This window comes from Triticum aestivum, chromosome 6A (assembly GCF_018294505.1).
Source record: "Triticum aestivum cultivar Chinese Spring chromosome 6A, IWGSC CS RefSeq v2.1, whole genome shotgun sequence".
In the NCBI taxonomy this organism is placed as follows: Eukaryota; Viridiplantae; Streptophyta; class Magnoliopsida; order Poales; family Poaceae; genus Triticum; species Triticum aestivum.
In genome coordinates this window covers 524,360,524-524,432,612 of record NC_057809.1, presented here as the reverse complement: position 1 = coordinate 524,432,612, position 72,089 = coordinate 524,360,524, and the positions used below count along the sequence as shown (strand labels likewise).

Here is a 72,089-nt window from a genome sequence, read left to right as displayed (position 1 = left end):
GGGTTGATCATCCTACAGATGAATTAGTGCATCTTACAAACTCATATACTCCATCAGTGAAGAATATGACATCAATTCATCAGATCAATTTCATCAAGTAAAAGAACTAATAACGCAATATGAGGACGTGAGAAATGAAAGTTCATTTCTTCATGGTTAGCCTGCGTCCTTTCAGGCATGCTCAGGTCTCCAGCAAATTCTTCAGACGATTATGTGCATCTAGAGACCTGACCCTGCAGAAGAGATTAGTTCCTTTTCTTCACCATCCACATCTGAAGGGGTGGCAAAGAGTTCATCATTCTGCCAGCTCCATACGAGAAGGATGGCATAGAAGCCAGTCCATTTCATTTCACATAAGAGGGGTTAGAGTAAGCATAAGAGTATGCAGAGAAATTCTTCGAGGACTTATGGACATAATGATTTGAAGAATAATGCATATATCCATAATCCTTAGATCTTCCCCGCGAAACAGACGGGTTAGCACGATGATGTTCATATGAGGACTTTGATCCATATGAGGAATTTGGTCCGTATGAGGAATTTGATCAGGGGTTCCTATTCTTCACAGGTGGTGTCATGATGACATTCACCTGAAGATTTTCAAGACATCTTTTGGGAACCCAGATTTTCTGCATAGGGGAGCTGTTCCTGCAGTTAGTGCCAACATATCTAGCAAATACTTCACCATTCTGATTTTTGAATAGCTTATAGTTGGAGTCAATTGACTCATCATCATAATGAAGAGATTCACATGCAAATCCAGATAAGTTAGATGTATCAACTGGAGGTCCCTTTGCAGCAACCCATGTAGTTTTGGGGTACTGCTCAGGCTTCCAATATGTACCATCAGCATTGAGTTTCCTCTCAAAGGCGATACCCTCTTTCCTAGGGTTCCTGTTGAGGATCTGCTTTTTAAGCACATCACAAAGAGCCTGATGCCCTTTGAGGCTTTTGTACATGCCTGTCATGTACAATTCCTTCAGCCCTGCATTGTCAGTGATACTAGCAATGTCCTCAGATGAGGAATTAGTGATAGCAGAGGCATGTGAAGAATTTGAAACATTAGCAGCATTTGAACATTCAGGTGAAGAATTAGCAGATTCACGTTCAATGCACTTCAAGCATGGTGGAACAAATTCTTCCTGAGAAGCGCTGATTTGTTGAGCAAGTAATGAATCGCGCTCCTTCTGAAGATCTTCATAACTCACTCTTAGCTTCTCAAGGTCTTGCTTTCGTTGAAGAAATTCATAAGAAAGCTTCTCATGATCCGATAAGAGAGTGTTATGATGACTTTGAAGTTTGTCAAGCTTGGACTGAAGTCTCTGAAGACTTTCAGTCAAAGTTTCAGTGTGATCCATTTCTTCACCCAACATATCATCACTTTTATTTAGCATGTTTTGAACCTTTCTAAAGCCCTTTGTTGTTTTATAGCAATCTTAGCAAGTTTAGAATAGCTAGGCTTAAGATTTTCATCAGATTCATTCTCACTTGATTCAGAGGAGGTATATTTGAGTACCTTGGCACCCTTTGCCATGAAGCAATAGGTGGGAGCGTAGTCATCATCGCCTTCATCAGCCTTGTTGGTGAGGTCATTTTCTTCAGTGTTGAAGATAGATTTGCTGACGAATGCAGTAGCGAGAGCAAGGCTCGCCACTCCGGATTTGGACTCCTCAGATGACTCCTCTTCCTCATTTTCTTCAGATTCAGCCTCAGAGTCCATTTCCTTGCCAATGAATGCCCTGGCCTTCTTGGAGATGCTCTTCTTGTGATATGAAGGCTTGGAGGATTTTGATGATGAGGATTTTGTGGATTTCTTCTTTTTCTTCGTATCATCAGAACTGTAATCCTTGTATTTCTTCTTCTTTGATTCCTTTTCCCACTAAGGACAATCTTGAATGAAATGTCCAGGTTTCTTGCATTTGTCACAGAGCCTCTTCTTGTAGTCACTGGATGAGGAATCATTGCTCCTTGAGGATCTTCCAAGGCGACCACGTCTTGAGAACTTTTGGAACTTCTTCACGAGCAGAGCCAGATCATGGCTCAGTTCTTTAGGATCACCAAGGCTGCTACCAGAGTCTTCATCTTCGGGCTCAGATACTGCCTTGGCCTTCAGTGCATGGGTTCTGCAAGAGCTTGAACCATAGAGATCTCTCTTGTCAGCAAGTTGGAACTCATGAGTATTTAGCCTCTCGAGAATATCAGCAGGATCAAGTGACTTGTAATCAGCACATTCTTGTATCATCAATGCCAGAGTGTCAAATGAGGAATCAAGCGATCTCAGCAATTTCTTCACCACCTCATGGTCAGTGATGTCAGTGGCACCAAGTGCTTGAAGCTCATTTGAGATGTCAGTGAGGCGATCGAAGGTTGGTTGAACATTTTCATTGTCGAGTCTTTTGAAGCGGTTGAAGAGATTGCGAAGAACATCAACTCGAGAGTCACGCTGAGTTGAGACTCCTTCATTCACTTTGGACAACCTGTCCCAGATAAGCTTCGTTGTTTCCAAAGCACTCACTCTGCCATACTGTCCTTTGCTCAGATGGCCACATATGATATTCTTCGCTTGAGAGTCGAGTTGCTTGAATCTCTTCACATCGGCAGCATTCAGAGAAGGTGTGACTGAGGGAACACCATTTTCCACAACATACCAGAGATCGTTATCAATTGCTTCAAGATGCATTCACATCTTATTCTTCCAGTAGGGGTAGTCCATCCCATCGAAGGTAGGACACCCAACAGAGACCTTAATCATACCTGCGGTCGACATAACTAAAACTCCAGGCGGTTAAACCAAAATCACACAAAACAAGAGAGTACCTTGCTCTGATACCAATTGAAAGTGTGTTATATCGACTAGAGGGGGGTGAATAGGCGATTTTTACGAAATTCTTCACTGAGGAATTTGCCAGTGAGGAAATTCCTTAGCGAAGAACTACTAGCAGCGGAATAAGTACTCAAAAGTAAACATAACAGAATACAAGCATAGTCATCATGATGAAATGAAGACAGGCACAGAGTACAAGAAGCGTAATCACAGGATAACACAGGATGAAGACAAACAGATTGAAGAAATTGAACTGAGGAAATTGAGAAAGTCTTCAGTAAAAGTCTTCAAACACAGATATGAACAAACACACATCACAGTTATGAGGAAATGAAAGAGTTGAGGAAATAGAACCAGTAAGCTCGGTGAAGACAATGATTTGGTAGACCAGTTCCAACTGCTGTCTCAGTTGTACGTCTGGTTGGAGCGGCTGAGTATTTAAACTCGAGGACACACAGTCCTGGACACCCAGTCAAGGACACTTAGTCCAAGACACCCAGTCCTCACCGTATTCTCCTTGAACTAAGGTCACACAGACCTCGTCCAATCACTCGTGGTAAGTCTTCAGGCAACTTCCAAACCTTCACAAACTTGGTCACTCGGCAATCCACAATTCCTCTTGGATGCTCTAGACCATGACGCCTAACCGTCTGGAAGAAGCACAGTCTTCAAAGGTAACAAGCGTCGGATCCACTCAGGATCAATCTCTTTAGTGATGCTCAATCACTTGGGGTTTGTAGGTGTTTGGGTTTTGGGTTTTTGGTTTTTCCTCACTTGATGATTTTCGCTCAAAGTCCTCGGAGGATGGGTTGCTCTCAAATGACAAGTGTCAGTTTCTCTCGGAGCAGCCAACCAGCTAGTGGTTGTAGGGGGCGGCTATTTATAGCCTAGTGAGCAGCTCGACATGATAAGACATAAATGCCCTTCAATGAAATGACCGTTAGGTGGATAGATATTTTGGGACAGTTGGCGCATAGCACAGCAACGGTGGGAATTTTGAGTAGAAAAATCCTCAGGGCTATCATGTTCCTCACTGTGTAGGCAATCCGCACTGGCGAAATCCTAACTCCTCAGTCATGATAGATTCCTCAGAGACCAGAAGAACTTTGTCTGCGTCACTGAAGAAATTGACCGATCTGTAAGAGATTTCCAATGGCTTCACTCGAAGGGATTGGTAGGTGTAGGATTTTGAGTTGAACATCACATGGAAATTTTTCCTTAGTATTTCCTCGACCCCCTTTAACAGTAGGGTGTTTCCTATGACTCAAGAAAGGGAAAATGAAACTACGAAAACAAAAATCTTCTCGCTTCATGTTCCTCGAAAGAATACCAAGTCTTCAAGGTCACACCAATTTCTTCACTTTCAAAGTCTTCAGAAAGTCTTCAGAATACCAAAGTCTTCAGTCGAAGATATTCATTTTTAGGGGTCGACTTTTCCTGTAAATATGAAACTCCTCATAGACTTACAGACCTGTGTACACTCACACACGCATTAGTCCCTCAACCTATAAGTCTTCAATACACCAAATTCACTAAGGGGCACTAAATGCACTCACAGTGCCACAAGTCAATGAAGTCGTTTGGGTCCAGCATCAATGGCACATTACTGCCTTTGGCTCTAGCGGCCCTGTGTTGCCTATCTCTAATGCTTTCAGCGAGTTCTTCATCATCAGCTTCGTCGTCATCGGACGGTACTTGGAAGGCGACCTGCTTCTTTTGAGGACTTGGTCTAGTGCCTCGTCCTGCAGTGGCCTTGGTCTTCTGCAGAGTGGGGCCAGTTGAAGACTGCAAAGGATCTAATGAACTTGGAGAGGCTCCTGAGGCAATAGATATGCCTGTTGTCCTTTGGCACGAGGCGAGATGCACATGTGCTGAGGACTTTGAAGGAGGAGCTGAGGATTTTGAAGGAGCTGGTGCGGCTTAAGGAATTGGCCGTGAGGGCTTAGCAGAAGTTGGCCGTGCGGGATTAGCAGAAGTTGGCCGTGAGGGCATTGTAGAGGAGTTTGGCTGTGAGGGCATTGAAGAAGAATGAGCACTGGGCTTATGTGCAGGCTTCTTAGGCATGGCCTTCTTCGGCTTGCTAGCAGAGGCCTCAGCAGTGGCAGCAGCAGCAGCAAAGGCTTTATTGAATTTCCTCACTGCTTCTTTTTCTACGCTGGCCAACTTAGCTTGACGCTTGCCCCATTCATCAAGATAGTCCTCACCGCGCTTGAGGCTAGTGGGATCAGCTTCTTGGCCAGGTGCCAATGGAGGTCTTGGGCAAGGAGGGTGAAGAGCGAATTTCTTCATATATTTTGAAGTGACATAGCGATATTCCCTCCATTCCCGTGCCCATCTCCTCTCTATCCTTTATATGCGCACCTTGCGCTGATTTTTGTCCTCCTTTCCATGTGTGGCCTCATCAGGAGTGCAATAATCCTCATAGACATCCTCAGGGATTTCAAACGCAGTGTTGACCTCCAGTCTCTTGCCTGCCTTCTGAGGTTTCTTACCATCTGCCATTTTCTTCAGCTGAGGGTTTTGAACTATTGAGTTCTTTGAAGAGGTATGCAACTTTTCTTCGAGGAACGCTGGAGATGAGTTAAGTTGATGAGAACCTAGAGATTCAGCAACGGACATGAGTACCTGTGAACAGAGTATAGGTGCGAAGAATTTGGAGAGGTCATATGCGTTCTCAGAAGTTTTTGCAAAAAGAACAAGTTTGAGGAATTTGATCGGATAAGTCTTGAGGAATTTCACTAAGCGTTCTTTGACTTAGGTTCCAGAGTTGTACAGATTTGAAAATCCACACAATTGAGGAATCTTGAAGAAAAATTGTGCTTAGAGAAATAGATCAAGAGTAGATGATATGTGAGGTGTTTAGTGTGTGAAGAGTTGATGAATCAACACCTTTTGAAGATTTGAAGAAAACGTCAGAATCAACAAGGGTAGTAAAAGTAAATTTTAATTTACCCTTGACGGAGAACACGACGAACTGTGGAGTGTAGATTTGAAGCTCGTCGGTTCAGATCTTCCACGCCCTAACTTGGCTGAGGAAGACAACTACGGTGGCGGTGGAGTGAAGAAATCCACGGCCGGCGTGAGTACGGCGGCGACGAGGTCGAGGCAGTGAAGCTCTTCCTCACCGGTGACGATGGAAGTAGCGTCGGCGCTAGGGTTTGAAAGCTCGAGCGAGGGACTGAGGTCGAGCGGAGTAAAAACGAGGTGAGGAAGGGGGAGGGGTATTTATAGTCGAAGTGAAAAACTACTCGCCCGAGGAAATTGGACAAACATTCCCCTGACCCTTCTCATTCGCGTGACATGTCTCACCCACGTACTGAGAGGTGACAATCGTGTGCGATGTTGGGTGAATAGGATAATATATCGTGGAAGCGGAGCGGTTTGAGCGGCAAAAGCCAAAAATTCAGATAAGATAAGTTTAAAGTTCCGTTCGCAAATTGTTCAAAAAAAGTTTCGTTCGCAATTTCTTCAGCTGACAAGGACACGGTGAAGATTTTGAACGAGTTTCAAATAGAACACACATGAAGAATTTGTGAATAGACAAGGTTGAGTTTAGCATAGAGGGGGAAAGGGTCTGCTACCTCTTGAGCACTACGTTGGTTTTCCCCGAAGAGGAAGGGATGATGCAGCAACGTAGCGTAAGTATTTCCCTTAGTTTTTGAGAACCAAGGTATCAATCCAGTAGGAGGCTACGCGCGAGTCCCTCGTACCCGCACAAAGCAAATAAATCCTCGCAACCAACGCGATAAGGGGTTGTCAATCCCTACACGGCCACCAACGAGAGTGAGATCTAATAGATATGATAAGATAATATTTTTGGTATTTTTATGATAAAGATGCAAAGTAAAATAAAATCAAAGGAAACAACTAAGTATTGGAAGATTAATATGATGAAGATAGAACCGGGGGCCATAGGTTTCACTAGTGGCTTCTCTTAAGAGCATAGGTATTCTACGGTGGGTGAACAAATTACTGTTGAGCAATTGACATAATTGAGCATAGTTATGAGAATATCTAGGTATGATCATGTATATAGGCATCATGTCCGAGACAAGTAGACCGACTCCTGCCTGCATCTACTACTATTACTCCACTCATTGACCGCTATCCAGCATGCATATAGAGTATTAAGTTCATGAAAATAGAGTAACGCCTTAAGCAAGATGACATGATGTAGAGGGATAAACTCATGCAATATGATGAAAACCCCATCTTGTTATCCTTGATGGCAACAATACACATGCCTTGCTGCCCCTACTGTCACTGGGAAAGGACACCGCAAGATTGAACCCAAAGCTAAGCACTTCTCTCATTGCAAGAAAGATCAATCTAGTAGGCCAAACCAAACTGATAATTCGAAGAGACTTGCAAAGATAACCAATCATACATAAAAGAATTCAGAGAAGATTCAAATATTGTTCATAGATAGACTTGATCATAAACCCACAATTCATCGGTCTCAACAAACACACCGCAAAAAGAAGATTACATCGAATAGTTCTCCACAAGAGAGGGGAGAACATTGTATTGAGATCCAAAAAGAGAGAAGAAGCCATCTAGCTAATAACTATGGACCCGTAGGTCTGAGGTGAACTACTCACACTTCATCGGAGGGGCTATGGTGTTGATGTAGAAGCCCTCCGTGATGGATACCCCCTCCGGCGGAGCTCCGGAACAGGCCCCAAGATGGGATCTCGTGGATACAGAAAGTTGTGGCGGTGGTATTAGGGTTTTGGCTCCTTATCTGATCGTTTGGGGGTACGTAGGTATATATAGGAGGAAGGAGTACGTCGGTGGAGCAACAGGGGGCCCACGAGGGTGGAGGGCGCGCCTGGGGGATTAGGCGCGCCCCCTACCTTGTGGCCTCCTCCCTTGTTTCTTAACGTAGGGTCAAAGTCCCTTGGATCATGTTCGGTGAGAAAATCACGTTCCCGAAGGTTTCATTCCATTTGGACTCCGTTTGATATTCCTTTTCTTCGAAACCCTGAAATAGGCAAAAACCAGCGATTCTGGGCTGGGTCTCCGGTTAATAGGTTAGTCCCAAAAATAATATAAAAGTGGATAATAAAGCCCAATAATGTCCAAAACAGTAGATAATATAGCATGGAGCAATCAAAAATTATAGATATGTTGGAGACGTATCAAGCATCCCAAGCTTAATTCTTGCTCGTCCTCGAGTAGGTAAATGATAAAAACAGAATTTTTGATGCGGAGTGCTACTTGGCATAATTTTAATGTAATTCTTCTTAATTGTGGTATGAATATTCAGATCCGAAAGATTCAAGACAAGAGTTCATATTGACACAAAAATAATAATACTTCAAGCATACTAACAAAGCAATTATGTCTTCTCAAAATAACATGGCTGAAAGTGCGTTATATCAACTAGAGGGGGGGTGAATAGGCGATTTTTATGAAAGTCTTCAAAACGTGGGAGTTATGAAGACAAACAGCGAAGATTTTTCCTATTACTATGCAACGGAAGTTAGATTACACTAGGCAAGCCATGGTCAAGTATTCAATAGAGTGAAAGCACAAAGACAAACAGCTGCAGTGTAATAAGGATTAGGTAGGAAGAAGTTATGAAGCCAAACAGATCATACATTCACATTGTGAAGACAAAAGATAGAGCAAGCATGCAATGGCTTCACAATGAGTAACAGTAAGAAAAAAAGTGAAGATGAAACCGGTGACTCGTTGAAGACAATGATGTGTTGGACCAGTTCCAGTTGCTATGTCAACTGTACGTCTGGTTGGAGCGGCTAGGTATTTAAACCTTAGGACACACAGTCCCGGACACCCAGTCCTGAACTCGAAGCTCAGGACACCAAGTCCTCACCGTATTCTCCTTGAGCTAAGGTCACATAGTCCTCGCCCAATCACTCTGGTAAGTCTTCAAGGTAGACTCCCAAACCTTCACAGACTTTGTTCACTGGCAATCCACAATGTCTCTTGGATGCTCTGAACGCGACGCCTAACCGTCTGGAGGATTCACAGTCCTCAAGTGTAATAAGTCTTCAGATCACACAGACAAGAAGACTTAAGTGATGCCCAATGTTCTCTGGCTCTGGGTGGTTAGGGCTTTTCTCCTCGCTAGGAATTTTCTCTCAAAGGCTTCGAGGTGGGTTGCTCTCAAACGACAAAAGCCGTGCACTGAAATCTGAGCAGCCAACCGTTTATGGTTGTAGGGGGTGGGCTATTTATAGCCACTTGGCAACCCGACCTAATTTGTCCAAAATGACCCTGGGTCACTAAGGAACTGACACGTGTCTCAACGGTCAGATTTCAAACTCTCATGGCAACTTTACTTGGGCTACAAGCAAAGCTGACTTGTCCGGCTCTGGACAAGATTCGCTCTCATTGTCTTCACTCGAAGACATAGGTTTTTTTGGTTTAGGCATCACTTCAGTCATTCTGACGGGTTCTCCTGGACCCCACTTAACAGTACGGTGGTTCCTATGACTCAACACAAAAGAAAAAGAACTACGAAAGATCTAAGTCTTCGAGCTCCATAGGCTTCATAACGTGTCTTCTTTTGTCATAGTCTTCAATGTGAATATCTTCATATACCACCTTTGGCTTCAATGTCTTCATACATTTTTAGGGGCCATCTCTGGTAGTAAAACCAAATCAATGAGGGACTTCTACCTGTGTTATCCTGCAATTCTCACAAACACATTAGTCCCTCAACTAGGTTTGTCGTCAATACTCCAAAACCAACTAGGGGTGGCACTAGATGCACTTACAATCTCCCCCTTTTTGGTGATTGATGACAAACTAGTTGAAGTTTTCAACGGGGAATATAGTCTGTGAAATTGTAAAGGATAAGGAATTGTCTTCATAAGTTTCAAGGGCTCCCCCTGAAGATGTGCATATAAGTTAATTTGCTTTTGGAATGCAAATGCACATGGCAGGTTGTACTTGTGGAGTTCCAATTCAGCTTATGATGACAATCCACTATGCATGTGAAAGTATATGAAGATAATGACATGCATAATGGAAAATGGACGTCTGCAGAATGAGATAAGTGCGGAATTTATCGTCGCACATGCGGAATTTATCTTTGCAAACAGGGTGGCAAGTAGCAGACGACCATCGAGTTTTAGTGTTACAACTCAAAGAACCAAATGAAGCAAAAACGAGAGTTGTAAGCACGAAGCAAAATATAGCAAAACATAAGGCACCCGCCCATATGGACCCGCTTGAAGACTATCAACCCATATGCTTCTCCCCCTTTTGTCAGCAAGGACCAAAAAGGTTTGAAGACATAGAGTGTCTACTCGTTTCCAGGAGCAGCAGGGTCGTTGGAGGTGTTTGGCGGTGCAGAAGAGCTTGGAGGTGCTGAAGCAGGTGGCGGTGATGTAGCATCGTCTTCTTCATCAATGATTCTGGCAGTGACTATGGCAGCGGATGAAGAAAACTCAGAGTCTTCAAGTGATGGTGTGTTGCGCATCACAGCCCTTCTAGGAGGTGTGGTTTCAAACTTGAATCTCTCAGTGAAGCCATCCTCTTCAAGTTCAGCTTCAGTACACATCATTGATAGCCCTTTCCATGTACGAAGACAGGTTTCATGAGTGACGAAAGCATTCTTGGTGGCAAGATTTCAAAGACGATTAACATCCACCAAGAGGCTTTTCATCTGACGCTTTAGCCAGTCGTGATGCCTATCTTGTTTTTGATGAAGGGCCACAAGAAGCTCTCGGTTATTGAGAACACGAGCGCGCTTCTTGGGTCTGGAAGCAGTTGCACTATCAGTGGCTTCAGTTGAAGCAGGGTGTGGCGCACGTGTAGTGCCAGCCAAAGGATACACCCTGGAGATGGCTTCAACACCTTCATCGTTTTGAGTGAAGCTCTGGTGTTCTGCATTCTGAAGACTCAAAGGTTGCTTGGCAGGCTCAGGATATATATCTTCAGCAGAGGTATCCACATCTGGCAAGAAGATCCGATGGTTGCGGGCTGAGGGCTGATATGAGATCGCAGAGTGAAGCTTGATCAGTCTCATTACCCAAGGAGCATAGAACTTTAAACCAAACAGATCTGAGTCTGATGCAGCGAGTTGGCGTATGAAGAAATCCTGTGCGTTGAAGCATTTGCCATGAAGGATACAGAATATCAGAGTCTTCATTGCACCCTTGATCTTGGCATTTGGAGAGTGCCCTTTAATAGGACAGAGAGTCCGCCGGATAATGTGATAGATGGTTCTGGGCAGGTACTCAAAGTATTCAACGAAGAACTCTGTTGGATAAGGAGCATCATGGGGCAATGGCTTCATCATGGAGAGCATCTGACTCATATTTGGTTCAGGCCTCTGGAATATGCTCTCAAGAGCTTCAGTGTGTAGTGGACAGCCTTCCTCGAAGAGTTCGCCAGGAGTGGGCAGTGTGAGCTCAATGATATCGAATGCATTGGCTTCGTGATGGACATTGCCGGTCATCCACTCCAGGGCCCAAGTCTTCGGATCTCTGTTGTATCCTTTGATGTGTAGGGTGGCATAGAATTGCAACAGAAGCTCTTCATTCCAGTGCTCTTCATCAGTTATAAACTGCAGCAGACCCACTTGCTTGAAGCAATCGAGCGCTTCCTCTAAGCAGGGCAGACCAGCAATGGCTTCAACATCAAGGCGCTTGTGCGGGAAGATGCGACCTTGGTTGTATAGGATGCATGAATAGTAGCTGCGCTGAGGATAGCTCCAGAACCTATCTGATGAAATCCTTTCCCTTGAATAGGGGTTCTTGGAGCTGTTGAAGAACGTATTGTCTGCCTTGAAGCTATTGATGTCAAAGGAGCCAGGTGCTGATGCAGGACCTGGGAACCTTGGTAGCCTTGGGACTGGCTTCTGGACATGAGGCATGTGCTCAACATGGTAATCAAATTGAGGACCTGCAGCAGACTCAGGAACAGAAGTGTCTGGATCAGTAGCTTCGTTGTCTGCTGAAGCTTTTGGTGGGGAGGGCTCAACATTGGCTTCAGTGTTGGTTGTGGCAGCCTCAACATTTTCAGCCTCCGCTTGACTAGCTGGAGGGTCAGTCACAAGCACGTTCTCCTGGAGAACTGCTTCTTGGTGGAGCATAGGAGTAGGCTCTTGTGGTGCATCTTCTGCGGCTGATGCAGCCGGAATGTCTTCAGCATAGACTTGAGACCTTGGACCTTTGCGAAGCCTGCGGAATGCAGACGACGCCTGTGGGGTTGCAGTGGGCTGGGCCTCATTGTCTTCTTCCTCTTGAGGGCAATCCGCCCATGACGCATCTTGTGCAATTGGCGTCAGAGGACGACCAATGCTGATGAGCCCGCTTTGTTCATACTGAGGAAGGGCTGCATCATCTTGTACATTGTCCTGATGACCAATGTCTTCAGCGGCAATGGGGTTGGCTGCTGGTATGTCTTCAGCTTCAGGAGCCTCTGTGGAAGCAGGCTCATGAACTGTCAGTTGTCGTTCTGCGTTGGGGTGAACCATAGAGATAGGTTCAACTATCGAGGGCTCTGTGGGAGCAGCCCGAGATCTCTTGATCTTTCGCTTCTTCTTGCTGGGGGCAGTAGGAGAGGCTTCAGAGCTTTTACTCTTCCTGGCTTCAGCCTCAGCAGTTCTTGTCTTCTTGAGCTCTGAAGCTGTTGACCGGCTCTTTGGCTTCGAGCCAGTCGTTGCAGTTGGGAAGACAATTGGAACTGCTTCTTGCCTAGGTGCCTCTGGTTCAGCCATAGCAGGCTTCTTCTTCTTCTTCGCGGCCATCTTGGGGTCGATGCCAGGATGCCCAAGTGCCTTGCGCTTCTCAGCCTCATTGTAGGCTTGTACACATCTTTCAGCCAGAGACTTCATCCGCTCACATGAGCCCTGAGCTTCTGCACGCTTCTTCAGAAAATTTTCCTTGAGCTCATGCAACATGGTCTTGAAGCTCTTCACTTCTTGCACGCTGAGCTTGGCCATATTCTTCTTGAACTGAGCCTTTTCATGATCAATTTTCTGCTTCAGTTCAACAATGCGCTGGGCAATGGCAAGTTCTGAAGCAATTGCGCCTTGGAAGGCGACGCTGAGGCCAACAGGCAGCTGCAGATCTTCGAAGCTGATGTTTGGTGTGGCAAACCATTCGTCGATGAAGTTGTGGATGATGGCGACATCAAAGAGAGGCAAATTGTTGAAGATTTCAGCTTCTTCTTTGCTCTTGATGAGCTGCTCTAGAGCGTCATCTCCAAGATCTTCATCACTTGACAGATCAATGGCTTCGCTATGCAGAATGGCAGCAACTGTGAGCTCTTTGCGGTGTGTGACTGAGGCACCTTGGCCTTCTGGGGCTTGGAGACGCGGGATACGTCTTCAGACTGCACACTGTCTTCATGAGGTGCAGTTGCCAATGGCTTCGCCCTTGAGATTTTTGATGAAGGGGCTGGCTTTGAAGCTTTTGGCTTCTTCGACTGCTTTGGCTTCGGTACAGCAGGAGCTTCATCAGACTCAGAGTCAGCTGGAGGGTCATTCACGACAGTCCCTTGGACTAAGATGCGGGTGATGAGGCCCTCAAGATTGGCATACGGACCGATGATATTGGGTTCTGCGTAGCGTGTGCCATGTGCCCTTGGTGCTGAGGGACCAGTGTTGAAGTCTAACCCCAACTTCTTCTTGTTCTGCTTCGCTGAATGTTGGGCAAACTGGAAGTTGCGCTTGAATAGATTGTCGTCACGACACCAGAGTAGTGACGACGGATGTGCATCATCAGGCTGTGGCCCACGAACCATGCATGGATAGAAGCTTTGGGCAATAGCTTCGTCTCTGGACCTGGGTACAAGGTTTTTGTATAAGATGTCTCCCCATGGTCTTTTGATGGCACTTTTCTCAGCATACTCTTGGGTTGTGAAGCGGTATTTGAACCATTGTTCAGCCCAATAGCGTCGAATCCATTGGATTCGGGTCTTGCGCTGCCCATAACTCTCTTCAGGATATGTTTTATACATTTCTGCCAGGTCTTCAGGCAGATCTTTGGAAGTTCCTTCACGTCGCTGTCTGCCCCCCTTCCTTGCTGCTGCTTCTGAATCCATAAACTTTAACTTGAAAGGCTTCAAAACTTTCAAATGCTTCAAAGGCTTTCTTTTGCTGGACCAACAGGAACTGGCTTCAGGAGAATTTATGTGATGCTGTAGGAATTCTGCAAATGAATGCAGACTATGAGAACCGAAGGATTCTCCCACGGACATGTACCTGTGACAGCATTAAGGTGCGAGGGAAGGGGAAGAGGTCATATGCATTCTCAGAAGGTTTTGAAGATTAATCAGTTTAGAAGACATTGACCTCATTGTGCGAAGACATTCACTCATAGATAAGAAGTTGGTTCCAGATTTGTACGAACCCACAGATCAGTACAAGTGAGCAATCTAACTACTTCATGAAGCACAAGTGAATATACTAGGCATGTTATGAGATGCAGATTGAGAGATCTAACTTGTGTGAAGATAAACTTCTTATGGTAGAAGGTGACAGAACCATGAGATCAAAAGGGGCTGTAAAAAGAAGTTTTATTTACCACACTTGGAACTGCTAGACGGAAGTGGGAGATGATGCCGAGTAGTTCAGTCCTCCGTGCCCTAACTTGGCGACGGAAGACACCTACGGCGACGGCGGAGAGAACGATGTCCGCGGTCGGCGTGAGGATGGCGTCGGAGAGGTTACGGCAGCGAAGCGCTTCGTCGCCGGCATCGTCGAGAGCTAGCGGTGGCGCTAGGGTTCGTGCGAGGGTGGAAGAAGGAGATAATGACCGCGGTAAGTGTGAATTTATAGGCACAGGGGCGGCACTGTGCTATTACACAGGTGCCCCTGGCGATTCGCATCTGAGGAACGCGTGGCCTGTTTGCGGAAGTTTGGGGTTTGTTCCACGTCCCACACACGCCTGGATTGTCGGGCGGTCGTTCCTGCTTCTCCGGATTTTATGTGGAGGAATAAGTATTGAAAACGGACTTTATGGTTGTCTCTATATCTTCTGCTGACAAGGACGCAGTGAAGACATTCGACAGTTTCAATAGAATGCATATGACTTGGAGAGATAGAATTTGAGATAGAAAGCATAGAGAGATTAGGGTCCGATCACATTCACTTAGTTCAAAAGATTCAACCAAGAAGACATAGCTATAAGTGAATGCTGTAGAGGACAGAACACTAGTATGTATACATCTATATAATCAACGTAGTGAAGATAATCATGAAGACATGTTGAGTTCGAAGCCAAACCAAATGTGAAGATATTGCAAGGTAACGCCATGAGTGAAACACTTCAAAATAGAACGTTTGGTGGTGGTGTTACCCACCGTATAGGAAGTATTAGACCCAGACACGGCGCACAATTATCGTGGCGCTCCGAAGTCAAATTCCACATTAATGTATTCACACTTAGAATGTATGTCTTCATTGATTGAAGATATACTTTACTTTGTGCGTTGCACATCTAAGTCATCATATCATAAGTGTTAGGATGTGTGCCTGATCACAGGACAATTGAGGATTCCAGGATATTTAGCTCACACCGTAACTTGCAAAATCTCTTCTCATCCAAGGGCTGGTGAAGATATCTGCCAATTGTTCTTCAGTATTGACGTGTATGATATCAATGTCTTCCTTCACAACATGATCTCTGAGAAAGTGATGACGAATTTCAATGTGCTTTGTCTTTGAGTGCTGAACTGGGTTGTTGGCAATCTTGATGGCACTTTCGTTGTCGCAGTAAAGTGGTACTTGCTTCAGATGAATGCCATAATCCTTGAGTGTTTGCTTCATCCACAGAAGCTGAGCGCAGCAAGATCCAGCAGCAATGTATTCAGATTCAGCAGTGGAGAGAGATACACAGTTCTGCTTCTTGAAGACCAACATACAAGTGATCGTCCCAGAAAGTGACATGTGCCTGATGTAGACTTGCGATCAACTTTGTCACCATCATAATCAGCATCCGAAAATCCAACCAAATCAAACTCTGAGCCCTTTGGATACCATAATCCTAAAGTTGGGGTGTGAGCCAAATATCGAAGAATTCGCTTCACAGCTAAGTGATGCGACTCCTTTGGTGCCGCTTGAAATCGAGCACACATGCAAACACTAAGCATAATATCTGGCCTAGATGCACATAAATAAAGCAAAGAACCAATCATGGAGTGGTATACCTTTTGATCAAACTCTTTACCATTGTCGTCAGGACCTAGATGATGTTTGGCTGGCATTGGTGTTGTGAAGCCTTTGCAGTCTTGCATACCGAACTTCTTCAGGCAATCTTTGAGATACTTCTCTTGAGATATGAAGATGCCATTGCGTTGTTGTCGTATTTGAAGACCAAGGAAGAACTTCAGCTCCCCCATCATGGACATCTGATATTGCTCTTGCATCATATATCCAAACTCTTCACTGTACTTCTGATTGGTGCAGCCGAAGATAATGTCATCCACATATATTTGGCACACAAACAGTTCACCATCATATGTCTTCGTGAAAAGAGTGGGATCCAGGGAACCAGGTATGAAGCCTTTGCTCTTCAGGAAGTATTTGAGTGTGTCATACCAGGCCCTAGGGGCTTGTTTGAGGCCATACAGTGCCTTGTTGAGCTTCTATACCATGTCAGGATGTTTTGGATTTTCAAAGCCAGGCGGTTGTGCAACATACACTTCTTCTTGAATCTTGCCATTGAGAAAGGCACTTTTCACATCCATTTGATATAGAAGTATGTTATGATGATTTGCATAGGCCAGCAGAATGCGTATGGCTTCAAGCCTAGCCACGGGAGCAAATGTTTCATCGAAGTCAATGCCTTCCACTTGAGTATATCCTTGAGCAACGAGACGAGCTTTGTTTCTGACAACTTGACCATGCTCATCTTGTTTGTTGCGGTATATCCATTTGGTGCCTATTATGTTGTGCTTCCGTGGATCAGGACGCTTAACCAGTTCCCATACATTATTCAGCTGAAACTGTTGAAGCTCTTCTTGCATAGCTTGAATCCATTCAGGTTCCATGAAGGCTTCTTCAACTTTCTTGGGTTCTGATATTGAGACGAATGCGAAGTGCCCACAGAAATTTGCTAGCTGAGTTGCCCTTGAACGAGTGAGTGGACTAGGTGCATTGATGCTGTCAATTATTCTGTCAATCTGCACTTCATTGGCAACACGAGGATGTACAGGGCGAAGACTTTGCTCTTGCTGATCTGTGTTGTTGTTGGGAGGAATGTCTTCAGGCTGAGCATTGTCTTCATGTTGATCAGGTGCTGAGATGATAAGTTCTTCTTCAGGATGAGCTTCAGAAGGTATAATCTCTCTAGTTCCCATTAACCTGATTGATTCACTAGCTGGAATCTCATCTAGCACATTTGGCAGTTGCTCTCTTTGTGAACCATTTGTCTCATCGAACCGCACATCCACTGTTTCAACCACTTTGTAATGAAAGAGATTGAAGACTCTGTAGGAGTGCGAATCCTTTCCATATCCAAGCATAAAGCCCTCATGTGCTTTTGGTGCAAACTTTGAGGTGTGGTGTGGGTCCTTGATCTAGCACCTTGCGCCAAATACTCTGAAGTAACTGACATTTGGCTTCTTGCCAGTTAGGAGTTCATAAGATGTCTTGTTCAGAAGCTTGTGAAGATAAACACGATTAATTGTATGACATGCAGTGTCAATGGCTTCAGTCCAGAATTTTCTTGGAGTCTTGTATTCATCTAGCATTGTTCTGGCCATCTCAATGAGTGTTCTGTTCTTGCGTTCGACGACGCCATTCTGCTATGGCGTGTACGGAGCTGAGAATTCATGTGTGATGCCCAAGGTATCAAGATATGTATCAAGGCCAGTGTTCTTGAATCCAGTGCCATTGTCACTTCTGATGTGTTTTATCTTAGCGCCAAAATTGTTCATAGCACGATTGGCGAAGCGTCTGAAGACATCCTGCACTTCAGTCTTGTAAAGGATTATGTGCACCCAAGTATATCTAGAGTAATCATCAACAATGACGAAGCCATAGAGGCAAGCAGTAGTAGTAAAAGTTGAGTAGTGAGTGGGGCCGAAAAGATCCATGTGGAGCAGTTCGAAGGGTTGAGTAGTAGTCATGATTGTCTTCGAAGGATGTTTTGCCCTTGTCATCTTCCCTGCTTCACAGGCACTGCATAAGTGATCTTTCTTGAACTTGACGCCCTCGATGCCTATGACATGCTTCTTCTTCGCAAGGGTGTGGAGGTTCCTCATGCCAGTATGCCCAAGCCTCCGATGCCAAAGCCAGCATTCTGAAGCTTTTGCAAGAAGACATACTGCAAGTTGTGGCCCTGCTGAGAAATCTACCACGTACAGATCATCTTTTCGATACCCTTCAAACACTAGAGACTTGTCAGATTCCATTAGTACTAGGCAATGATATTTTCCAAACATTACGATCATGTTCAAATCGCAAAGCATTGAGACAAACATTAAGTTGAAGCCAAGGGATTCAACAAGCATGACTTTATCCATGTGTTGATCCTTTGAGATTGCAACTCTACCTAGCCCAATACCTTACTTTTACCAGTGTCAGCAAATGTGATGTGGCTCTTGTCGGATGGATGTAAGGTTGAGTCCATAAGAAGGTTTCTTTTGCCAGTCATGTGATTTGTACACCCACTGTCAATAATCTATTCTGAAGACTTTGAAGACGCTGGTGTCGTACCCTACAGTGCAGTTAGGGGGATAGGCTTCACGAAGAGAATTGTGAAGCAAAAACATTTGACGAACCAGTGGGTTATGAAAACTTAGATCCAGATTAGGACTAATAGGGAGAGTAGCATGCGATTCAGGAACGAAGTACATAATGATGCCATTCGGGCATTTTATCTTGCGCCCTACAAGATTTTTAAGGTCCCCAGCAATAGCGTCAGAAGATTTTGTTTTTCTGCTGGAGACCTTTCCCTGCAAAAGAGAGTTAAGCTTTCTTAACCACCCACATCTTCAAGGGTGGCTTAGAAGCAATAAGTCTAAGTGCAGCATCTGAGAATTTTGGCTTTGAAGCCTTAGCAAACAATCTTGCAGGTGGACAATAATACTCATAGGAATAAGCAGAATAATTTGGTCATATGAACATGACGGTTCGATGAACCGCTCTCATATTCATATGCCTGAGTATGGTTTCCCTGCAAAACATTTGCGTTAGTGTGACTCAGGTGAGTCCTCTGTTTGTATGAAGCCTTTGGACCATATGAAGCCTTTGGTCTGAGGTTTGTCTTCTTCAAGTGAGGTGTCATGAAGACATTCACAGGAAGATTTTCCAGACACTTTTTCGGAACCCAGATCTTCTTCATAGGCGGTCCATTCCTGCAGTTAGTACCAATGTACCTGGCAAACACTTCACCATTCTGATTCTTAAACAGTTTATAGTTTGCATCAAAGGATTCATCAATAATAATGGGGTTAGCACATGTGAAGCCAGATAAATTGGATGGATCTGCTGAAGGTTCCTTTGCAGCAACCCATGTGGTTTTGGGGTACTGCTCAGGTTTCCAGTAAGAGCCATCTGCATTTATTTTCCTTACGAACCCAACACCCTCTTTCCTAGGGTTTCGGTTCAGAATCTGCTTCTTGAGGACATCACATAATGTCTGATGTCCTTTAAGACTTTTGTACATCCCTGTTTCAAGCAATGTCTTCAACCTAGCATTCTCATCAGCAATAGCAGTGGTATCCTCAGCAGAGGGGTTAGTTACCACATCAACAGTTGAAGATATTGCAACAACAGTAGCAGTGGAACATTCAGCAACAGAAGTAGCATTATCACGCTCAATGCATTTAAGACATGGTGGTTCAAATCCTTCCTGAGCGGAACTGATCTGTTCGGCGCGAAATGATTCGTTTTCCTTTTGAAGATCTTCATGAGCCGCTCTCAATTTCTCGTTCTTGCTTCCTTTGAAGATAATCATAGGAAAGCTTTTCATGAGTTGTTGAGAGAGTATCAAGACAATCTTCAAGTTCCTGATACTTAACGTGAAGATTTTTTATGTCCTCAATTAAGGATTCAGATCGAGTCATTTCAGCACCCAACAGATCATCGCTTCTGTCTAACAGTTTTTGAATATGTTCCATAGCTTTCTGTTGTTCAGTTGCAATTTTAGCAAGTGTTTTGTAGCTGGGTTTTGAATCACAGTCAGAGTCATCGTCACTAGATGTTTGATAGCGAGTAGTGCGTGTGTTTACCTTGGCACCGCGTGCCATGAAGCAGCAGGTAGGAGTGGAGTCGTTCTTGTCATTTGCATCAGTGTCGGCGATGAAGTCATTGTCTTCAGTGTTGAAGATGGACTTGGCGACGTATGCTGTAGCCAGACTCTCAATGCAAGAATCAGACTCCTCCTCAGATTCCACCTCTTCCTCCTCAGAAGCGGACTCCTCCTCTGAATCCATTTCCTTGCCAACAAACGCACGTGCCTTGCCAGATGAGCTCTTCTTGTGTGATGAAGACTTCGAGGAAGACTTGGAAGAAGACTTTGAGTATTTCTTCTTCTTCTTGTCGTCAGAATCATATTCCTTGCTCTTCTTCTTCCTTATGTTCTCATTGTCCCACTGTGGACACTCAAAGATGAAGTGTCCAATTTTCTTGCACTTGTGACATGTTTTCTTCTTGTAGTCATGAGCAGAAGCATCATCATTCCTTGAGCTTGATCGTGAAGATTTTCTGAAGCCTTTCTTCTTGGTGAATTTTTGGAACTTCTTCACTAGCATTGCAAGTTCCCTTCCAATGTCTTCAGGATCATCAGAACTGCTGTCAGATTCTTCTTCAGATGAGGAAACAGCTTTTGCCTTCAAGGCACGAGTTCGCCCATAGTTTGGACCATAGATATCTCTTTTCTCAAAAAGATGGAACTCATGTGTGTTGAGCCTCTCAAGTATGTCATACGGATCGAGTTTCTTGAAATCAGGACGTTCTTGAATCATCAGGGCTAGGATGTCAAACAAACTATCAAGTGATCTCAGCAGCGTCTTGACGATTTCATGTTTGGTGATCTCAGCGGCGCCGAGGGCTTGAAGTTCATTTGTGATGTCAGTGAGCCGGTCAAATGTGTGCTGGACATTCTCATTGTCATTCCGCTTGAAGCGGTTGAAGAGGTTGCGAAGAACACTGATTCTCTGATCTCTCTGGGTTGAGATGCCTTCATTGACCTTGGAGAGCCAGTCCCAGACCATCTTGGATGTCTTCAAGGCACTCACACGGCCATACTGTCCTTTTGTCAGATGACCACAGATGATATTTTTGGCAGTAGAGTCCAGTTGAGTGAACTTCTTGACATCAGCAGCAGTGACACCTTCTCCAGCCTTGGGAACGCCGTTCTCGACGACATACCATAGGTCGACGTCAATGGCTTCAAGATGCATGCGCATCTTATTCTTCCAGTAGGGATATTCAGTTCCATCGAAGACGGGGCACGCAGCGGAGACTTTGATTATCCCTGCAGTCGACATAGCTAAAACTCCAGGTGGTTAAATCGAATCACACAGAACAAGGGAGCACCTTGCTCTGATACCAATTGAAAGTGCGTTATATTGACTAGAGGGGGGGGGTGAATAGGCGATTTTTATGAAAGTCTTCAAAACGTGGGAGTTATGAAGACAAACAGCGAATATTTTGCCTATTACTATGCAGCGGAAGTTAGATTACACTAGGCAAGCCATGGTCAAGTATTCAATAGAGTGAAAGCACAAAGACAAACAGCTGCAGTGTAATAAGGATCAGGTAGGAAGAAGTTATGAAGCCAAACAGATCATACATTCACGTTGTGAAGACAAAAGATAGAGCAAGCATGCAATGGCTTCACAATGAGTAACAGTAAGAAAAAAAAGTGAAGATGAAACCGGTGACTCGTTGAAGACAATGATGTGTTGGACCAGTTCTAGTTGCTGTGAAAACTGTACGTCTGGTTGGAGCGGCTAGGTATTTAAACCTTAGGACACACAGTCCCGGACACCCAGTCTGAACACGCAGCTCAGGACACCAAGTCCTCACCGTATTCTCCTTGAGCTAAGGTCACATAGTCCTCGCCCAATCACTCTGGTAAGTCTTCAAGGTAGACTCCCAAACCTTCACAGACTTCGTTCACTGGCAACCCACAATGTCTCTTGGATGCTCTGAACGCGACGCCTAACCGTCTGGAGGATTCACAGTCCTCAAGTGTAATAAGTCTTCAGATCACACAGATAAGAAGACTTAAGTGATGCCCAATGTTCTCTGGCTCTGGGTGGTTAGGGCTTTTCTCCTCGCTAGGAATTTTCTCTCAAAGGCTTCGAGGTGGGTTGCTCTCAAACGACAAAAGTCATGCACTGAAATCTGAGCAGCCAACCGTTTATGGTTGTACGGGGTGGGCTATTTATAGCCACTTGGCAACCCGACCTGATTTGTCCGAAATGACCCTGGGTCACTAAGGAACTGACACGTGTCTCAACGGTCAGATTTCAAACTCTCATGGCAACTTTACTTGGGCTACAAGCAAAGCTGACTTGTCCGGCTCTGGACAAGATTCGCTCTCATTGTCTTCACTCGAAGACATAGGTTTTTTTGGTTTAGGCATCACTTCAGTCATTCTGACTGGTTCTCCTGGACCCCACTTAACAGTACGGTGGTTCCTATGACTCAACACAAAAGAAAAAGAACTACGAAAGATCTAAGTCTTCGAGCTCCATAGGCTTCATAACGTGTCTTCTTTTGTCATAGTCTTCAATGTGAATATCTTCATATACCACCTTTGGCTTCAATGTCTTCATACATTTTTAGGGGTCATCTCTGGTAGTAAAACCGAATCAATGAGGGACTTCTACCTGTGTTATCCTGCAATTCTCACAAACGCATTAGTCCCTCAACTAGTTTTGTCGTCAATACTCCAAAACCAACTAGGGGTGGCACTAGATGCACTTACAATGGCCAAAGAAAGTTCATCCCTACAAAATCATATAGTTTAGTCATGCTTCATTTTCGTCACACAAGAATGCTCTCATCATGCACAACCCCGATGACAAGCCAAGCAATTGTTTCATACCTTAGCAATCTCAAACCTATAAACTTTCACGCAATATATGAGCGTGAGCCGTGGACATAGCACTATGGGTGGAATAGAATATAATGAAGGGGATTATGTGGAGAAGACAAAAAGGAGAAAGTCTCACATCAACGAGGCTAATCAATGGGCTATGGAGATGCCCATCGATTGATATTAATGCAAGGAGTAGGGATTGTTGGGGAACGTTGCAGAAAAAAAAATTCCTACGTTTCACCAAGATCAATCTATGGAGTCAACTAGCAGTGAGAGGAGAGTGCATCTACATACCCTTGTAGATCGCGAGCGGAAGCATTCAAGAGAATGGGGATGATGGAGTCGTACTCGCTATGATCCAAATCTCCGATGACCAAGTGCCAAACGGACAGCACCTCCGCGTTCAACACACGTACGGAGCGGATGACGTCTCCTCCTTCTTGATCCAGGAAGGGGGAAGGAGAGGTTGACGAAGATCCAGCAGCACGATGGCGTGGTGGTGGATGCAGCAGTGATCACAGCAGGGCTTCGCCGAGCTTCTGCGAGAGGGAGAGGTGTAGCAGGGGAGAGGGAGGCACCAAGACTTGAGGTGTAGCTGCCCTCCCTCCCCCCCTTTATATAGGCCCCCTAGGGGGGTGCGCCGGCCCTAGGAGATGGGATCTCCTAGGGGGGGCGGCGGCTAAGGGGGTGGAGTACCCCCCAAGGCAAGTGGAGGCGCCCCCTCCCCTAGGGTTCCCAACCCTAGGCGCATGGGGGGCCCAAGGGGGGGGGGGCGCACCAGCCCACTATGGGCTGGTTCCCCTCCCCACTTCAGCCCATGGGGCCCTCCGGGATGGGTGGCCCCACCCGGTGGGCCCCCGGGACCCATCCGGTGGTCCCGGTACAATACCGGTGAACCCAAAACTTTCCCGATGGCCGAAACTAAACTTCCTATATATAATTCTTCACCTTCGGACAATTCCGGAACTCCTTGTGACGTCCAGGATATCATCCGGGACTCCGAACAACTTTCGGATTACTGCATACTCATATCTATACAACCCTAGCGTCACCGAACCTTAAGTGTGTAGACCCTACGGGTTCGGGAGACAAGCAGACATGACCGAGACGACTCTCTGGTCAATAACCAACATCGGGATCTGGATACCCATGTTGGCTCCCACATGCTCCTCGATGATCTCATCGGATGAACCACGATGTCGAGGACCTAATCAATCCCGTACTCAATTCCCTTTTTCAATCGGTACGTTACTTGCCCGAGACTCGATCGTCGGTATCCCAATACCTTGTTCAGTCTCGTTACCGGCAAGTCACTTTACTCGTACCGTAATGCATGATCCCGTGATCAACCACTTGATCACATTGAGCTCATTATGATGATGCATTACCGAGTGGGCCCAGAGATACCTCTCCGTCATACGGAGTGACAAATCCCAGTCTCGATTCTTGCCAACCCAACAGACACTTTCGGAGATACCTGTAATGTAGCTTTATAGTCACCCAGTTACGTTGTGACGTTTGGAACACCCAAGGAACTCCTACGGTATCCGGGAGTTGCACAATCTCATGGTCTAAGGAAATGATACTTGACATCTAGAAAAGCTACAGCAAACGAACTACACGATCTTTGTGCTATGCTTAGGTTTGGGTCTTGTCCATCACATCATTCTCCTAATGATGTGATCCCGTTATCAATGACATCCCCATGTCCATAGCCAGGAAACCATGACTATCTTTTGATCAACGAGCTAGTCAACTAGAGGCTCACTAGGGACACATTGTGGTCTATGTATTCACACATGTATTACGATTTCCGGATAATACAATTATAGCATTAATAATAGACAATTATCATGAACAAGGAAATATAATAATCATTTTATTATTGCCTCTAGGGCATATTTCCAATAGGGATTGCCATGCAACGGATGCACTAGAGCTATAAATGTATGAAATCTCAACAAAAGAAACTAAGTGGGTGTGCATCCAACTTGCTTGCTCACGAAGACCTAGGGCACTTGAGGAGGCCCATTGTTGGAATATACAAGCCAAGTTCTATAATGAAAATTCCCACTAGTATATGAAAGTGACAAAACAAAAGACTCTCTATCATGAAGATTATGGTGCTACTTTGAAGCACAAGTGTGGCAAATGATAGTAACATTGTCACTTCTCTCTTTTTCTCTCATTTTTTGGGCCTTCTTTTATATGGCCTTTCTCTTTTTTTTCTTTTTTTTCCTCACTTGGGACAATGCTCTAGAAAATGATGATCATCACACTTCTATTTTTTTACAACTCAATGATTACAACTCGATGCTAGAACAAAAGATGACTCTATATGAATGCCTCCGGTGATGTACCGGGATATGCAATGATCCAAGAGTGACATGTATGAAAGAATTATGAACGATGGCTTTGCCACAAATACTATGTCAACTACATGATCATGCTAAGCAATGTGACAACGATGAATGTGTCATGATAAACGGAATGGTGGAAAGTTGCATGTCAATATATCTCGGAATGGCTATGGAAATGCCATAATAGGTAGGTATGGTGGCTGTTTTGAGGAAGATATAAGGAGGTTTATGTGTGAAAGAGTGTATCATATCACGGGGTTGGGATGCACCGGCGAAGTTTGCACCAACTCTCAATGTGAGAAAGGGCAATGCATGGTACCGAAGAGGCTAGCAATGATGGGAGGGTGAGAGTGCATATAATCCATGGACTCAACATTAGTCATAAAGAACTCACATACTTATTGAAAAAATCTACAAGTCATCAAAACCAAGCATTACGCACATGCTCCTAGGGGGATATATTGGTAGGAAAAGACCATCGCTCGTCCCCGACCGCCACTCATAAGGAAGACAATCAAAAAACACCTCATGTTTCAAATTTGTTACATAACATTTACCATACGTGCATGATACGGGGCTTGCAAACTTCAACACAAGCACTTCTCAAATTCACAACTACTCAACTAGCACGACTTTGATATTATTACCTCCATATGTCAAAACAATCATCAAGCATCAAACTTCTCTTAGTATTCAAAACACTCATAGGAATTTTTTTACTAATCTTGAATACCTAGCATATTAGGATTATTTAAGAAAATTACCATGATATTTAAGACTCTCAAAATAATCTAAGTGAAGCATGAGAGATCAATAGTTTCTATAAAACAAATCCACCACCGTGCTCTAAAAGATATAAGTGAAGTACTAGAGCAAAACTATATAACTCAAAAGATATAAGCGAAGCACATAGAGTATTCTAACAAATTCCAAAACATGTATGGCTCTCTCAAAAGGTGTGTACAACAAGGATGATTGTGGTAAACTAACAAATAAAGACTCAAATAATACAAGACACTCCAAGCAAAACACATGTCATGTGGTGAATAAAAATATAGCTCCAAGTAAAGTTACCGATAGAAGTAGACGAAAAGAGGGGACGCCTTCCGGGGCATCCCCAAGCTTTGGCTTTTAGGTGTCCTTATATTATATTGGGGGTGCCATGGGCATCCCCAAGCTTAGGCTCTTGCCACTCCTTGTTCCATAATCCATCAAATCTTTACCCAAAACTTGAAAACTTCACAACACAAAACTCAAAGTAGAAAATCTCGTGAGCTCCGTTAGCGAAAGAAAACAAAAGACCACTTCAAGGTACTGTAATGAACTCATTATTTATTTATATTGGTGTTAAACCTACTGTATTCCAACTTCTCTATGGTTTATAAACTACTTTACTAGCCATAGATTCATCAAAATAAGCAAACAACACACGAAAAATAGAATCTGTCAAAAACATAACAGTATGTAGTAATCTGTAGCTAGCGCAAGATCTGGAACCCCAAAAATTATAAAATAAATCATTGGACGTGAGTAATTTATCTATTAATCATCTTAAAAAAGAATTAACTAAATATCACTTTCCAAATAAAAATGGCAGCAGTTCTCATGAGCGCTAAAGTTTCTATTTTTTACAACGAGATTAACAAGACTTTCCCCAAGTCTTCCCAACAGTTCTACTTGGCACATACACTAATTAAACACAGGATAGATAAATTATTTATTACTAAACAGGAGCAAAAAGCAAGAAATAAAAATAAAATTGGGTTGCCTCCCAACAAGCGCTATCGTTTAATGCCCCTAGCTAGGCATAGCAAGGATAGATCTAGGTATTGCCATCTTTGGTTGGCAATCTATAAGTGGCTCTCATAATATATTCATAAGGTAATTTAATTTTCTTTCTAGGAAAGTGTTCCATGACTTTCCTTAACGGAAATTGGAATCTAATATTTCCTTCCTTCATATCAATAATTGCACCAATCGTTCTAAGGAAAGGTCTACCAAGAATAATAGGACATGAAGGATTGCAATCTATGTCAAGAACAATAAAATATATGGGTACATAATTCCTATTTTCAACAATAAGAACATCATTAATTCTTCCCATAGGTTTCTTAATAGTGGAATCTGCAAGGTGCAAGTTTAGAGAGCAATCATCAAAATCACGGAAACCTAACAAATCGCACAAAGTCTTTGGAATCGTGGAAACACTAGCAACCAAATCACACAAAGCATAGCATTCATGATATTTAATTTTAATAGTTGGTTTCCACTCATCATAAAGTTTTCTAGGGATATAAACTTCTAATTCAAGTTTTTCTTAAGATTGCATCAAGGCATCAACGATATGTTTAGTGAACGCTTTATTTTGACTATAAGCGTGAGGAGAATTTAGCACAGATTGGAACAAGGAAATACAATCAATCAAAGAGCAATTTTCATAATTAAATTCCTTGAAATCCAAAATAGTGGATTTATCAACATCTAGGGTTTTAATTTCTTCAATCCCACTTTCATCAATTTTAGCATCAAGATCTAAAAACTCCGAATTCTTGGAATGCCTTCTAGGTAAAGGTGGATCATATTCAGTCCTATCATTATTAAGATTCATATTGCAAAACAAATATTTAATAGGGGACACATCAATAACTTTTAGATCTTCATCTTTATTCTCATAAGAACTAGAAGAACACGCTCTTATAAAAGCATCTTTCTTAGCACGCATCCTAGCGGTTCTTTCTTTGCACTCATCAATGGAAATTCTCATGGCTTTGAGAGACTCATTGATATCATGCTTAGGTGGGATAGATCTATGTTTCAAAGAATCAACATCAAGAGAAATTCTATCAACGTTCCTAGCCAACTCATCAATCTTAAGCAATTTTTCTTCGATCAAAGCATTAAAATTATTTTGCGAAGTAATAAATTCTTTAATATTAGATTCAAAATCAGAGGGCATCTTATTATAATTTCCATAAGAATTGTTGTAGGAATTACGATAATTATTAGAGGATTTACTAGGATAAGGCATAGGATTAAAATTTCCTCTATACGCGTTGTTACCAAAATTGTTCCTACCAACAAAATTCACATCCATAGATTCATTATTATTCTCAATCAAAGTACACAAGGGAATATCTTTAGGATCAGAAGAAACACTTTTACTAGCAAATAATTTCATAAGTTCATCCAACTTTCCACACAAAACATTAATTTCTTCTATCGCATGCACCTTTTTATTAGTAGATCTTTCAGTATGCCAATGAGAATAATTAACCATAATATTATCTAGGAGTTTAGTAGCTTCTCCTAAAGTGATTTACATAAAAGTGCCTCCCGCGGACGAATCTAAAAGATTTCTAGAAGCAAAATTCAATCCGACATAATTTTTTTGTATAATCATCCACAAATTCAAACCATGAGTAGGGCAATTACGTATCATTAATTTCATCCTCTCCCAAGCTTGTGCAACATGTTCATGATCAAGTTGCTTAAAATTCATAATATCGTTTCTAAGGGAGATGATCTTAGCGGGAGGAAAATACTTAGAGATAAAAGCATCTTCGCACTTATTCCATGAATCAATACTATTTTTAGGCAAAGATGAAAACCATGCTTTAGCACGATCTCTAAGCGAAAAAGGAAATAGCTTCAATTTAACCATATCGTTATCCACATATTTCTTCTATTGCATATCACACAAATCAACGAAGCTATTTAGATGGGTAGCGGCATCTTCACTAGGAAGGCCGGAAAACGGATCTTTCATGACAAGATTCAGCAAAGCAGTATTAATTTCACAAGATTCAGCATCGATAAGAGGAGAAATCGGAGTGCTAATAAGATCATTGTTGTTGGTATTGGTAAAGTCACACAATTTAGTGTTATCTTGAGCCATCGTGACAAGCAAGCAATCCAACACATAAGCAAACAAAAAGCAAGCGGGCAAAAAGAGGCAAATAGAGTAAGAGAGGGAGGATAGAGAGAGAGGGCGAATAAAACAACAAGGGTGAAGTGGGGGAGAGGAAAATGAGAGGCAAATGGCAAATAATGTAATGTGGGAGATAAGGATTGTGATGGGTACTTGGTATATTGAGTTTTGTGTAGACTCCCCGGCAACGGCGCCAGAAATCCTTCTCGCTACCTCTTGAGCACTGCTTTGGTTTTCCCCGAAGAGGAAGGGATGATGTAGCAAAGTAGCATAAGTATTTCCCTCAGTTTTTGAGAACCAAGGTATCAATCCAATAGGAGGCTACGCGCGAGTCCCTCGTACCTGCACAAAGCAAATAAATCCTCGCAACCAATGCGATAAGGGGTTGTCAATCCCTACACAGCCACTTACGAGAGTGAGATCTGATAGATATGATAAGATAATATTTTTGGTATTTTTATGATAAAGATGCAAAGTAAAATAAAAGCAAAGGAAGTAACTAAGTATTGGAAGATTAATATGATGAAGATAGACCCGGGGGCCATAGGTTTCACTAGTGGCTTCTCCCAAGAGCATAGGTATTCTACGGTGGGTGAACAAATTACTGTTGAGCAATTGACAGAATTGAGCATAGTTATGAGAATATCTAGGTATGATCATGTATATAGGCATCACGTCCGAGACAACTAGACCGACTCCTGCCTACATCTACTACTATTACTCCACTCATCGACCGCTATCCAGCATGCATCTAGAGTATTAAATTCATGAAAACAGAGTAACGCCTTAAGAAAGATGACATAATGTAGAGGGATAAACTCATGCAATATGATGAAAACCCCATCTTGTTATCCTCGATGGCAACAATACAATACGTGCCTTGCTGCCCCTTCTGTCATTGGGAAAGGACACCGCAAGATTGAACCAAAGCTAAGCACTTCTCTCATTGCAAGAAAGATCAATCTACTAGGCCAAGCGAAATTGATAATTCGAAGAGACTTGCAAAGATAACCAATCATACATAAAAGAATTCAGAGAAGATTCAAATATTGTTCATAGATAGACTTGATCATAAACCCACAATTCATCGATCTCAACAAACACACCGCAAAAAGAAGATTGCATCGAATAGTTCTCCACGAGAGAGGGGGAGAACATTGTATTGAGATCCAAAAAGAGAGAAGAAGCCATCTAGCTAATAACTATGGACCCGTAGGTCTGAGGTGAACTACTCACACTTCATCGAAGGGGCTATGGTGTTGATGTAGAAGCCCTCTTTGATGGATACCCCCTCCGGCAGAGCTCCGGAACAGGCCCCAAGATGGGATCTCGTGCATACAGAAAGTTGCGGCGGTGGAATTAGGGTTTTGGCTCCGTATCTAATCGTTTGGGGGTACGTAGGTATATATAGGAGGAAGGAGTACGTCGGTGGAGCAACAGGGGGCCCACGAGGGTGGAGGGCATGCCTAGGGGGTAAGTGCGCCCCTACCTCGTGGCCTCCTCCCTTGTTTCTTGACGTAGGGTCCAAGTCCCCTGGATCATGTTCGGTGAGAAAATCACGTTCCCGAAGGTTTCATTCCGTTTGGACTCCGTTTGATATTCCTTTTCTTCGAAACCCTAAAATAGGCAAAAAACAGCAATTCTGGGCTGGGCCTCCGGTTAATAGGTTAGTCCCAAAAATAATATAAAAGTGGATAATAAAGCCCAATAATGTCCAAAACAGTAGATAATATAGCATGGAGCAATCAAAAATTATAGATACATTGGAGACGTATCAGGGTCCGATCACATTCACTTAGCAGAATAAGCAACTTGAAGTATTAGCAATAAGTGAATGCTGTAGAGAACATAAACTCATATATATATATATATATATATATATATATATATATATATATATATATATTATAGCCAAGGAAGAAAAACGACGGAAAGAGTGAAGACAATGCAAAGTTGAAGAACAACTGAGGAATTTCAAAGTGAGGAAAAACTCAGATTGAGGAATTTCAACTTTTGGTAGTGGCGTGACCCACCGTATAAGAATGATGGTTTCAAACACCACATACAATTGTCGTAGGGTTCTAAGAATCAAATTCTTCATTAATTTCTTCACACTTAGTGGGTTAGTCTTCATTGATTGAAGAAAAACGTTACTTTGTGTGTTGCACATCTAAGTCATCAATTTTGCACAAGTGTTAGGATGTGTGTCCTTTTCAAAGGTCATTCGAAGATTCTAGGATATTTAGCTCACACCTAAACTTGCTAAATCTCTTCTCATCCAAGGCTTAGTGAAGATATTGGCTAGCTGTTCTTCAGTCTTCACATGCTCAATAGAGATGTCACCCTTCAACACATGATCACGATGAAAATGATGACAAATCTGAATGTGCTTTGTCTTCGAGTGCTGAACTGGGTTATGAGCAATCTTGATGGCACTCTCGTTGTCACAGTAGAGAGGTACATTCTTCATGTTGATGCCGTAGTCCATGAGGGTTTGTTTCATCCATAGCAATTGAGCACAGCAAGAACCATCAGCAATGTACTCAGCTTCAGTAGTAGACAGTGATACGTAGTTCTGTTTCTTTGAAGACCAACAGACGAAGGATCGTCCGAGGAAATGGCATGTGCCATATGTTGACTTGCGGTCCACATGATCACCAGCATGGTTAGAGTCTGAATATCCAATGAGATCAAAAGCCGAGCCCTTGGGATACCATAATCCAAGTGTTGGTGTGTGAGCTAGATATCGAAAAATATGCTTCACAACCTTATTGTTTGATTCCTTCGGTGTAGCTTGAAATTGGGCACACAAGCAAACACTAAGCATAATATCTGGCCTAGATGCACATAAATACAATAAAGAACCAATCATGGAGCGGTATACCTTTTGATCAAAGTCAATACCATTTCCATCAGTGCATATATGGCCATTTGTGGGCATAAGGATTTTGACTCCTTTGCAATCTTGCATGCCGAATTTTCTCAGTACATCCTTGAGGTATTTCTCAGATATGAATATGCCATTTCATTGTTGATGAATCTGAAGACCTAAGAAGAATTTCAATTCTCCCATCATAGACATTTGATATTATTCACTCATCATATAGGCAAATTCATCACTATAACATTGGTCAGTACAGCCAAAAATGATATCATCAACATATATTTGGCACATAAACAATTCACCATCATAAGATTTAGTGAAAAGAGTTGGGTCAAGTGAACCGGGTTTGAAGCCTTTCTTCATGAGGAATTCCTTCAAGGTATCATACCACGCCCGAGGGGCCTGCTTGAGGCCATAGAGGGCCTTATTGAGTCTGAAGACTTTGGATCTTCAAAACCTGGGGGTTGAGCAACATATACTTCTTCCTCAAGCTTACCATTGAGGAATGCACTTTTCACATCCATTTGATATAAGATGATATCATGATGGTTAGCATAAGCAAGTAATATGCGAATAGCTTCAAGTATAGCAACATGTGCAAAAGTTTCATCAAAGTCAATTCCTTCAACCTGTGTATAGCCTTGCGCTACAAGTCGTGCCTTATTCCTCACCACAAGGCCATTTTCATCTTGCTTGTTGTGGTAGATCCACTTTGTGCCAATGATATTGTGCTTGCGAGGATCTGGCCGTTTGACCAGTTCCCAGACGCTGTTGAGCTCGAATTGATGTAATTGCTCTTGCATAGCTTGAATCCACTCAGGCTCCAGAAATGCTTCATCTACCTTAGTGGGCTCTGTGATAGATACGAAAGCAAAGTGCCCATAAAAGTTAGATAAATGTGAAGCTCTTGAGCGTGTGAGAGGACCTGGAATGTTGATGTCGCTGACAATTTTCTCAATTTGCACTTCATTTGCAACGCAAGGATGAGCTGGTTGTCGTTGAGGAATTTGACCAGCATTTTCTTCAGCATCATTTTCCTCAGGTGATCAGCATGACGTTCTTCATGTTCTGGAATGACTTCTTCAGCAGATTCTTCGGTAGGAATGACATCCTCAGTAGCCTTGAATTTAATAGATTCCTCGGGAGGTATTTCATCTATCACAGGAGGTAGGTGCTATCTTTGCGAGCCATTACTCTCATCGAACCGCACATTTACAGTTTCAACAACCTTGTGGTGATAGGTGTTGAAGACTCTGTAGGTGTGCGAGTCCTTACCATAACCAAGCATAAAACCTTCATGTGCTTTCGTGCGAATTTAGAACTGTTATGAGGATCTCTAATCCAGCATTTAGCACTAAAGACTTTGAAATAACTCACATTGGGTTTCTTGTCAGTGAGAAGTTCATGTGCAATTTTCTAGAATAAGTTTTGAAGATATACCATGTTGATGATGTGGCACGCAGTATCAATTGCCTCAGGCCAGAAGCGAGGAGGCGTCTTGTACTCATCAAGCATAGTGCAGGCCATCTCAACAAGAGTCCTGTTCTTGCGCTCCATGACGCCATTTTGCCGAGGAGTATAAGGAGCAGATAACTCATGAGTAATACCAAGTTCACCAAGATAGTCATCAAGACCAGTGTTCTTGAACTCAGTACCATTGTCACTTCTGATGTGCTTGATCTTCACACCAAAGTTGGTTGAAGCCCTCGAGGAAAATCGTTTGAAGACTTCCTGCACTTTAGTGTTGTAAGTGATGATGCACCCATGTATATAGAGAATAATCATCAACAATGACAAAGCCATATAAAGATGCAACATTAGTAAATGTGGCATAGTGAGTAGGGACAAAGAGATCCATGTGAAGCAATTCAAATGGACAAGTGGTAGTCATGATGGTCTTTGAGGGATGCTTGGCCTTGTTCACCTTTCCGGCTTCACAAGCTCCACACAAATGGTCCTTGAGGAATTTGACACCCTCGATGACAATGACATGGTTCTTCTTTGCGAGCGTGTGTATGTTCCTCATCCCAGCATGACCAAGTCGTTGAGGCCATAGCCAGCCTTCTGAAGCTTTTGCAAGTAGAGATGTAGCAGGTTGTGGTCCTGTAGAGAAATCAACAATATACAAATCTCCTCTCCTAAAGACTTCGAAGACTTTGGAATTGTCAGCTTCCATGATCACAACACAATGATACTTGCCAAAGACAACAACCATATTAAGATCACAAAGCATTGAGATAGACATGAGGTTGAACCCTAAGGACTCGACAAGCATGACTTTGTCCATGTGTCGATCCTTTGAGATTGCAACCTTACCTAGACCCAATACCTTGCTTTTGCCTTTGTCAGCGTAGGTGATATGCTTCAGATGTGATGTAGATAAAGCAGAGTCCATCAATAAGCTCCTGTCACCAGTCATGTGATTTGTACATCCACTATCGAGGACCCACTCAGTGGCTTTGGGTTGATCATCCTGCAGATGAATTAGTGCAACTTACAAACTCATATACTTCATCAGTGAAGAATATGATATCAATTTCATCAGATCAATTTCATCAAGCAATAGAACTAATAAAGCTGCGTGAGGACGTGAGAAATGAAAATTCATTTCTTCATGATTAGCTTGCGTCCTTTCAAGCATATTCAGGACTCCAGCAAATTCTTCAGACGATTAAGTTCGTCTGGAGACCTGACCCTGCATAAGAGATTATTTCTTTTTCTTCACCACCCACATCTGAAGGGGTGGCAAAGAGTTCATCATTCTGCGAGCTCCATAAGAGAAAGGTGGCATAGATGCCAATCCACTTCGTTTCACATAAGAGGGATTAGGGTAAGCATAAGAGTAAGCAGAGAAATTCTTCGAGGATTTATGAACATAATGATTTGAAGAATAATGCACATATCCATAATCCTTAGATCTTTCCTGCGAAATAGACGGGTCAGCACGATGATGCTCATATGAGGACTTTGATCCTTTTGAGGAATTTGATTCATGTGAGGAATTTGATCTGGGGTTCCTATTCTTCATAGGTAGTTTCATGATGACATTCACCCGAAGACTTTCAAGGCACCTTTTGGGAACCCAGATTTTCTTCATAGGAGAACCGTTCCTACAGTTAGTGCCAACATATCTAGCAAATATTTCACCATTCTGATTTTTGAACAGTTTATAGTTGGAGTCAATTGACTCAGAAGAATATGAAGATTCACATGTAAAGTCAGATAAAGTTGATGGATCCACTGAAGGTCCCTTTGCAGCAACCATTGAGATTTTGGGATACTGCTCAGGTTTCTAGTAGGTCCTATCAGCATTAAGTTTCCTCTCAAAGGCAATACCCTCTTTCCTAGGGTTCATGTTGAGGATTTGCTTTTTAAGCACATCACAAAGAGCCTGATGCCCTTTGAGGCTTTTGTACATGCCTGTCATATACAATTCCTTCAGCCCTGCATCATCAGTGATACTAGCAATTGTCGGATTTCGGGTTCCGGCAGACCCTTGAGGTTCGAAAACTGGGGTGCGCGCGGAGATTTCGCCTTCTACCTACTTACACCCCTCCGCCTCGCTAAGATCTAAGCTATGGAAAGAACAGCACAAGAGACACAGGGTTTATACTGGTTCGGGCCACCGTTGTGGTGTAATACCCTACTCCAGTGTGTGGTGTGGTGGATTGCCTCTTGGGTTGATGATGATGAGCAATACAAGGAAGAACAGCCTCGTGAGGGTCTGTTCTTGGCTAGGGCGATGAACTGCTAGGAGGAGTTCGGTCACCCTTCTCTCTCTCTCTCTCTCTCTCTTCTCGATTGCGATCCGATCTCCTCCCCTCTACCTTGTGGGTGGCTAGTCCTATTTATAGGCAAAGGCCCTGGGCCTCTTCCCAAATATTGAGTGGGAAGGGCGCCAACAATTGGCCATTTTAAAGGGGAACATCTGGTACACTTATCCTGACTAAAGTTGGTCCTCGCCTGCCAAAGGCTCTATTGGTGACGCTGGCTTGGGCTCCACAATGACTTCCTCCCTACCGTTGGACTGGTCTTGGTCTCGTTGCACCGAAATGGGTGCCTTTGCTTGATGCTCTTGCCCGCACTTGCTCCCTTTGCACCAAAGAGGAAAGAAGGACACTGCGCGGGCTGGCGCCCGCCTGGCACCCTTGGTCATCATGGCTTGCGTCACGGGCACCTCGTCAGGTACCCCGCCTTGATCTCTCCGCCTCCTCGCGAGTCAGCCTGATGAGGCCGTGCCTGAGGAAGCTCTGTGTCGTCCGCCCCGCGAGGCTTGGCCCCTCGTGAGGGTCTTGGGTCTGTGTTGATGAAGATGGGTCGTGCTAGGCCCCCTTTGAGCCACGCTGCAGGCCGCAGGCAGGCAAGTCTGGGGACTCCCGTTCCCAGAATGCCGACAGTAGCCCCCGGGCCCAAGGCGCGCCTGGACTTGGCCGTGCAGGGAGGCGAAAGGGCAAGGGCAAAGCGCCGCGGGCCCTAAAAGCCTGCGGCCTTGGGCACCGCGTGGCGGTTGATTGGGCGTGGGCGGCAGTGTTCCCCCATGCCCCCCTTATTTTGCGCCATGCTAAGCGGACTCGTAGTCGTAGATAGCCGCTCCCCTTTCTGTTGCTCGAGCGCCCTCTGTCCTTCCTCCGCTCGAACTCCAGCTTCTGTTTTCAACCCAATCTCGAACCTTCCCCCCCTTCCCATCGCCATGGCTCCGACGAAGAAGGGAAGAGGGAAGAAACCCATGCCCCCGCCTTGCTCGCCGCCGTTGGCGGCCCCCGCCGAGGGCTTGGGCAAGGTCAGCTCGGCTCTGGCCACTATCTTCAATGAATGCGGGAGGACGACGGCCTGGCCCGCGTCCCACTTCTCCATCGACAGGATAGTCACCGAGGTCCCATATTTTGCCGACGCCCTGTGGGCGGGTCTAGTTCCCCCCTTTTCTGATTTATTCAATGCCGTGCTTTCCCACTATCAGATCCACATGATGCATCTGGGTCCTGAATCCATCACCCTCCTTTCGGTCTTCGCCTTTGTTTGCGAGGCAATGATGGGCATCCTTCCTTCGGTTGCCTTGCTGCGCCACTTCTTCTCTCTGCGCCCTGTCGACCCTACCCAATGCTAGGCGTGCGTGAGCTTCGTTGTCGCGTCTGAGACAGCGGCCTCAGGGATTGACTTCAGGCTCCCTCTGCCCGCGGCTGGGTTCCGCGAGCGGTGGCTGTATGTGGACGCAGGGGTGCCCAGCCCCCTGCTATCGGAGCCAACTTCGCCTGTTGTCCCCAATTCGGGCTGGGGCCAAGAGACGCTTGAGAGCCCTTGGCTCGTCTTCGTCAGCACCGCTTCGCATTCTTGAGGTCGCTTGGCGTGACAGCACCCAAGGTGGTGAAGGAGTTCCTGCTACGCCGCGTTGCTCCTCTCCAACGCCACTCCCGCCGGATGTGGGCCTTCAGCGGGCGTGATGATCGTATGAGGCTCCAGGAAGAGGACCTGACGCCTGTAGTGCTGAGGATAGCGCTCTTGATCATGACTGGGGACCCCCACCCTGGCAACATCCAGCAGGGAGGGGCCTTGCTGTACCTCTGCCAGAACAGGGGCGATTTTGTGAATCAGATGCCTATCTTTGATGAGTGGGGGCCGCGCCCCGCCGGCCTCCAGGGGCCTCACGAGAACCTAGTGATGGTGACTGCCCTTCCAGTCGGCCAAGGCGACTCTTCCTCAAGTGGCGGAGCAGGGAGGCATGAGGCGCCAGAGGCCGAGGGGGCTCCCGGCGGGGTGACAGTGCCGGGCGATGCTCATGAGGGAGCAGCTCTTGGGGCCCGTGCCGCTGAGGCTGAGGGTGGCAAGTAGCTGCCCTCAGCGCCTGCTACTGAGGCCCCTGAGGCTCCAGCCGCTTCTCTTGGCGAGGCGATTGGCAGCGCGCATCAGGCAGGCGCCCCTGACACGGATCGCCTTGACGCTCCATCTTCGTCGCAGGTTGATCCCTGCGCTCAACTCTTGGGCCGCTTCCGCGTGGACTTTGAGGCCCTCCGGAAGAGAAGGGAGGCCCTGGGCGAGGATTACCCTTGTCGCCTGCTGAAGCGTAGGAAGTACTTCGCCACTGATGAGTAAGCCTTCTCCTTTCCCAGCTCCCGATCCTTCTGTTGCTTTTACTGATCCTTGCTCCGCAGGCCCCTTCCAGCTGAGCTCGCGGAGACGGCTGAGGTGCCGTCCCCCTTGGCTTCGCCCCCTCCACCGTCCTCAAGCGCTCCGAGCAGCAGAGCCCTTGTGGTGAGGGCGATCAAAGAGGCGAACCGTCCCGAGGTGCATCGTGGCCCTGCGCACCTCGCGATCCTCCTTCGCGGGCCTTCTCGTGGCATAGCCAGCCTGCCGTGGGCTTCTCGCCTTGTCGTGGACTGCGATTAGCTGAGGCGCCCCCTGCGCTCTTCATCTGGGGACGGGCTGGCTCCAGGCCGGGCTTCTGGCGTGGCGTACCCGGCCGTCGCGAGGGTTCCAGCCCCCAGCCCCCTGTCCGGAGGGGGAGTGCTAATTCGTGGCACCCGGCGCTTGCTTGGGGCAGATGATGGTGTGGAAGACGTGCTCGAGCGCGCCCGGGAGCGTCGCGCTCTTCGCCAAGGATTCCTTCGAAGGGCGGCTGACGCGGTGAGCCTGCTTGGTGAGGAGCTTGCTGATGAAGACGTGCGCCTTGAGGCCGAGGGCCTGCGCCTGGCTGCAGAGAGGCGTCAGCTGGAGGGCGCCATCGCCCTTGCGCGCTGTCAGCGCGATCTTGACGACGCAGAGGCCAATGCATCGCTGGTGGCCTCTCGGGAGGCCCGATCTTGGGCCGCTGAGGAGGCCTGGGAAGCTGACCGGCGGCGAGAGGCGGCGGAGGAGCGGGCTCGGGAGCTCCTGGCCTGGTGCCACTCACTGGAGGAGCAAGTGGAGCTGCGCGAGGCAGCCCTCGCGTCGATGAAGGTGGCCTCTGGCGACCCAGCAGAGCTCCAGAAGCATGAGGAGGCGCTGACGCTGGAAGCCGCCGAACGTACCTGCGAGTCCGAACGTCTGGAGATGAGGGAGCGCTTGGTGACGCGGGCGGAGGATGATGTCGCTGCACGGGAAGCCTGTGTCCTGGAGGAGGTCGAACGTCGGGTGGCGATGGCGCACTTGAACCTCAAGCACGAGTTCGAGGAGAGGCTGGGGTTGATTCGGGCCGAGGCTGAAGGTAGGACTGCTGCCTTGATGGCCAAGCTCGAGGAAGCGATGCGGCGGTTCGATGCTTTTCGGGCCGCCCTTGAGGTAGCGCAAGGGGAGTCAACCACCTCCCAGGCCGAGGTGCTCCTTCTTCGCCAGCGGGTGGAGGAGGCTGAGGTCGTCGCGCGCCAGAATGCGGACGAGATACGTCAGCGGTGGATCCTGGAGCATGAGCACGGCCCCATGCTCACCACGCTCCAGGAGAGAGCCAACACAGCCTTGGGCAACATCTGCGAGGCGGCTGTTGGCGAGCCGCACGCAGTCAACTACGTCGGCAACCTTCAGTTCTTCACCGACATGGTGACGCAGCTGGAGGCGCGGTCGGTCAGGGCCGACAAGTTGGTGGAGGAGAGGAGCCGAGCCCTGCTCGGGCGCGCCTTTTCTCGCGTCTTCAGCCATCTCCGGAACATGGATCCCAACTTCGATTTCGATGCCGCCATCGCCCCAGTCCCCCAGGCCGTCCGAGACGACCTGGCGCACTGGGTGGAAGACAATGTGGATGCTCTTGTCAGGGCCTTCGCTTCAGACAACGACGGCGTGATCGTGGCTGCCAATGAGGGCGGTGTGGTGAACGGCCCTGATGCCGCTGGTGGCGACGCAGACAGCGATGGCGAGTTCAGCGACGCCGGCAACGGTTCGGGTGGTGCTCCTGGGGACGCATTGGGGGATTTATCCAACTGATCGTGCATCGTTCATGTTTCCTTACCCTGCATGAATAGAACTCAGGTTTTGGCCTGATGGCTGTGAGAGCATTTTGGAGGGGGAGCCCCTCATGTAAAACTTGTGTTCATCGTATTAGTAGACGTTACATTTCCCATGCGCCCGCGCCAAGTGGTTGGCTTAAGCGACGTGCTGGTCGGCTAGTTTACCTTTGTCCTGTGCGGGCCCTGAGGTAGCCTGTGGGAGGCTGTGGTGTCCCGAGTGTTCCCTGATCGAATCCGTAGGATCTGCAGTAAAAAACCCTCCTGAGAGGACGCGGCGGCGGCAGTCTGGGCTGCGCGCAAGCTAGGCCTGACCCGGCTCGCGAGGGGCTCACGAGGGGAGGCAGCTGAGGCGAAGTGGTAACCAAAATGCGAGAAATTGCTCGAACAAGACTAAGCACCCCTTCCCCGAACACACGCAAATCTCAAATTCGAATCCAACTTAAATCCAACGGGGGAAAGTGACAACCAAAGCAACGAAAGCAGACAAAAGGCCGCGTCCGACACCTAATCTAGTCTTGGACGTCTTCTCACCAGCGCGGAGCTAAGTGCTGCCACTGGGCGTGGGAGGGAGCCCCAGGGCCTGAGGCCGGCACCCCTGAGACTCCGGGGCATGTACAACCCCACTCATTATTACGTGAGAGTGTCACGGGGCGGCGAGCTTCACAGGCACTTGGCCTTCTTGACAGGTACCGGCCTTGATTCATATCGCCAGACGAGGGCCCCGCCTTGCGCCACACTCTAGTGCCATCAACGACGACCGGAAACCAGGATGCCGCCGATGGGGTAGAGCGGTCGCCAGCGATTCCCCCGACGACCACGGGTCCTCCGCCAGGGGCAGGCCCTGAGGCACCTCCCCAGCATAGGGCCTACCTCTTGAAAACACCTTGCTCCGAACGCCGCGGTGGTGATGTCGGATCTCGGCCCCTCTCCTGCAGCCCCCTGCGCCCTCCTCCCGAGGGGTAGGAGACTGTGGGAGCGGGGCAGCTGCTCGCTGTGGCGACCTGCACCTCCTGCGATCCATGATTAGCGTATGCCTGCTCCTGAGGAATTAGCGGTACCCAATAATCGTTGCCTCAAGCGTGGCCAGTGGGACCGTCCCAGGGCTCCTGGAAGGGCTCAGCTTCTGGCGCCTGGTCCCCCCAGCTTGGGCTGAGGAGCGAGCCTTGTTCGCCCTCGTGAGGGTGTCCTTGGTCCATCATGAGGGGCACGCATTCTTCTGGCGCCGTCATCCCGAAGGCCATGCCGTAGTGCTCCGCGTGCCACGCAGCTCTGCTTGACGCGCCCACTGTGGGGTGGTAGCGCGGCTGTCCGCTGGGGCCGTGGGTCGCGTCGAGTCCTTCTTCTTCGCGGACCGGGAGCGAGGGCAGCGCCGCCGCCGGTCCGGTGCCGACAGCTTCGCTGGCGTTGGAGTAGCCTTGGAGACCGTGGGCGCGTGCGGAGCCCCCGTGTGGGCCGCCCTGGGCTTGAGATGGGAGCTAGGTGCAGAAGGGGTGAGCCCCTGAGGCGGCGAAGCCCAGGAGCTCTGCCACCCACTCCAGCAGCGCGTCGCGGCCGCCCTCCAGCAGCCTGCACTGCAGCAGCTCTCGGGCCACCGTGAGCGCGGCCCTCGAGTTTGCCTGCTCCCGGCGGGTGTATGGTGTCGTAGTCGCGACGTGATTGGAGGCCCTTGCTGCCGACCGCGCCTGCCACGGTGAGAGAACTGTCGAAGCCTGTCCGCGTCGCTTGCGGCCCGTAGTGCCCTGCGGACCGCAAGCTGCCCGGGGCATGGGGTCGCCCGAGGCGAGCGGTTCTGCGCGGGCGGGCCATGCCGCCCATGGATTTGGGTTGTCCGCCTGGTCGCCGGACATGGTGATGACGACGCGACGGGACACGAAGCGGTAGAAGGTGGATTCCGGTGCACCCCTACCTGGTGCACCAAATGTCGGATTCCGGGTTCCGGCAGACCCTTGAGGTTCGAACACTGGGGTGCGCGCAGAGATTTCGCCTTCTACCTACCTGCACCCCTCCGCCTTGCTAAGATCTAAGCTATGGAAAGAACAACACAAGAGACACAGGGTTTATACTGGTTCGGGCCACCGTTGTGGTGTAATACCCTACTCTAGTGTGTGGTGTGGTGGATTGCCTCTTGGGATGATGATGATGAGTAATACAAGGAAGAACAGCCTCGCGAGGGTCTGTTCTTGGCTGGGGCGACGAACTGCTAGGAGGAGTTCGGTCACCCTTCTCTCTCTCTCTCTCTCTCTCTCTCTCTCTTCTCGACTGTGATCCGATCTCCTCCCCTCTACCCTGTGGGTGGGTAGTCCTATTTATAGGCAAAGGCCCTGAGCCTCTTCCCAAATATTGAGCGGGAAGGGCGCCAACAATTGGCCATTTTGAAGGGGAACATCTGGTACACTTATCCTGACTAAAGTTGGTCCTCGCCTGCCAAAGGCTCTGGTGGTGACGCTGGCTTGGGCTCCACAATGACTTCCTCCCTGCCGTTGGACTGGTCTTGGGCTCGTTGCACCAAAACGGGTGCCTTTGCTTGATGCTCTCGCCTGCAATTGCTCCCTTTGCACCAAAGAGGAAAGAAGGACACTGCGCGGGCTGGCGCCCGCCTGGCACCCTTGGTCATCATGGCTTGCATCACGGGCACCTCGGGAGGTACCCCGCCTTGATCTCTCCGCCTCCTCGCGAGCCAGCCTGATGAGGCCGTGCCTGAGGAAGCTCCGTGTCGTCCGCCCCGCGAGGCTTGGCCCCTCGCGAGGGTCTTGGGTCTGTGTTGATGAAGATGGGCCGTGCTGGGCCCCCTTTGAGCCACCCCGCAAGCCGCAGGCAGGAAAGTCTGGGGACTCCCGTTCCCAGAACACCGATAGCAATGTCCTCAGATGAGTAATTAGTGATAGCAGAGACAGTTGAAGAATTTGCAGCAATGGAAGCATTTGAGCATTCAGGTGAAGAATTATTAGATTCACATTCAATGAACTTCAAACATGGAGGAATAAATTCTTCCTGAGTAGCGCTGATTTGTTGAGCAAGTAATGAATCACGCTCCTTCTGAAGATCTTCATAACTCACTCTTAACTGCTCAAGATCTTGCTTTCTTTGAAGAAATTCATAAGAAAGCTTCTCTTGATCAGATAGGAGAGTGTCATGATGACCTTGATGATTGTCGAACTTAGACTGAAGTCTCTGAAGATTTTCAGTCAAAATTTTAGTGCGATTCATTTCCTCGCCCAACATATCATCGCTTTTTTCTAGCATGTTTTGAACTTTTTCCAAAACCTTTTGCAGTTTCACAACAGTCTTAGCAAGTTTAGAATAGCTGGGATTAAGGTTTTCATCAGATTCATCCTCACTTGATTCAGAGGAGGGATATTTGAGTACCTTTTCACCTTTTGCCATGAAGCAATAGGTGGGAGCATAGTCATCATCGCCGTCGTCAGTGGTGTTGGAGAGGTCCTTTTCCTCAGAGTTGAAGATGGACTTGCTGACGCATGCGGTAGCGAGGGCTAGGCTCGCCACACCAGAGTCTGCAGATTCCTCCACTTCCTCATTTTCCTCAGATTCAACCTCAGAGTCCATTTCCTTGCCAATGAATGCCCGAGCCTTCTTGGAGCTGCTCTTCTTGTGAGCTGAAGACCTTGAAGATTTCTTCTTCTTCTTTGAATCCTCAGAACTGTAATCATTATATTTCTTCTTCTTTGATTCCTTTTCCCACTGGGAACAATTTTCAATGTAGTGACCGGGTTTCTTGCATTTGTGATAGAGTCTCTTCTTGTAATCATGGGATGAGGAATCTGATCTTAAGTCACCACTTCTTGAGGATTTTCCAAAACGACCACATCTTGAGAACTTCTGGAATTTCCTCACGAGCATTGCTAGCTCCTGGCTCAGTTCTTTAGGGTCACCAAGGCTGCTACCAGAATCTTCACCTTCTGAATCAGACACTGCCTTGGCCTTTAGAGCTCGTGATCTGCCATAGCTTGGTCCATAGAGATCTCTCTTCTCAGCAAGCTAGAACTCATGAGTGTTTAGCCTCTCAAGGATATCAGCGGGATCAAGTGACTTATAGTCTCCACATTCTTGTATCATCAATGCCAAAGTATCAAATGAGGAATCAAGCGATCTCAGCAATTTCTTCACCACCTCATGGTCGGTGATGTCAGTGGCACCAAGTGCTTGAAGCTCATTTGAGATGACAGTGAGGCGATCGAAGGTTTGCTGAACATTTTCACTATCGAGTCTTTTGAAGCGGTTGAAGAGATTGTGAAGAACGTCAACTCGAGATTCATGCTGTGTTGAGACGCCTTCATTGACCTTGGACAAGCTGTCCCAGATAAGCTTTGCTGTTTTCAAGGCACTCACTCTGCCATACTGCCCTTTGCTCAGATGGCCACATATGATGTTCTTCGCTTGAGAGTCGAGTTGATTGAATCTTTTCACATCAGCAGCGTTGATGGTGGGAGTGACAGAGGGAACACCATTCTCCACAACGTACCAGAGATTGTTATCAATTGCCTCAAGATGCATGCACATCTTCTTCTTCCAGTAGGGGTAGTCCGTCCCATCGAAGGTAGGAAACCCAGCAGAAACCTTGATCATACCTGCGGTCGACATAACTAAAACTCTAGATGGTTAAACCAAAATCACACAGAACAAGGGAGTACCTTGCACTGATACCAATTGAAAGTGCGCTAAGTCGACTAGAGGGGGGTGAGTAGGCGATTTTTATGAATTCTTCACTGAGGAATTTCAGGGTGAGGAAATTCCTAAGAGAAGAACTACTTGCAACGAAATAAGTACTCAGAAGTAAACATAACAGAACATGATCATGGTCTTCATGATGAAATGAAAACAAGCACAGAGTACAGAAAGCGTAAACACAGGATAAGCAGAATGAAGACAAACAGACCGAAGAAATTGAGCTGAGGAAATAGAGAAAATCTTCAGTCAAAGTCCTCTAACAGATATGAACAAGCACATAACACAGAAATGATGAAATGGAAGGGTTGAGTAAATGGAACCAGTTAGCTCAGTGAAGACAATGATTTGGTAGACCAGTTCCAACTGTTGTGACAGTTGTACGCCTAGTTAGGGCGGCTAGGTATTTAAACCCGAGGACACATAGTCCCGGACACCCAGTCCTGAACACGCAGCTCAGGACACTTAGTCCTCACCGTATTCCCCTTGAGCTAAGGTCACACAGACCTCGCCCAATCACTCGTGATAAGTCTTCAGCTGACTTCCAAACCTTCACAGACCCGGTCACTCGGTGATCCACAATTTCCTCTTGGATGCTCTAGACCATGACGCCTAACCGTCTGGAAGATGCACAGTCTTCAAAGGTAACAAGTGTCGGATCCAGGCAGGATCAATATCTTCAGTGATACTCAATCACTTTGGGTTTGTAGGTGCTTGGGTTTGGGTTTTCCTCAGTTGATAATTTTCCCTCAAAGTCCTCAAAGGATGGGATGCTCTCAAATGACAAGTGTCAGTTTCTCTCGGAGCAGCCAACTAGCTAGTGGTTGTAGGGGGCGGCTATTTATAGCCTAGGGAGCAGCCCGACATGATAAGACATAAATGCCCTTCAATGATATGACCATTAAGTGGAAGGATATTTTGGGACAGCTGGCGCGTAGCACAACAACGGTCAGAAATTTGACTAACAAATTTCTCAGGGTTGTCATGTTCCTCACTTGTAGGCAATCCGCACTGGTGAATCCTAACTCCTCAGTCAGAACAAATTCCTCTTCGTCTCTGTCACTAAAGAAATTTGACTGAACTGTATGAGATTTCCAATGGCTTCACTCGAAGGGATTGGTAGGTGTAGGATTTTGAGTTGAGCATCACTTGAAAATTTTTCCTTAGAATTTCCTCGACCCCCTTTAATAGCATGGTGTTTCCTATGACTCAAGAAAGAGAAAATGAAACTACGAAAACAAAAGTCTTCACGCTTCATGTTCCTCGAATGAATACCAAGTCTTCAGGATCACACCAATTTCTTCACTTTGAAAGTCTTCAGAAAGTCTTCAGTAATCCAAAGTCTTCAGTCGAAGAACTTCATTTTTAGGGGTCGACTTTCTCTGTAAATATCAAACTCCTCATATACTTATAGACCTGTGTATACTCACAAACGCATCTGTCCCTTAACCTATAAGTCTTCAATACATCAAAATCACTAAGGGGCACTAGATGCACTTACATAAACATGGTAGCTCTATGAAGTATCTCTGAAACAATAGTGACATGTTTTCCATGATTAGAATTGTGGATATCCATGACCACCTGCTTCGCATCAGATGCCAAGATAAAATTTTGAACAAGAAGATCTTCAGCCAACACTATTCCCTCCCTACATGCAATAGCTTCCAACGTCGCCGGGTATTGGAGTCACAGAACGACTAGAGCCGAGATACCCATGTAGTTGCCTTGGTCATCTCGACAAACTGCGGCTGCGCTGGCTGAAACCCCGGCTTCAACATGGATTTTGGTGTATCCTGTCGGTGGTTCCTTCTGTCGTCTATTGCCTCTGGGCACTTCTGCATCGCATGTACCGGTGACGACTTCAGTTCCCTTAAAATCTCTAGATCTCTAATATATCTATCAATAAACATATGTGTTGCTTGAGGGCTTTGAAAAATTCCTTCATGAACAGCTTTCCTCCTAGATGACCAAATGGCCCAGAGCGTAACAACAACCTTGATGAATTTCATGTGAGGTAATGTTTCCATCAGTGCAAAGAGCCAGTGACGAGCATGTGGTTCCGTCGTTGCAATGAGGTGTCGAGCGATGTCATCATCCACCAGCACCCACGTACACCGAGCAACAGTACACTCCAGCAATGAGTGCCTCCAAGAATCTGGTCCTCCACATAATCCGCATGCATCAGAATTCGTCATATGGTGGTGAGCTCTAACATCTTCGGTTGGAATTGAGTGCTTGGACAACCTCCACAAAAACATTCGAATCTTTCCTGGTACTTGTGTTCTCCACAACATCTTCCAAGGTTTCTCTTCAATGTTTATACTTGAGGATCCAGCCAATTCCTCCAGCCACGCCTCCATTCTCAATTTCGTTGCCACAAGCATTCTATAAGCTGATTTCACTGTGAAGACTCCGCTTCTCTCTAAATGCCAGCCCCAATAGTCCTCCGCGTTCCTTGTGCACAAGGGGATGCACATGATGGCCGGAATATCCATCGGCATAAACACCTCATGCAGCCTCTGAAAATTCCACATTGCCGAGGTAGCATCTATTAGTTCAGATACCATCACCGGGGGGTTTGGAATCCTACTACCATACGATCTCAGCATCTCATCCCGAGGTATCTAGTTATCGTCCCATATATTAGTTGTTGTTCCATTGTCAATTCTCCTGATCAAACCCTGTTTCAAAACATCTCTTCCTTCAATGATGGCTCTCCATATCTGGCTAGGGTGGTTGCCCAGGGTAGCCTGCAAAATTGTTGAGTTTGGATGATAAATACTCCTTACCACACGGGCACTCAATGGCTCTGTATCTTGCAACATACACCATGGTTGCCTCGCTAACATAGCCAAATTGAACAGTTCAAAATCTTTGAAACCCAAGCCCCCATGCCTTTTGGTTGAGTCATTTCTTTCCACGAGACCCAATGTGGTTTACGATGACCATCTTTGCTGCCCCACCAAAATTTTTGAATTAACATATTGAGATGCTCGCAAAGCCCTCTAGGCAATTTAAAACAAGACATAAATAAAATTGGTACTGCCTGAGCTACTGCTTTGACCAGAACTTCCATTCCAGCAGATGACATTGTTCTCTCTATCCAACCCTGTAGTTTGTTCCACAATCTGTCCTTCAAATATTTAGAAGCCCCATTCTTTGATGTCCCAATGTCAGATGGCATGCCCAAGTATTTCTCATTGAGGGTTTCACTTGACACGTTAAGGATTCCTTTAATTTCAGATCTCACCCACTCTGGAACTCCCTTACTAAAAAAGATTGAAGACTTATCATAATTGATATGCTGACCTGCAGCATTACAATATATATCCAACAGCTGGTGCACCTCTTGAGCACCCATACCATTCGCCTTGAAAAACAGCAAGCTATCATCTGGAACTAGCGCACGAAAGCACAATCAAGAACAAGTGGGTCGTGGGCGCCACTTTCAGACCATGAAGATTTGATGACTCACTTCTAGATTTTAGGAGGCACGAAAGGCCCTCTGCTGCAATCAAGAACAAGTAAGGGGATATGGGGTCCCCTTGCCGTATAACAAAAGGTTTGAACTCCTGCAACTTCTTCCCATTAAATAACACCGAAAATTTGACAATGTAGCCCCATTACTATGTAGACCCAATTGGTGGTGAAGCCCAATTTGAGCACAATTGCTCTAAGATAAGTCCATTCCACCTTATCATAGGCCTTCATCATATCAAGCTTAAGAGCACTGTTGGGGAACGTAGCAATAATTCAAAATTTTCCTACATGTCACCAAGATCTATCTATGGAGTCATCTAGCAACGAGGGAGGAGTGGATCTACATACCCTTGTAGATCGCGCGCGGAAGCGTTCAAGAGAACGGGGTTGATGGAGTCGTACTCGTCGTGATCCAAATCACCGATGATCCTAGCGCCGAACGGACGGCACCTCCGCGTTCAACACACGTACGGAGCAGCGACGTCTCCTCCTTCTTGATCCAGCAAGGGGGGAGGAGAGGTTGATGGAGATCCAGCAGCATGACGGCGTGGTGGTGGAAGTAGCGGGATTCCAACAGGGCTTCGCCAAGCGCTGCGGGAGGAGGGAGATGTGTCATGGGAGGGAGAGGGAGGCGCCAGGGCTTAGGTGTTGCTGCCCTCCCTTTCCCCCACTATATATAGGGCCAAGGGAGAGGGGGGGGGGCGCAGCCTTGGCCCTTCCTCCAAGGAAGGGTGCGGCCAAGGGAGGAGTCCCTCCTCCCCAAGGCACCTCGGAGGCGCCTTCCCCTCTTAGGACTCTTCCTTTCCCTCATCTCTTGGCGCATGGGCCTCTTGGGGCTGGTGCCCTTGGCCCATATAGGACAAGGAGCACCCCCTACAGCCTATGTGGCCCCCCGGGGCAGGTGGCCCCACCCGGTGGACCCCCGGGACCCTTCCGGTGGTCCTGGTACAATACCGGTGACCCCGAAACTTGTCCCGATGGCCGAAATAGCACTTCCTATATATAATTATTTACCTTCGGACCATTCCGGAACTCCTCGTGACGTCCGAGATCTCATCCGGGACTCCGAACAACTTTTGGGTTACCGCATACTAATATCTCTATAACCCTAGCGTCACCGAACCTTAAGTGTGTAGACCCTACGGGTTCGGGAGACATGCAGACATGACCGAGATGACTCTCCGGTCAATAACCAACAGCGGGATCTGGATACCCATGTTGGCTCCCACATGTTCCACGATGATCTCATCGGATGAACCACGATGTCAAGGACTTAATCAATCCCGTATACAATTCCCTTTGTCTAGCGGTACGATACTTGCCCGAGATTCGATCGTCGGTATCCCGATACCTTGTTCAATCTCGTTATCGGCAAGTCTCTTTACTCGTTCCGTAACACATCATCCCGTGATCAACTCCTTGATCACATTGTGCACATTATGATGATGTCCTACCGAGTGGGCCCAGAGATACCTCTCCGTCACACGGAGCGAGAAATCCCAGTCTCGATTCGTGCCAACCCAACAGACACTTTCGGAGATACCCGTAGTGCACCTTTATAGCCACCCAGTTACGTTGTGACGTTTGGCACACCCAAAGCACTCCTACGGTATTCGGGAGTTGCACAATCTCATGGTCTAAGGAAACAATACTTGACATTAGAAAAGCTTTAGCATACCATATACATGATCTTGTGCTAGGCTTAGGATTGGGTCTTGTCCATCACATCATTCTCCTAATGATGTGATCCCGTTATCAACGACATCCAATGTCCATGGTCAGGAAACCGTAACCATCTATTGATCAACGAGCTAGTCAACTAGAGGCTTACTAGGGACATGGTGTTGTCTATGTATCCACACATGTATCTGAGTTTCCTATCAATACAATTCTAGCATGGATAATAAACGATTATCACGAACAAGGAAATATAATAATAATCAATTTATTATTGCCTCTAGGGCATATTTCCAACAAGCACAATGTTGATTTCCCTTGGCCTTGTTGTGTTTCATAAAATGAAGGCATTGTTGGGGAATGTAGTATTTCAAAATTTGCCTACGATCACGCAAGATCTATCTAGGAGAAGCATAACAACGAGTGGGGAGAGTGTGTCTACGTACCCTTGTAGACCTAAAGTGGAAGCGTTAAGTAACGCGGTTGATGTAGTCGAACGTCTTCGCGATCCAACTGATCTAAGTACCAAACGTACGACACCTCCGCGTTTAGCACACATTCATCTCGCTGACGTCCCTCGGGCTCTTAATCCAGTTGAGGCCGAAGGAGAGTTCCGTCAGCACGACGGCATGGCGATGGTGATGATGAAGTTACCAGCGCAGGGGTTCGCCTAAGCACTACGACGATATGACCGAGGTGTGTAACTGTGGATGGGGGCACCACACACGGCTAAGACAAATCTACTTCTGTGTCTATGGGGTGCCCCCTCCCCCATATATAAAGAAGGGGAGGAGGAGGGCCGGCCACAAGGGGCGCGCCCAAAGGGGGGATTCCTACTCCTAGTAGGAGTAGGTTTCCCCCTTTCCTAGTCCAAGTAGGAGAATAAGGAAGGAGAGGGAGAAGGAAAGAGGGGGGCGCCGCCCCCTCCCTAGTCCAATTCAGATCAGCCCATGGGGGGGGGCTCCCCTTGTGGCCCTTCTCTCCTTTCCACTAAGGCCCAATACTTTTCCCGGCGAATTTCCGCAACTCTCCGGTACTCCCAAAAATACCCAAACCATTCAGAACCTTTCCGATGTCCGAATATAGCCTTCTAATATATTGAACTTTACGTCTCGACCATTTCGAGACTCCTCGTCATGTCCGTGATCTCATCCGAGACTCCCAACAACCTTCGGTACATCAAATCACATAACTCACAATAGATATCGTCATCGAACGTTAATCGTGCGGACCCTACGGATTCGAGAACTATGTAGACATGGCCGAGACTCATCTCTGGTCAATAACCAATAGTGGAACCTAGATGCTCATATTGGTTCCTACATATTCTACGAAGATCTTTATCGGTCAAACCGCATAACAACATACGTTGTTCCCTTTGTCATCGGTATGTTACTTGCCCGAGATTCGATCGCCGGTATCATCATACATAGTTCAATCTCGTCACCGGCAAGTCTCTTTACTCATTCCATAATGCATCATTCCGTGACCAACTCATTAGTCACATTGTTTGCAAGGCTTATAGTGATGTGCATTACCGAGAGGGCCCAGAGATACCTCTTCGATACACGGAGTGACAAATCCTAATCTCGATCTATGCCAACCCAACAAACACCTTCGGAGACATCTGTAGAGCATATTTATAATTACCCAGTTACGTTGTGACGTTTGATAGCACACAAGGTGTTCCTCCGGTATTCAGGAGTTGCATAATCTCATAGTCAGAGGAACATGTATAAGTCATGATGAAAGCAATAGCAATAAACTAAATGATCATAGTGCTAAGCTAATGGATGGGTCTTATCCATCACATCATTCTCTAATAATGTGATCCCTTTCATCAAATAACAACTTTATTATTGCCTCTAGGGCATATTTCCTTCAGTCTCCCACTTGCACTAGAGTCAATAATCTAGTTCACATCGTCATGTGATTTCACACCAATAGTTCACATCTTTATGTGATTAGTTCACATCTTCATGTGACTAATATCCAAAGGGTTTATTAGAGTCAATAATCTAGTTCACATCGCTATGTGATTAACACCCAAAGAGCGATCATGTTTTATTTGTGAGAGAAGTTTAGTCTACGGGTCTGCAACATTTTCAGATCCTTCAGCCCCAGAGTGTTGGCAATCAAGGGCCAAGAAAGAATCCCAAGTCTATCCTATCTCGCCACTGTCGAAAGCACAATCCCTTTCTCTTTCTATACCGAAATCGTCGTTTCATTCCTCCGCAACTTCTATCGCGGACATGATCCAATCTACCTTGCAAGACAGATTAAGATATGACTTAAGGCTTTCCCAAGCTGGCGCATAACCTCTGGTAGAGGCATTCACCCAGAGACAGAGAAGTGGGAAACCGCGGGTGAAAGAATACCGAGGTCTTTGATAGCAAACTTCTACGCGAGCTTTCTAACTGTATTTTACAAATTTCTATGTCTATAATACTCTGCATGGAGCTACTTTAGCTAATGCTTTCACTTTTAATATGTATCTAGATCGAGACTTAGAGTCATCTAGATCGGTGTCAAAAGTTTGCATCGACGTAACTCTTTACGACGTAACTCTTTTATCACCTTCATAACCAAGAAATATTTCCTTAGCCTTTAAGGATAATTTTGACCGCTGTCCAGTGATCTACTTCTAGATCACTATTGTATTCTTTTATCAAAATGATACTAAGATATACAATAGATCTGGTACTCAACATATTTTATAGAACCTATCACCGAGCTGGAATTGCCATGGCAAGTGCCACCTCCCTCACCCCTGCCATTGAGTACGACGGCGACGACCGCATCAGCGTCCTCCCCTACGACCTTCTCCGCAACATCGTCTCCCGCCTCCCCGTCAGGGACGCCGCCCGAACCGCTGCCCTCGCGCTCCCGGTGGCGCCACCTCTGGCGCTCCACCCCGCTCATCCTCAGCGACGCCGACCTGTCCCCCTCTGCGGTCGCTCACGTCCTCGCAGACCACCCGGGCCCTTTCCGCGCCACCCACATCGCCCGCTGCAGGTTCGCATCCCACGGGCGTGAGCTCGCGGAGTGGTTGGGCCTCCTCGCCGCCAAGGGCATCCTGGACCTCGTCCTCGTCAACGACGAGGGCGTCGCCAAGCTCCCCACCGACATCCTCCGCTGCGCCTCACTCCAGCGCCTCTTCCTGGGATTCTTTACGTTCCCGGACACCGCTGCTCTCTCCCTCCGTGCCTCCGTGCTGCCTCGCCTTCAGGAGCTCGGCATGTTTGCTTGCAGCATCAGCGAATGGGACCTGCTCTACATGCTCGATTGCAGCCCGGTTCTGGAGAAGCTCACGTTCGTATTCAGCGGTACCCCCGATGCCTTCCACCTCCGGTGCAAGAGCCTCCGGTGCGTGGTCTTCCTGCTGGAAGCGCCCCGCAGAGGTGACGGTAGGAGTATTGTGATGATCAAGATTGCTTGTGTGCCCAACCTGCGGGCACTCGGCTTCTTGGAGCCAAGATTTCACCGGCTGCAGATCGGCGACAATAACATCAATGTATGAACTTTCCAGGATTCCATCACTCTCTCGGTACATAGTAATGCTTGGGAAACCTGTTGATATGTATGAGGTGACATATTTGCTTCTTTTGGTGCATGTTTGGCCATTGCAGCCTGGCACAGTGCCGAGCCCAAGTACAGTGGTTCCAAGCGTTAAGATATTGGCTTTGAAGGTTAATTTTGGTGTCTTAAGGGATGTCAAGATGACGGTGGCCTACCTCGGATGCTTTCCCAACATTGACACGCTGCACATCGAGGTGATATCCTTGTATCCCATGCAATTATTCAATCAGTTACTTGACCCCCATACCACTATTTATTAGCAATGGAAGATCATTACCTCTTGCATGATCCATCTCTCTAATGCACCATTTACTGATATGATGTTTCAGTCTATAACTGAACGCACTGGAAAAAACCATGCCAAGTTCTGGCAGGAGCTCCCTAGTTGAATGCATCAAGTCGCACCTCAAGAAGATGGTTTTCCATAAATATAGAGGGAAACGAAGTGAACTTGAATTCCTTAAGTTCATTTCCAGGAAAGCGCAAGAGCTACAGACATTGTATGTTCTGCTAAACAGACAGAGTCTTACTTCGGTGTCCAAGCAGGCAGAGATGACAAGCAAATTGGTGGATCTCTCGGAGGTAGCATGGAGCTGTGATTGCAAGATAATGGTGCTAGGCCCTGAATTTCAGAGTAATTGGAGCATCCAGAAAGCATCTGATCTTACTGTCGACGACCCTTTTCACTAATGAATTGAGGCTGGTTATACATTTACATGATCAAAAGATTTTTTTTTTCTTTCTCTGCAGAGAGTGATTTACTGTTCTTCATATGCAAGGGCACTGTTTAGTTTGTAGGCAAGTATGTCTGTTCTTGACAAAGAACATGAAGATTTCAACTAGAGAATGAGTGTCTGAAAGTGTTTAAGCTAGCTGTACTATGCTTCATTCAGAGTGTACTAGTAACTGTTATCTACTCTGTTTAATCCTGATGTAAAAGACCAGTCTGATCCTCCTTCCGAACATGTTTATGCTAATTTTATTTTCCCCTGTTTGATGTCGTCTATGTCAATTTCATCATCATCAGATGATCAGAGTATACCAAGCTACTTAGGTGTGCTCCTGATTTCTGCATTGCAGCTTTTGCTGCTACATATTCCTGAACAGTATTATCTGTTATTTTATTGATGCAAAAAAACTTTCAGTTTCAGTTTTATAGTTTCTCTCATGTAGTCATGTAACTGTTGAACCGTCACCACTCTAGTTTTCATACTTTTCAGCCATCAGAAAGCCTCCCCAGGAGTTATATCTCAGGATAGCCTCCGCTGAAAATGGCTGCCACCAAGAGCTCTTGCGGCGCAAAGGAGGCATGACCGCCGTCCACCGGGCAAGGTTTTCCTGGCGCGAGGTAGCTGGGAAGGGGATGATACTATGGCGGTGGTGGGAAAGGGCGGAATCAGACGTCCACCCTGAGTTTGGTTGGCAAGTTCGGAGTTTAACTGCTCCCTCCGTTCACAAATATAAGATGTTCTAACTTTTTTTTGAACCGGATGTCTATAGACACGTTTTGGTGTGTTTGTTCACCCATTTCAGTTCATATGTAGTTTATATTTCAAAACATCTTATATTTATGAACAGAGGGAGTAGTTAATAACAAGTCACCACCAATTAATCAACTTTTGAGATTTTATCGACACAAGTAAACATGGCAAACAACTGAATGATCGTCTCAATAGTTCGGACTTCAGGCACACACACATGGGGATCAACTCATATATAATGTTAGGTTATCAGCAACAGCCGGAACATGCAGAAATCTCAAAGCAAAAGAGGGGAGAAACGGTGTGAAGCATAAACATCAACCAGAAAAGACTTCAAAATTTCGAAGGAAGTTCCGAATGGGAAATCAGATGATCTTCTTATGAAGACACTACCACCTTCTGAAGCCGCAAATGGAGCATTTGCATTCCTGTTTACTGAAAGGAAAAAAGTGCCCTCTGAAAGCTTCTTACTGCAGAAATAACATGTGCGGAACATCATAGACAACGCATGGGCTTTTGTTGACGCTCCACATGTGTAACACAAAGGTCTAGGGATCTAAACCAGACGAAAATAAGAACTTCACTACCAGTTTTAGTGCAAATTTAGATTCAAGCCACATAGTAACGACGCCGGCAGCTTAAACTGAAGATGCCCTGTCAGCCACCCATGAATGATGAACTCTCTTGTGGTACAGGAAGTAAATCACAACAGGCAGTGCCAGTAAGCACCTATACGGTTCCTGATTGATGCTAAGAATTTTTACTCATGTGTACCTATGTGCGCAAGTAATCAGTGAATAACTGAATATCCGTGCACTCACTGCCCCGTTCTATAGCAGAGCATAAGCCAACACAACTACGCAAGGCATGTCAACTTTCGAGAATTGATAGCTAAATTATCCAATCAAACTCAAGATGAAAACACACTATTCGTTTAAATCTTGTCATTTTTGTCTAATTCACAAATCATTGCATTATTGGATGAATCTTTACAAGTACACATTACGTAGCATTACTAACATTCCTGAATTATTTCACATTTTTTGAGAATCAGAAAAAAATGAAGAGGAGAGAGAATATTACTTGCACCGGCAACCAGTTGCAGAAAATCCTCTTTCCACAGGTGTATTGCTATTTTCTTAAAATAACTACCATATGAGTGGAAAAGTGAAAATTATGCACTACATAGATGCACTAAAACATTATCTCATGAACGTTGTTGCGCGCTTTGAGTTGCCGCCATGAAAGCAGAGTAATCCTTTTTAATGTTTTTGAGCCTCACGACCACGTCGCTCATGCTTGCCCTCTGACTGGGAGAATCGTCCGAACACTCTAGACCCAGCTGGAATATCGACACAAGAAAGTTTCCATTGCAGGAAATGGAGGATGACGACGATGAAGTATTAATTGTTTGGTGATGGAAGGCAAGGTTCATTTCTTCACCCTGCTGTAGCTTCTCATCCAAAACATCAACGAGCTTTGCTGGAAATGCTTGCGAAACCCACTGCCTAAGGCTAGATTCTCCAACGAACATAGCGTTTGTGGGCCTCTTCCCTGTGAAGACTTCAAGCAACATGATCCCGAAGCTGAACATGTCAGTCTTTCGTGATGCCTTTCCCATGAATGCTAGCTCTGGTCAAGCCAAAAAAAAATCAACATAATTAATTAATCAAACCAATAAATGATGGTTATCTATTCAAATAAATTGCTTCTGTGTGATCATAACAAGTACATACCAGGGGCCATGTACCCAATTGTCCCCGGCATACTTGCTGAAACCATGGAGTTGTCATCACGTAGAAGTAACTTTGCAATGCCAAAGTCGGCAACATGCGCCGTCATGTCGTCATCGAACAACACATTGCTAGGCTTCAGGTCACAGTGCAAGACAACTTGGAAATGATGATGGTGCAGGTACTCCATTGCCTCTGGCACGCCAAGCATAATGTCCAATCTCTGGATGAATCTTAGTGGTTCCCTTATTTCATTGTGCAAGTGTGTCTCCATGATACCATTGGGCATGTACTGAAGGAGCAGTGCCTTGAAATCCAGGCTGGAACACGCATTTAATATTTGTATTAAGTTGCGATGCCGAGCCATGCGCAACACTTGACATTCAGCATCAAAACTCCTCACAGCCTGCTCGACTTGCATATTGAGCACTTTTATTGCAACCACCAAACCATCATCTAGTTGGCCTTTGAAAACTTTGCCAAAACTACCGGTACCAAGTAGGTTGTCCTCATTGAAATTTTCAGTGGCACGAGCAATCTCATGGTAGGATACTAACCTATGGCTGATCAGATCAGTCATGCTAGTAGAAGCCGTACCATAAGATTGTTTCTTATTTTTCTTTCTGACCATTAGGTACATGGTGGTTGCAAATGCACCAACTCCAATGATGACAACCGGGAGTATAAATTTGAGGATGTGTCGACTATAAGTCAAGTGAGACTTGTGCGGACACGGTGACAGTCCTAGATGAGGAGCACCACATAGCCCAACATTCCCCATCAAAGATTGCAAGGTGATGTTTGAGAAAACACCTCCATTTGGTATTTGCCCTTCTAACCTATTGAAGGAGAGGTTCAGAGAAGAAAGGTAGGTGAAGTTAACGAGGTATTCTGGTATTGTACCTGAAAGATTGTTTGACGATAGGTCCAATGTTTCTAAGTTGGTTAAGCGGCCGAAAGAGTTTGGGACTAAACCCTTAAATGAGCTGTGTGAAAGATTTAGGTAGGTTAATAACATGGCAACCTGTCCGAATGAACTTGGAAGGCTACCACCCAAGAGGTTACTAGAAAGATCCATCACGTCCATACTTTGCATATGGCTAAGTTCAGAAGGTAATGTACCGGTTAGGGAATTATGTGACAGATCTAGTTGGATAAGGTTACTGTGATAAAAGAAGCTTGATGGTATTGTCGAAGATAGATGGTTATAAGATAATGAAACGTGCTCTAACATGGTGAGGTTGTCCATGGCATATGGTATGGAGCCAGATAACATATTGTCCGAGAGTTGTAACTCTACAATATTTCTCAGCATACCAATTTGTACAGGGATTTGGCCAACCATTCTATTTCCAGCGAGATCAAGTGCCTGGAGATTCTCCAACTTAGAGATGGATTCTGGTATTTCTTTGGTAAGATGGTTGTTGGAAAAGCTTATCAGACGAAGACCACTAAGATTTGATAGTGTTTCTGGAATCCCACCAACCAAATGGTTATTCTTTGCTTCAACTACTACCAGGTTAGTCGAGAGGTTACCGAAATAGCTGGGGATACTCCCAGAGAAAGGATTATTTGATATGGCAAGGGTTTGAAGTTGCCGACAATCGCAAAGGCTGGCCAAGAAACCAAGATCCCCTTGGAGATGATTCTCTCGAATATCAAGATACACTAGAGGCCTGTTATTTCCAGGTGTTGACGGTACTGGTCCAGTCAGCCGATTCCATCCCAAACTTAAGACAGACATTTTTGAATAATTTCCTAGAAATTCTGGTAAGAGACCTGTTAGTTGATTGTCCGAAAGGTGCAACCAAGTCAGTTGTCTCAGTTCTCCCAATTCCACAGGAATATCTCCGCTTATGTTGGAGTACGAGATGTCAAGGAAGTTGAGCATGGTGAGATTTCCAAGCACAGGCGGGATCGGGCCAACTAGGGCATTGTCACCCATAGAAATCAGCGTAAGTTGTGGTAGCTTAGCCAGCCATACGGGCACCACATCCACAAATAGATTTGCAGCAACGGAAAGTAGCTGAAGATGCTGGGACGATGCAAGGCCCAATGGAATTTGACCCTCGAATTTGTTCTGATAGAGATCAAATTGTTGCAACATGGGGAGGCTAAAGCTTCTATTTTCTGGTATATTTTTCCAACCGGACTCACAACCCCTTTCCATTAATTTTGCAATCAACGGAAATACATCAGTCTTTATCCAAGTTCATCGCCGAACTCAAAACAGATATAAACCTACTTTTGTGTGAAATGAGACTGAAAAGGGGGGAGCGAGTTGGCGCATCACCAGGAAACCCACCGCGTGATGATCCTGGAACGGACCACCAGCCATGGGACGAAAACCTGATGACACTTACCAGCCATCTGCTCAGAAATACAAAGTACCAAAACAACCATCAGACTCCGATGACTAGGCGAAACAGTCGCAATACAGATCACCAGCGGGCATCAGACCCCAGTGGGAAGCGAGAGTAGAAGCCGCCAGACGCTGATCGCATCTAGCCAATCTGCAAACCATCTCTGTCTCTCAAGAGCAGCCTGTCTCGAGGGAAGGATCTGTCCGTCAGCGCCGCAGCAGCATGTGCCAATCTCTTCACACCTGCCTGGAGCTTCACCCTGTCCTCTTCCTTCAGCAAACCTGCCCAATACATCATAAAAGAGCATGCCGTGAAAACAGCCTCCAGAGGGGATCGAACGACATGCTTATCAAACGTAACTTTATTATGGAGAATCCAAATCCCCCAACATATCGCAGCAATAATCATCATATATAAATGCTTCCCACCCGGAAAGAATTTATAAAGCCAGGCAAAGCTTTGCCAAAGGGATCGAGGGCAGCAAGATGCTCCTGCTGTCATACCCAGCGTCCCCCAAACTGCGCGAGCGAGCGAGCACGAGAAAAACAAATGGTTTGCCGTTTCAACATTAGTACAGAAGGAGCAACTGGGATTTCCAGGCCATTTTCTGGCACGCATGTTATCACGAGTAAGGATGGCATTTTGAAATAGTTGCCAAAGGAAAATCTTGACCTTCAGCGGGATAGGTGCTTTCCACACCATTTTATAATTAGGACCTGACAGGTTTCTCTCCAGCCACCCGTACAAGGATTTAGTGGTGAATTTTCCTTTGCCACCAAGGGACCAAGAAATCTTATCTGGGGATTCATTCAATGTCAGCTTTTTAGCTTCCCCGATCATCCAAGCCCATTGATCACCCAGCGCCCCTACTAATCTGCGTCTGAAGCCAATTTCATAGTTATTCGCAGCCCAGGATGCAACAGTGCAATCCTGATCTTGACAGATGCTGAACAAGTCAGGGAAATGATCTTTCAACACAATGTTATCGATCCACGGGTCATACCAGACCCTAGTAAGGTTCCCACTCTCAATGTTAACTTTTCTACCAGCCATATATGAATCTTTGACTTTCATAATGGCTTTCCAGTAGGGGGAGTCCGAGAAGCGACTCCGGATGTTAGCTACTGTTTTGTTCTTGAAGTATCTAGCTCGCACAATGCGTTTCCATAAACCATCACTCGTTTCCAGTTTCCACCACCACTTAACGAGCAGGGCAATATTTTGCTTATGCAGATCTTTAATACCTAAGCCCCCAATCTTCTTAGATCTGCAAACTCTTGTCCATTTAACCATATGATAACCATGTTTCTTATTCTTTCTCCTCCAAAAGAACCGCCTGCGATGTTTATCCATCTTCTCAATAAAAGTTTTATTAAAAAGAAACATCGACATGAGAAAAGATGGGATCCCATCCAAACTGGACCCCAGTAAGGTCAGTCTGCCCCCAGATGATGCCGCGTAAGCAACCCAGGCATCGAGCTTTTTGATCATTTTACCATCAAGGAAGTCCAGTTTGTTGTATACCAGATGATCATTTCTGGTATATGACCTGTTAGATTGTTGTTCCCCAGACGTATGTCAACAATCCTCGACATGTTGAAGATGGTAGGAGGTACTGGACCAGTGAGCTGGTTCCACTTCAAGTAAAGAAACTTGAGCATGAGCAAGGAGCCAATACCAGATGGTATTGGGCCAGACAGACTGTTCATCATAATTATGTAGCTCAGTGAAGGTGTGTTGTCAAATGAAAAATTCGGCATGAGGCCCGTAATGGAATTTGTTACGAGAGAGAAGTACCTAAGGCTACGCATGTTTCGCACCTCACCGGGGATCTGCCCCGAGAGCTGGTTGAAATTTAGGACAAGAAATTGGAGCTTCGTGAGGTTTCCTACACTAGACGGGATTGTATCCGACAGGCTATTGTAGCCAAGATCAAGATACCTAAGACGAGCTAATCTTCCAAGCTCAGCTGGGATAGAACCAGTGAGGTTTGTGTTGGTTAGGTTGATGGTGTGGAGGAAAGAGAGGTTACCGAGGTGAGGGCTGAGCTCTCCATGAAGCGGAATGTCCGGCAGCTCCAAAGCAGTGACACGCTGGTGGTGACGGCGGCTGCACGACACACCGGTCCAGCTGCAGAAGGACGCATAAGTTGTCCAGTTATTGGCAATGGTAGCCGAAGGGTCGGAGAGCTGGGATTTGAAAGCCAGCAGCGGCGCAAGGTCGGTGCTGTTGCTCGGAGCAGGAGATGAAGCAGCCATGAGTAGCAAGCTGGTGGCCATCAGCATGGCCGGAATGTATGAAAGGCGCATCTCGTCGCGCATCTGCGTAAGTTTTTTTGGTTTGGGACGAGTAGGCAATGTTAATCTTCAGTCACGTATATAAAGATACTCACCAAAGATAGACTCGAGAGTGTTTGGCCTGGATTCCAGAACTTGGCATTGTCATGCTTTGTCTGAAGTGAGTTGCCCCCGGTGACCCGTTTAACCTGTACTACAACACTTCATTCCATTCTACTCCCTCCGTTCCTAAATGCAAGTCTTTTTAGAGATTCCAATATGGACTACTCCTACATATACGAAGCAAAAAGACTTCTATTTAGGAACGAAGGAAGTATTAGCTAGACCAATCGGCGCGTGAGCTAAAGTTCTACGTATCATATTTTCATCATCTGAGCGTTTTACTTGCAGGCTTACGGTTGCTCGCTGTAGTAGCCTCTTATGCGGCCTGGGATTTTATCATTAGACGGAAGACCTTGACTAGCCTGGTGAGCTTGCGGCCACAAGCATGGAGCAGTCGGCAGTCCATCATAGCCTCTTATGTTACCCTTCATCCACGGGCAAAGAATTTTCTGCGGCGATAATGACCCAAAAGCAGCAGGGGAGTAGTGCTCTTTTAAAATAAAAAAGGAGTGCCAAATAAAATTAAAAAACAGAAAATAAAATAGAGAATCAATACAGCAAAAAGGAGAAAAGAAAGTTGCTCTGTACGTAACTTGCTTTCTAGCCAACTTGATAGAGGTTCAGGTAGACGCCTTTGCTTCGAGGATCACCATGCCAACGTCTGCCTCGAGCAAGGGCTCTTCCATTCTCAAAAACATGGACAAAAATTTACAGCGTCCTGGGCAAGGAGGGGGCGATTTGCAGTCATCGCAATGATGCCGTAGTCTGATTTTGCAGTTTGTTTACGAAACCGTGTTCAATGGGGTTGATAGGAAGTGTTAAACATTGTGTAACGTGTGCGTGTTGTGTTGGTTGTTGTAATATGGTTGGGTTTAGAGATATGATCTCATAGTTTGTTAGATTACTTGGAGATCAATCCTAGCCTAACCAACCTTGTAATCTTGTGGCCTAGAGCCCCTATATTAACACGCACGCGTCCCTGCAGAGTTGCATACGCTTAAGACTAGTTTTCCACATGGTATACAGAGCTTGACTCTTCCATCGCATCTAGATGTCTTCATCGTCCTCCTCCGCAATGGCCACGCCCTCCCTCGCTTCCCTAGGCCATACGATCACGGAGAAGCTGAATCGTGAGAATTTCCTCATCTGGCGCGCGCAGGTTCTGCCGCATGTGCGCGCGGCAGGCATGATGGGATTCCTCGATGGTTCCCAGAAGGAACCCGCCGCTGAGATCCGCACGGAGAGGGACAACGCCGGCAAGAAGGAGATCACCGTTGCCGTCAATCCAGAGCACGCCATCTGGGTGACCCAGGACCAGCAGGTGCTCTCGTTTTTGATTGCCTCTCTCTCTCGCGAAGTGCTCCTGCAGGTCAGTAACTGCACGACGGCCGCCGCTACCTGGAGCGCTCTCCTTCAGAGCTTCTCCTCGCAATCTCGCGCCCGCATCATCCAGCTCCGTGATCAGATCGGCCACACCAAGAAGGGCGATATGTCGGCGGCCGCCTACTTCACCAAGATGAAGGGGCTCGCCGACGAACTTGCAGCTGCCGGAAGGCCCCTGGATGAAGATGATGTTGTCTCTCACATCATCCAGGGGCTCATGCACGAGCCGGAGTACAGCGGGTTCGTGTCCGCCGTCTCCACGCGCACCATCACCGACCAGCCAATCGGCCTCGACGAGTTGTTCTCGCTGCTGCTTGCTGCTGAGTCACGCATCGCCGCACAGACCTCCGCCTACTCCGCCAACCTTGCTGCAAAAGGCGGAGGTCGCGGCAACTTCAACCAGGGTGGCTCTCGTGGCGGCGGCAACAGCGGCTCCCGTGGTGGCTACAACTACAACAACACGGGCTACAACAACAACAACTACTCTGGTGGTGGCGGCTTTGGTGGCGCGCCTCGCCAGGGTGGTGACCGCGGTGACCGCGGTGATCGCGAGAAGTGCCAGATCTGCAAGAACGAGGGGCATGGTGCATGGCGCTGCAAGAAACGCTACGACCGCAACTTCAACAACAACGTTCGTAACCCTGCTGGTGGTGGAGGCGGTGGTGGCGGCGGTGGAAACCGATCTGCCAACGCTGTCCACTCCTATGGAGTCGATACCAACTGGTATCTTGACTCTGGCGCAACCAACCACGTGACCGGCGAACTAGAGAAGCTCGCTGTGCATGATCGCTACACCGGCTCGGAGCAAATCCACACCGCAAGTGGTCAAGGTATGGACATTGCACATGTCGGTCATTCAGTTCTATCTACTCCTCATGGCTCTTTGCATCTAAAGAACATACTTCATTCTCCACAAGCCGATAAAAGCTTACTTTCTACCTATCAACTCATCAAAGATAATCATGCTTTCCTTGAGGTTTACCCTGAAACTTTTTTTGTTAAGGATCGGGCCACTCGGAGGACCATTCTTCAAAACGAGAGTAGGGGTGGCTTGTTTCCTATCTCTGGCCGGCAAGGTGCTCCTCTTCAACAAGTTCTTAGCGCCACAAAACCATCTACCTCACGGTGGCACAAGCGCCTAGGACATCCTGCACTACCGGTGGTTCAGAAAATTCTTCGAGATTTTAGTCTTCCAGTGTCAAATAAACAAGATCATATGCTAGTTTGTGATGCTTGCCAGATGGCCAAGAGTCATCAACTTCCCTATCCTAAGTCTTTTAGTGAGTCAAAGGCTCCTTTAGAGCTTATTTTTTCGGATGTGTGGGGTCCTGGACCCGTTTCTGTAGGCAGACAAAAATATTATGTGAGCTTTATCGATGATTTTAGCAAGTTTAGTTGGATTTATTTGCTCAAAAATAAGTCTGATGTGTTTGAGAAATTTCATCTCTTTCAGCAACATGTTGAACGCCTCTTTGATCACAAAATTCTTGCTATGCAAACGGATTGGGGGGGTGAGTACCAAAAACTCAATTCCTTTTTTGAGCGCATTGGCATCACCCATTATGTCTCGTGTCCCCATGCTCACCAGCAAAATGGATCCGCAGAACGGAAGCACCGTCACATTGTGGAAGTTGGTCTATCACTTCTTGCTCATGCCTTTATGCCCTTAAAATTTTGGGATGAGGCGTTTCTTACCGCAGTATATCTTATCAACCGTGTGCCTAGCAGGGTCATCAAAAACCAAACACCCCTTGAACGTCTCTTTGGCAAGAAACCCGACTATACCTTTCTCCGCATTTTTGGGTGTGCTGTTTGGCCTAATTTACGTCCTTATAATAAGCACAAGCTTGAATTTAGGTCCAAACAGTGTGTTTTCTTAGGGTATAGTAGCCTCCACAAAGGATACAAGTGTCTCGATGTAGCCTCCGGTCGCGTCTATATCTCTCGGGACGTCGTCTTTGATGAACATATTTTTCCTTTCGCCAAACTTCATCCTAATGCCGGTGCACAACTTCGCAAAGAGCTAACTCTTTTACCTGTTCATCTTCTGCCATCATCCCGTTTTGATCAAGGGGGAGTAGTAGATACTGCTGAACGCATGTCCATGTCTAATAACACCTTTGATCAAAACAGCCCTGATGCAAGTATGCAGGAAAACGGCGAAGATTTTGGCGAAAACGCCCATGATTTTATGCATGCAGAAACGACAGAAGGATCCGCAGATAATCCAGATGCAAATCTCTCGGGATCCGCGGCACCAGGCGCGTCAGCTGCCGCAGGAGGATCCGCCACGGGATCTGCGCCGCCCTCTGATTTGGCAGTGGCCCAAGCGGGGTCACACAGCGGGCCCGCCGCCCGTCGCATCGCTCGACAGCCACCCTTGGCGGAGCCTGGTGGCCCACTCCCACGTGCGGGCGGGCGGCCCTCGCGTGTGGACGAGCGTGGTCCACGTCACGCGGGCGGGAGCGCCCCCGACACAACGCCGCGCGACGACTCTGGCACGCCAAGTGGCAGTTCCGGAGAGGCGGATCCATCTGCGCCTGCGGACAGGCCTATCCCCGAGGCTGATCCGCTACAGGAGCCGCTACATGAGTTCTCTTTGGGATCTTCTGCGGGATCTTCTGCGGCTGATTCCGGCGAAGTTGTGTCATCTTCTTCAAATCGCCTTCTACAGCAGCTTCAACGACCAGCTCCGCCACCTCCTGTCCGCTCCAACACCAGGTCACAGAGTGGTATTGTTAAACCTAAAATATATAAAGATGGCTGTGTACGATGGGGCTCGTTTTGTGCAACAGGTGAACCACAAAATTTTGGAGAAGCACTAGGTGAACCTCGTTGGAGGGAAGCAATGGATGAGGAGTATGCTGCTTTAATGAAGAATAAAACTTGGCGTTTGGTTCCACCAGTCAGAGGGAGGAACATAATTGACTGCAAATGGGTCTATAAGGTAAAAAGAAAGTCTGATGGCTCCATTGACAGGTACAAGGCACGTCTGGTTGCTAAGGGTTTCAAACAGAGGTATGGAATTGACTATGAGGACACGTTTAGTCTAGTTGTAAAAGCTGCCACTATTAGATTAATCCTCTCAGTTGCAGTGTCTAGAGATTGGTGCATAAGACAACTAGATGTAAAGAATGCGTTCTTGCATGGCGTTCTGGAAGAGGAAGTGTTCATGAGGCAACCTCCTGGGTATGAAAATCCAAAAACAGCACATCATGTTTGCAAACTTGATAAGGCACTGTATGGACTAAAACAAGCACCTAGAGCTTGGTACTCTCGGCTCTCCGCTAAGTTACAATCACTTGGATTTACTCCCTCAAAGGGAGATACCTCGCTGTTCTTCTATCATAGATATGGAATAACCATTTTTATGCTTATTTATGTGGATGATATAGTTGTTACTAGTTCATCATCTAAGGCAGTGGAAGCCCTTCTTATGGACTTGAGCAAAGAGTTTGCACTAAAGGACCTCGGCAGTCTTCATTTCTTCCTCGGCATTGAGGTAAAAAATGTAAAAAGTGGAATTGTGTTGTCACAAGGAAAATATGTGCAAGAAATACTTCAGAGAATGGGCATGAAAGGATGTAAGCCCTCATCTACACCTTTGTCTGTTTCTGAAAAAATGTCTCTGTATGATGGAGAGACTCTTGGAGCAGAAGACTCCACCAGGTACAGAAGTATTGTAGGAGCTCTGCAGTACTTGACATTGACTAGGCCAGATATTTCATATTCAGTAAACAAAGTATGTCAGTTCTTACATGCTCCTACTAGTGCACATTGGACTGCAGTAAAGAGGATACTTAGGCATCTTCAAGGGACACAGAGCCATGGACTGAAGATTGGAAAGTCGGATTCAATGCTTGTGAGTGCTTTCTCAGATGCAGACTGGGCAGGCTGTCCTGATGATAGAAGATCAACAGGAGGATTTGCTGTGTTTCTTGGCTGTAATTTGGTTTCTTGGAGTGCTCGCAAACAGCCAACAGTATCTAGGTCAAGTACAGAAGCTGAGTATAAAGCACTAGCTAATGCCACTGTTGAGGTTATTTGGGTTCAGAATATGTTAACAGAGTTGGGTATTTCTCACCCAAAGGCAGCGTCACTTTGGTGTGACAATCTTGGTGCAACGTATTTGTCTGCAAATCCTATCTTCCATGCCAGGACGAAGCATATTGAGATTGACTACCACTTTGTTCGAGAGCGAGTGGCTGATAAGTTGTTAAATATCAGATTTATACCTACTGGTGATCAGGTGGCGGATGGGTTTACTAAACCTCTCACCTTGCGACAATTGGAAGCTTTTAGGCACAATCTCAACTTAGAAAGTTGTGATTGAGGGGGAGTGTTAAACATTGTGTAACGTGTGCGTGTTGTGTTGGTTGTTGTAATATGGTTGGGTTTAGAGATATGATCTCATAGTTTGTTAGATTACTTGGAGATCAATCCTAGCCTAACCAACCTTGTAATCTTGTGGCCTAGAGCCCCTATATTAACACGCACGCGTCCCTGCAGAGTTGCATACGCTTAAGCCTAGTTTTCCACAGGAAGCACAAGGGATGCCCGGCGTGTTTGCAAGGAGGGAGGCGACACATGATAAAGGTTCCATAACAAACACGCCGACCATATAAAGCATCTTCTTGCGGTGGCGGCAGTCTAGTGAAGTGTTACGATCTGGGCGTGGAGTGGTCAATATGCAGATTAACTCAGTGTGGGTGAGCAGTAAGGCAGATCGTTCTTTCCACCTTCAGGTGCTACTTGATCAACAGGTCTAGGCTGACTGGAAGGGTAGAGTACATAGTAGATCCAAGATTGCTTGCTGGTTTATGAAGCAACACCGAAATATATAGCAGAAATAAAAGCACACAGCGTTTGGCATCCTGATACTAGTCTTTTACTAGACTAGGAACAAACATAGGGGCATTACATAATACGGTCCATTCTGAATGAAGCATAGCACAGACAGTTCAACACTTCCACGTGTACTCGTGCTCTAGTTGAAGTCTTCATGTTCTTTGTCAAGAACAGACATAGTCTTGCCTACAAATTAAACAGTGACATTGCATATGTAGAACAGCAAATGATTCCCCCAGAAAACGCTTTGGTTCGCGCAAATGTATAGCCAGCCACAAACTCACCAATGGAAAGGGTCGTCGACGGTAAGATCAGATGCTTTCTGGATGCTCCAGTCATTCTGAAATTTAGGGCCTAGCACCATCATCTTACAATCACAGCTCCATGGTACACCCGAGAGAGCCACCAGTTTGCTTGTCATCTTATCCGCCTTGGCCACCGAAGTAAGACTCTCTCTGTTCAGCAGAACATACAAAGCTTGGAGCTCTTGCGCGCTCGTGGAGATGAACTTAAGGAATTCAAGTTCAACTTTGTTCCCTCTGTATTCATGGATAACCATCTTCTTGACGTGGGACTTGATGCATTCAATAGTAGAGAGCTCGTGCCAGAACTTGGCATGGTTCCTTCCAGTGGGTTCAGTTAAAGACTGGAACATCATATCAGTAAATGGTTAATTAGAGATGGATAATGCAAGAAGCAACAATTTCCATTGCTTGGTATGAGTGCCAGATAACCACTTCAGTGGGTTGAGTTGACTGGAATATCATACTATCAGTAAATGGTTAATTAGAGATGGATAATGCAAGAAGCAATAATTTCATTGCTAATAAATAGTGGTATCTGGTATGAGTGCCAATTAACCACTTCCAGTGGGTTCAGTTAAAGACTGGAACATCATATCAGGAAATGGTTAATTAGAGATGGATAATGCAAGAAGCAATAATTTCCAGTGCTAATAAATAGTGGTATGAGTGCCAAATAACTACTTCCAGTGGGTTCAGTCAAAGACTGGAATGTCATATCAGTAAATGGTTCGTTAGTGATGGATAATGCAAGAAGCAATAATTTCCATTGCTAATAAATAGTGGTATGAGTGCCAAATAACCACTTCCAGTGGGTTCAGTTATAAAGAATGGAACATCATATCAGTAAATGGTTAATTAGAGATAGATAATGCAAGAAGCAATAATTTCCATTGCTAATAAATAGTAGTATGAGTGCCAATGCATGAAAGACTTTAGGTGCTAAACCGACTGAATAATTGCATGGGATGCTAGGATCTCACCTCGATGTGCAGCGTCTCAATGTTGGGAAAGCATCTGAGGTAGGCCACCAGCATCTTGACATGCTCTATGACACCAAAATTAACTTTAAATGCCAATATCTTGATGCTTGGAAGCACTGTGCTTGGGCTCCGCTTTGTGCCAGGCTGCAATGGTGGAACAATGCACCAAAAGCAGATATATATGTCATGCATCTCTATTCTCTATACACATTATTAGCAATCCATGGAATCTTGGGAAGTTTATACCTCAATGACATTGTCGCCGATCTGCAGCCGGTGAAATCCTGGCTCCAAGAAGCCGAGCACCTGCAGGTTGGGCGCATGAGCAATCTTGATCATCATAGTACTCTCAGCATGTCCTCCACGGGGCGCTTCCAGCAAGAAGAGCCGCTCCAGGAGCGGGGCATCCACCACGGCAACCTCGTCTGCCATGAAGATCCAGAGGAGCACGCACCGGAGGCTTCTGCTCCGTAGATGGATGAAATCGGGTGTATAGCTGAGCACGAACGCGAGCTTCTCCAGAACCGGGCTGCAAGCGAGCATGTAGTCGAGGTCCTCGTCGCTGATGCTGGTCGTGAACATGCTGAGTTCCTGGAGGCGGGGCAGGACGTCGGCTCGGCGGGAGAGACCAGCGGTGTCCGGGAACGTGAAGAAACCCAGGAAGAGGCGCTGGAGTGAGGCGCAGCGGAGGATGTCTGCGGGGAGGCGCACGGCGTCGGGGGGAACCTGGCGAGGTTGGCGTCGTTGACGAGGACGAGGTGCTGGATGCCATTGGCAGCGAAGAGGCGCGGCCACTCTGCGATCTCGCGCTCGTGGGACGCGAACCGGCAGCGGGTGATGTGGATGGCGCGGAAGGGGCCCGGGTGGTCGGCAAGGGCGCGGGCGACGACGGATCGGGGCAGGTCGGCGTCGTTGAGGGAGAGCGGGGTGGAGCGCCAGAGGTGGCGCCAGCGGGAGGCGAGGGAGGCGGTGCGGGCTGCGTCCTTGACGGGGAGGCGTGAGACGATGCTGCGGAGGAGGTCGTCGGGGAGGGCGCTGATGCGGTCCTCGCCGTCGTAGTCGACGGCGGGGGAGAGGGAGGCGGCACTTGCCACGGTATTTACACCGCCGGGGCGCCAGCCCATGACGTTCTCGACGATGGCGGCCATGGCCGGAATGGAGTGGGGTTGAGACGCGGCGACGCGCGGACTGAAGGGGAGAAGCTAATAAATGGAGTGGAGTGGAGGCGCGGCGGCGACTGGAGTGGAAGTTTGTTTTAGGGGAAAAAGCCAATTTATTCATCAAATTCCACAGAGTGTGGGATACAAGTCGGAGCCTGGGGTTGGCCTAACCAGATGTGGCGCCCCGGCCCTAGTGAGAGTGAATATTTGGCAAGTTTATGTGCATCTCTATTAGCCGCACGACCTTCGAACACAAAATTATAGGAAAAAGAAGAAGCTCTACTTTTAATCTCTTGAACAATTGCAGCGTTCCTGCCCTTGTGTGCTTTTGAAATATCATTGACTACTTGCTTAGCATCGGAAGCGATGATCAGATTGTTAAGGTTGAGATCTTCCGCCAGCGCAAGTGCTTCTCGACATGCAATTGTCTCCAGAATAGCCGGGTCGTCCACTCCCGCAATGACCAATGCCGAACTCTCCATGTAGTTGCCTTGATGATCTCTGCAAACCGCAGCTGCTGAACCACCCCTCCCAGTTCTGACGCCGGCATCGACATGGATTTTAAACCAGCCCACCGGTGGTGCTCGTGGCCTAGTCTGGCCAAGAAGGCCGCCTCGCACTGCTTTTACCGTCTTATTCTCAAGCACCTCCAACTCCGTTATGAATCTTTTTACAAATTCTGTAGTGGCATGTGGAGTTTGAAATATACCTTCATGGATTGCCCGCCGCCGTGCTGTCCATATAGCCCACATCGTGACTGCTAGCAATACAAATTGCTCGTGTGACAGGGAATCCATCAGCGTGAACAGCCACAGCTTGGCTTTTGGTTCGGTAGTGGCGACCAGCATTTGGGCTAGGTCATCATCAACTAGCGCCCACACACACCGCGACGATGTGCAGTTTAGCAAGGAGTGACGCCATGAATCTAGCGAGCCACACATCCCGCATGCAGAGCTGTCTGTCATGTGTCTATGGGCCTGAACATCTTCCGTCGGGAGGGACTGGCGTGATAATCGCCACAAGAACATCTTAACTTTCCCTGGGACCTTGGTGTTCCATAATGTTTTCCACGATCCTTCTTCAACTGATGTCGTTGAAGAGCCTGCTGTACCTTCGACCCATGCCTCCCGACGCCGTCTCGTTTCCACTAGCATGCGATATGCTGACTTGACCGAGAAAACACCCTTCCTTTCATAGTTCCAGCTCCAAAAATCATCCGTGTTATGCGTGCATAAAGGTATACTTAAGATTACCTTAGCATCCATCGCCATGAAAACTTGATTAACAAGTTGTACATTCCATGTAGCACTTGTGTTATCTATCAGTTCGGCAACCCGGTTTGGTGGATCGGCCACCCGGCACCCGTAAGGCCGCATCATCTCATCCCTTGGCAGCCAGGTATCAACCCATATATCCGTAGTTTCACCATTGCCTATGCGTCGGATAATGCCTTGCTTTAGGGTGTCCCGGCCTTCCACAATCGCACGCCATATCTGACTTGGATGACTGCCAAGATTTGCATGCAAAATATCTGTATCAAGGAAGTATACACTCTTTAAGACGCGTGCAATGAGAGTGTCGGGATTCTGAGGGAGTCTTCATGCTTGACGCGCTAACATAGATAGGTTAAAGAGCTCGAAGTCCTTGAACCCAAGCCCCCATGCCTTTTGGCTCTGTCATCGACTTCCAAGAGACCCAATGAGGTTTCCTCTTGCCATCCTTCGATCCCCACCAGAATTTTCTTATAAGCATATTAAGATGTTCACAGAGTCCCCTTGGTAACTTGAAACAGGACATGGAAAAAACCGGTACAGCTTGTGCCACCGCTTTTACCAATACCTCTTTTCCCGTTGTAGACATAGTATTCTCAAGCCAACCCTGCACTTTGCTCCATAGCCGATCTTTCAGGTATTTGAAGGCCCCATTTTTTGAAGTACCTATGTTAGACGGCATACCCAGGTACTTCTCATTGAGTGTTTCATTAGGGACATTGAGAGACTCTTTGATGACATCCCGAGTGCTATCAAGAACACCCTTACTAAAGTAAATAGATGATTTAGCAAAGTTAATCCGTTGGCCCGAAGCTTCACAGTAACTGTTCAGTACTAGGTTCACCTCTTCAGCACC

At 46.5% G+C, this 72,089-nt stretch overlaps 2 protein-coding genes across 2 annotated transcripts; both read right to left on the bottom strand.

Annotated features, from left to right (window-relative positions):
* Window positions 1-55,621: 55,621 nt before the first annotated feature.
* On the bottom strand, window positions 55,622-58,657 carry LOC123130902 (probable LRR receptor-like serine/threonine-protein kinase At3g47570). The gene is made up of 2 exons (XM_044550693.1): window positions 56,528-58,657; window positions 55,622-56,423 (listed from the first exon to the last, which is right to left on the bottom strand). Exons 1-2 carry the CDS (start codon window positions 58,629-58,631, stop codon window positions 55,999-56,001), a joined length of 2,529 nt encoding a protein of 842 aa, XP_044406628.1. The 5' UTR covers window positions 58,632-58,657; the 3' UTR covers window positions 55,622-55,998.
* A 12-nt stretch (window positions 58,658-58,669) lies between these two features.
* LOC123130903 (putative receptor-like protein kinase At3g47110) lies at window positions 58,670-61,250 on the bottom strand. Its single transcript, XM_044550695.1, has 2 exons — window positions 60,920-61,250; window positions 58,670-59,168 (listed from the first exon to the last, which is right to left on the bottom strand). The coding sequence occupies exons 1-2, from the start codon at window positions 61,206-61,208 to the stop codon at window positions 59,029-59,031; spliced, it is 429 nt and encodes a 142-aa protein (XP_044406630.1). The 5' UTR covers window positions 61,209-61,250; the 3' UTR covers window positions 58,670-59,028.
* Window positions 61,251-72,089: the final 10,839 nt, after the last annotated feature.

Bases quoted from the DNA above. Each gene is read 5' to 3' on its own strand.
- LOC123130903 (XM_044550695.1), bottom strand. From the start codon at position 61,208: ATGCGCGACGAGATGCGCCTTTCATACATTCCGGCCATGCTGATGGCC. The intron at 59,169-60,919 runs GTAACCTCTCTT...TGTATTGGGCAG, and splicing joins AGAGCTCAGCCCTCACCTCG to GTTTGCTGAAGGAAGAGGAC.
- LOC123130902 (XM_044550693.1), bottom strand. From the start codon at position 58,631: ATGTTGCAACAATTTGATCTCTATCAGAACAAATTCGAGGGTCAAATT. The intron at 56,424-56,527 runs GTATGTACTTGT...TGGCTTGACCAG, and splicing joins AATTGGGTACATGGCCCCTG to AGCTAGCATTCATGGGAAAG.